The 68,740-nt window shown below is 41.4% G+C and overlaps 1 protein-coding gene across 1 annotated transcript; it reads right to left on the bottom strand.

Annotated features, from left to right (window-relative positions):
* Positions 1-43,286: 43,286 nt before the first annotated feature.
* Positions 43,287-47,764, bottom strand: LOC114030705 (NTF2-related export protein 2-like). The gene is made up of 4 exons (XM_027845569.1): positions 47,601-47,764; positions 46,796-46,882; positions 45,721-45,865; positions 43,287-44,127 (listed from the first exon to the last, which is right to left on the bottom strand). Exons 1-4 carry the CDS (start codon positions 47,613-47,615, stop codon positions 43,958-43,960), a joined length of 417 nt encoding a protein of 138 aa, XP_027701370.1. The 5' UTR covers positions 47,616-47,764; the 3' UTR covers positions 43,287-43,957.
* Between the last annotated feature and the right edge of the window lie 20,976 nt (positions 47,765-68,740).

Below are 68,740 nucleotides of genomic sequence, written 5' to 3'. Positions count from 1 at the left end.
CCTGCCTTCCCTGATTATCGTTATAGTATTACTGTTACTATGTACAATGATCTCCTGGTTCGACTCACTTCACTTAGTATCAATTCATATAAGTCTTCCCAGATTTTTTTAAACCATCCCCCTCTTATGTAATAGTCACATTCATATGCCACAACTTGTTCAGCCATTCCCTAATTGATGGGTATCCCCTCAGTTTCCAATTCTTTGCCACTACAAAAAGAGCTGCTATAAATATTTTTGTACATGTGGGTCCTTTTCCTGTTTTTATGATCTCTTTGGGATACAGACCTAGAAGTGGTATTGCTGGGTCTGGGGCTATGCATAGTTTTATAGCCCTTTGGACATAGTTACAGATTGCTCTATAGAATAGAGTACCTAACATTTCTTCAAGAGGCAGTATGGTCTTCCAACTTCTTTGTACAAAAAGTGGGGACTACAGATGCAGAATTTTGTATGTGGATCAGTTTTGCTTAACTATTTTTCTTTGTTAGAAATGACTTCTGTTGGGGAGAGAAATATCAGCAAATGACTGACGTAAAAACCATTCTTTTCTTTTTTTAAATTAAAAAAGTAAAAGGAAAGTGGCAGTATGGTATAATGGAAAGAATGATGGCTTGGAGTCTGAAGAAGCATGAGTTCAAATCCCACCTCTGCCTCTTCCTAGGTCTGTGACCATGGGTAAGTAAACTAACATCTCTCAGCCTCAGTTTCCTCATCTGCAAATTAGCAATAGTAATACCTCCTAGGAAAGTGGGAGAATCAAATGAGATAACATACATTGTGTGTAGCATAGTTTCTGGAGCTACTCTCTGGACCCCTACTCACTGGCCCTTCAGGTCCCCAGAGCGCCATTGCTGCATCTCCCCTCGGGGTTCTGGAGGTATCCCTGAAGGGTTGGGGGAAGGAGATGTCCTAGCTCATGAACCCTCGTCATTGTGCTTCCCCCATAATCGTTACCAATTCCATAGCACAGCCTCCCACCAGTACATAGAATCCTGGGGAATATGAGCATATGTGGCAAAGGAGTAACACATAGCTCCTGGGAATCTTTTGTGGAGCCCCCAGGATGCCCTTTTGAATTATGACGTAGCTCTCCTGCTGGGCTCCTTGTAGATCCTTGAATCTGCTTTTTCTCATGATGCCACATCTGACCTCGACTCCACTAGCTGGGGACACTTATAGGATGTCAAATAAAAAGTCAAAATCCTCTGGCCTTGTGGCATTCACAAGGCCCTTCTCTGCTCAAGGGGAGGGGGCAGAGGAGACTGAGGCCCATGCTCTCCAGCATCCATGGCCCCCTCCAAGAGATTCCCCTGAAGTGATTGAGCTATTGACCCATTCTTATTCCTGTGGAGGAGACCCTTTAAGTCCTGGAGAGGTGTGTTCAAAGAAGAAATTGAACATTGCTAGTTGAAGATTAAGTGACTGTTGTTCTGGAATATTAGCCCTAAACTGTATTTTAACATATTATGACATTTTCCTTGTTCAAGATTCCTAGAAATGCTATATCAAATTGTGTTGTGGCTAGAGAGATGTCTGAGTGCATGGTGTGCCAGTTCAGACATTTTTCTATCTAAGCTAGAAATGCTTGGATTTTAGAATAATGTTCAATTAATAAAAAACATTTCTAGCAAAGTATAGTATTAATATTTTTATTTGACACCACACACAAGAAAATATCATATTCCAGACGTTACCTTATCAGGACAGTGTAGAGGAGGGCAGTTTGGATTGTCAGGAGGCTGGAGTTCATGTGAAGATGAATTGAAGGACCTGGAGATGTTGACCCTGAAGAAAAGACCCAAGAGAGCCATTGCATCAGTCTGTTATGTGAAGGGCTATCTTATGGAAGAGGGAAGCCAAGGCAAACCACTTGTACAACTGATCTCATTCTATCCCATCTTCTCCAGCAGATTTCCCCCCTCTTTATCATCCCTGCTCTCTCACTGGTCTTCAGTCTCTCCCTGCGTACTGGCTGTTTTTCTGCTGCCTGCAAAAAGGACTGTGTCTCCCCAATCCTCAGAAAACCCTCACTTGATCTGTCCATCCTTGCTAGTTATCATCCTATATCTCTTTTGCCTGTTAGAACTAAACTTGAGAAGACTTGTCTACAATGGATGTTTCCACTTCCTTTTCTCTCACTCCCTTTTTAACTCTGCAGTTTAGCTAGGGACCTAATCATTCAGCTGAAATGGCTGTTTCTAAAGTTACCAGTGAGAGGTGGAGTCAGGATGGTAGAATGAGGTGTATCAGTTTTGCTTAGCTCTTTCACACCCTCCTCTACTGTTAGCCAAGATCCCACCTTTCCCCAACCCCCTAAGACTGGCAAAGAGCTCCAGACTAAATTCTGATCAAGAAAGCCAAGAAAAAGTTACAGTAAGTCATTTTGGCAGACCAGATCAGTTGAGGAAGACAGACAGAGAGGTCTACAGATGCTGGGGTCAGGTTTGGCCAGGAGCACACTGCAGCAGCTACAGTGGCATCACAAAAGGCAGAGGCAGCGGCAAGGAGCGTTCCAAAGCCCAAGGATGATCAAAGGGGACCCTGTGCTAGCAGTGAGAACAGGGACAGGTGCCATCTGGCAGGATCTGTCACTCATTACCCAGTTCCTGGTCACAGTTCAGGGCAGAGAGGAGTAGTCACTGTCTTGAGGGAGCAGAGGCCCTACCTGGGTAAGGAGCAAGGAACAAGTTCTAGAACCATAGCTGTGTGGCTCAGAGCCCAAGAACAGGGTGGGGACTCACTTCTGACTTTTAGCCTCACACACAAGCCTGCAAGGAATGAACCAGGGAAAGAGACCAAAACCAAGGGGAAGCCAGCAGTTCAATTGCTTTGTAACTGTAGAACTTCCCAGTGGGCTAACCATGCCTGAGCCTATGAAAAGTCAGCTACGTACAAGCCAACAGATGCAAACAGGAAGGCAGTGAACAGACCTCCCCCTGGATCACACCATTTTGGAAGCACCGAAAATGTCCTGATCCCCCAGACTGAGCTGTGAAAACAGCAGAAGTATATATGCATGTCAGCCAAGCCCCATAGCATAGCAAGGAGCAGATGCTTCCCAGGAAACTGAAAAAGGACTAGAGAGCCAGTAATTCACTGGAGACACTGTCTAAAAAGACAGACAGAAATCAAGCCCATGACCAGAGATGGCCACACAGAAATGTACAAAATGGAGGTAATAGAAAAGGAGATGTAGAGATGCTAATACAAGGAGACTTGGAGAGATGGGACTTGTGACTAAAACATTGTTTGCAAATTATAAAAAGACGCCTTATTCATAAGGAACCATAGTACTTCCTGGGTCATAGGACCAACAAAATATCAGAGTAGACACTTTCTCCAGACTCTGTTAATTCCCAAATTGTCCAGAAAAGGGAAATTATGCACTAGATACAGAACAATTATAGCTGATTTCACAGAACGAGAGAGAGAATCTCCAACCAGGTAAAATATGGTTGAATAAGCATTGGAGGAGAATAGTAATCCTTAGAGCACTCACCAGGCAACCCATACCCACCAGACACCTCATTCTCATCAGGATTCAACAAACTGATGGCTAGGCTCATGCCTGAGGCTGATATATTGGGGTCCCTTCCTGCTCTAGAGACCTTGCCAATACACTGCTCTTCCTGCCACCCCATCAACAAAAGACAGACATTGATTCTTCGAACTCACAAAAGAAAGTTTTGTTTGTGCGTGTGTGTGCAGGGGGGTGTAATTGAAAGTCTGTTATCTTCTATGTATGAGTGGGACCCCCAAGATTGCAGACACTCTAGTGAGGATATCAATGGCATGTATTTCTGAGATGGTTTATCAGGGCTGGAGGTAAGACATATCAACCCTCCAGGCCATTTAAGAAATATTTATTGTAGTTTTTATTCATTATATTTGTATCCCCAATACCTAGAAGGGGACCTGAAACATGCTAGGTGGTTAATAAATGGTCGTAGGTTGATTGGATTGGAATGCATTGCTCAGTTGTTAGCATCACTCATCCCAAGGATGTGTACCCGTTTGGCCACTAGATGGGAGTGTTGCTTCACTAATTAGAAGGCTATCTAAACTCGCCTGTGGAAATGTGTTGAAATTTTAGAAACATATAGAGAATGAGTAATAACCTTCATCTCCCTAGGACTTAAGGTTTGCAAAGCCCTTTTTGACCTACAGCCCTGTAAAATAAAGACTACAAGGATTATTTGGGAGAGGGTGGAGGTGAATCTGGAGGAATAAGCCCTTGGGAAGCTGGAACCCAGCACGGGGGAGGGGTGGAATCTACTGACTACAAGAAATTTCCCCATGTTAGATGGGAGATCACAACCCTCGTGCAGTCCGTAAGGATCCAAGATCAATGGAAAGGGAAGAAGAGTTTTCTTGATTCTTCATGGGTTCAATCAAACAAGTAATTTGTTCAGTGCCTGCTATGTATGTGACTCATGATGCAATAGATAGGGCCCAGGCCTGAACTCAGGAAGACTCATCTTCCAGAGTTCAAATCTGGCCTCAGGCACTGACTAGCTGTATGACCATGGGAAAATCACTTCATCTAGTTTGACTCAGTTTGCTTATCTGTAAAATGAGCTGTAGAAGGAAATGGCAAACCAGTCCAGTATCTTTGCGAAGAACACCCCAAATGAGGTCAGAAAGAGTCAGAAAAAACTGAAATGACAACAACAACAATAAAATGTATGTGCCAGCCAGCTAGATTGCTCGTGGATAGAGCCCTGGGCCCTGGAGTCAGGAAGAGTCATCATCCTGAGTTCAAATCCAGCCTCAGGCACTGACTAGCTGTGAGACCCTGGGCAAGTCACTTCACCCTATTTGCCTCAGTTTCCTCTTCTGAAAAATGAGCTGGAGAAGAAATGGCAAGCCAGTGTAGTATCTGTGCCAAGGAAACCACAAGTGAGATCACAGCTAAAAATAAAGTCCATCCTCACTTTGTTACTTTATTAGCCTGGTGGCTCACAAGGTTGCTAAATATACTTTACCCTTTCTTTGTGGAGACCTAAACAGAAGCCAATTTCCAGGATACTGAGAAAACCATTGGGAAGGAAGCAGGAACTCCCCTCAGGAGGTAGTGGAAAGCACAGTGTCTGCTATTGAATCAGAGAACTGAGTTCAAATACTGCCTCTCATGCTTAGTATCTGTGTAATCTTGAGCAACCACTGAACTTTCATAGGCATAACTTCCTTACTCTGTAGAATGAAAGTGTTGAACTAAATCCCTCTGAGGTCTTTTCCAGTTCTAGATCTAAGATTCTCTGACCAGTCTAGCAAAGTGCAATCAGAAGACTGCCTCCTGGGAGATCAATTTCTTAGGCCATATCAACTCAGAAAACCATCAATGAGATGTGACAGGGTTGTAACGTTAGCGGTCATTCCCTCAATTCCCTATGTTGAATTATAACAGTACCTAACATTTTCTCAAGAGGCAGTACTGATGGTGCAAAATATTGTATACACTTGCAGATATAGTTGTATCATAGATGTATCATGTATCATGCTTTAACTATTTTTCTTTGTTAGAAATGACAGTTCTGTTGGGCAGAGGACTATCAATAAATGACTGATGTAAAAACTTAAAAAGCATTAAGTTCAAATACAGCCTCTGCCACTTTGTGTGTGTGTGTGTGTGTGTGTGTGTGTGTGTGTGTTTTTTCCCTGAGGTAGTTGGGATTGTGACTTGCCTGGGATCACACAGCTAGTAAATGTCAAGTGTCTGAGGTCAGATTTGAACTCAGGTCCTCCGGACTCCAAGGCCAGAGCTCTATCCACTCAGCCTCTACCACTTACTAGCTATGTGACCATGGGTATGTCAGGTAACCTCTCTGAGCCTCAGTTTCCTCATCTGTAAAATAGTAATAATAATATCTCCTAGAGGAGTAGGACAATCAAATGAGATAATGTACATTGTCTGTAACACAGTCTCTGGAGCTATTCTCCAAGCTCCTGCTTGCATTAGCCTCTCAGGTCCCTAGAAGAAAGTTACTACATCTCCTCTCCAGATTGTAGAAGTAGCCCTGACAGGTTTGAGTGTGGTGTCATGAATCATGAACCTCCAATATTGTGCTGTCATCATGATTATCACTTGATATCAGCTCACTTGGCATAATAAACTTTTAGAAATAGGTATTTACTGTGCTCTATCAATAGGGTTGGTACAAAAACTTCCAAAATACCTTCCTCTCAGCAGGAGGTAGTGTAAATTTAATCAACTCTCTTTACAGTTGAAAAGACTGAGGCTCAGAGAGATGAAGTCATACAGTACTGAAGTGGCAGATAAATATACAATTATCTCACTTGTAAATATACTTACCCTGGAATCCCCCAGGCCAGCTTCCTTCTCCCATTAGTGAATTCCTCCAGGGGCCTCAAATTTGGAGAGGGGCCAGGGCCAACCAATCTTCATTCCACTTGTGGCTGTGCTTCTGAGTTTGTGGACTTTTGGACTAACTGGAGTTCCAGAACTGAGTGGATTATGTCCCGTAGGACCTGATCTCTAGGTCTGGAGAGTATAAGACAGGGATGGAATGTGGCACTTCCTAGCTTTGTGACCTCCTTCCCCTCCCCACTCCTCTGCAGACAAAATCATTTCCCTTCTCTTGGTCTCACATCCTCTATCTGGAAAATAAGGATAACAAAACTTGTGTCCCCTACTTCACAGGGGTCTTGTGAGGATCAAAGGAGGCTTGTGAAAGGTGCCTTGTAATCCTTAAAACATTGTGGCTCTCTGCATGGCATGCCTTGAAAGATCAGAGAATGTCTTGGGAAAGTTAAGAGTTCAGTCATGTGTTTGGGCTTGTTCAGTTTTGTCCGACTCTTCATGACCCCATTTGGGGTTTTCTAGGCAAAGATACTGAAGTTGTTTGCCATTTCCTTCTCCAGGTCATTTTGCAGATGAGGAAACTGAGGCATGAAGGGTGAAGTGACTTGCTCAGGGTCACCCAGCTAGTAAGTGTCCAAGGCTGGATTTGAACTCAGGTCTTCCTGACTCTGTTGTAGTCTAGGGGTGCTGGGAACCCTGAAATTCAAGGGCAAAAAGCACCAGTCTGCCTGGAAAGAATTCTACAACTCAAGCCTTCTTTCAGTCAGAGACAAGGTTTATAGAAGGGGGTTGGATTTTAGAAATCTGCACAATTTAATGAGGGTAAGACTGACCTTTTTATAGGGAAAAAGATTGTGAGAAGATTTGGATGGGATCACGGAGTGGCAAATATTCTAGAGTGACTTGGAGGTAATAGAGTCTAGATGGAATTAAGGGTAGGAAGTAGCCTGGGGTGGTCTGGAGGTAACAGACAATGAAGGCCTGGGTGAGCTCAGAGGTAGCAGAGAATTGAAGGTTGGGTTGGGCTGGGGCCACAATGAAAGTGATGGGGTTGGGATCTGGGCCCCAGGAAGGAAAAACCCTGGTCTTTCCCACATGGCCAAATCTGAGGCTATAATCCCATCAATTGGCCTTTCATTGTGGACCTCCCTATGGCCCCAGGCCATTTCTCCATTCTCCCTTGGCCATGTGGTCCAGTTCCCTGGAATTCTATTACCTCATAGACTACTTGGCCACTCCTAGATCCCTCCCATAGTCTTTCTGTATATAAGGTCCATCTTGTCTCCGTTAAGAGGCGCAGATTTTCACGATCTAGCCAATAGCCCACAGATGCTCAGATTCCTTAAGAGTTTAGCTAATATGACGAATCTTCAATAAACCTTGTTTTTGACTGCAAGAAGGCTTAGGTCGAATTCTTTCGGGCAGGACCCAGGTGTTGTGATTTTGGGATTCCAGGACCCCTAACCAACCTGGGGTCAGGTCCTAAGGACTGGGTTAGGACTCCCAAAGCCTGTCTTCTCTTTTCATCAACATATAGAGTGAAAGGTTTGTCCAGATTGGGTAGAGCTAATGTTGGAGTGGTGGTTAATTTAGTTTTCAGAGCCTCAAAAGCTTTAGCCTGGTCAGAGCCCCTCTCTAGAGGGGAGTGAGTCAGGGCCTTGAGTGGAGTCTTAAAGGAACTTAGCAGTAAGACCAAAATTAAGGATCCAGAGTCTACAAAATCCAGCTATGCCTAAAAAAGTGTGAAGTTGTTTTGGGTTTTTTTTTTTAGAGGCTGAAACAGGGGTAGACAGGATTGCCCTTTTCTTCTCTGAGGTTAAGGAGCGAGCGGTGGAGGTTAGTTCATGGCCCAGACACTTTACAGACTGGCATGCTATCTGGACTTTGTTCAAAGAGATGCTGTGGCCTTGAGTGCCCAAGAAATTAAGAGCTTCTGTGGTAGCAACCAAAGAAGCCTCCCAGGTGGGGCTACCAGTGAAAATATCATCCACATACTGAATTAAGCTACTGTTTGCTAGTTCCAGGTCCCTTAAATCTCTTCCCAAAGCCTGGCTAAATAAATGGGAGCTAACCTGAAACCCTTGGGGCAAGACTGGCCATGCTAGCTGAGGTGGACTTGATTTCCCAGGGGGTGTTCATTCAAAGGAAAAAATAAATTGTGAGTCTGTGTGAAGAGGTATACAGAAAAAGGCATCTTTGAGATCCAGGGTGGAGAACCCTTGGGTACCCCCAGGGATCTGAGTAGGTATAGTGTATGGGTTAGGGATTATGGGGTATATGGAAATAACAGCTTCATTAACAGCCATGAGATCTTGAACCATTCGGTATTCTCCATTAGGCTTTTTTTTTTTTTTTTACGGGAAGGATAGAGGTGTTACATGGGGACTGGCAAGGGACAAGAATTTTATATTTAAGGAATTTTTCAATTAATGGTTGCAGTCCCTTTCAGGCCTTGGGCTTAATTGGATATTGGTGGCAATGGGGGAACACATTAGGGTCTCTGAGGTGAACGGTTGGAGTGGCATGAGTAGTTCACCCAGGAATTCCCTGATCCCAAACAATTAGGTCAGCTATCTCCCACACTTCTGGGGGAACATGGGGAGGTCTGGTGAACAGAGGAAAAGGGAAGATGGGAGGCTAAACTGGAGAAAATTGGCTTCCCAATTTCACCATCAGGTCCCTTCCCAACAAGGGGGCAGGGAAAGAGGAGAGCATAAGGAAGGAGTGTACAAACAACAGATCGTCAAATAGACAGAGGAGGGGGTATGTCTCCTGACATCCCTTAATTTTCCCTTCAATGCCTATGACCTGATGGGTTGAGGGTGAGTAGGGCCAGAGTAGTTGGTTAAAAGAGAGAATATAGCCATGATCAAGCAGGTACACCTTACCTTTGACGTTGATTTTTGCCCAGGGCTAGGCAATAGAGATGGAGAAAGTAGGAGCACTGCCAAGCCCAGGCTTTCCCATCATTCCCAATGTTGAGAAGACTGGAGGACAGGGTACCGAGAGGCAGCTCTATCACTTTTCCAACCTCAAGGACAATCCTTTCTCCAATATCCCTCCTGGTCACATCTTGGGCACAGTCCCAGAGGCATCGGTCCTGGCGGCTTCCTCCTGGGGGGCACCCTGGAGGGACAGTCCTTGGACCAGTGGCCCTCCTTGTGGCATAGAAAGCAGGTTTCCCTACTGCCTGAATCGCCAGGAGTGCCATCAGGTCTATTCCTGGCCATAGCAGCCAAGAATTGATCATGTTCTCTGTCTCTTGCCCCTTTCCCTGCCTTCTCTCTCTCCTCTGCTGCAACTAGGTCTCTGTTTTTAAAGACTCAGACTCTAAAAGCTATCTCCAGTAATTGGGCCTGAGGTGTTTGGGGTCCCATTGCTAATTTCTGCAGTTTCCTCCTAATATCTGGGGCAGACTGATTAATGAAATACATGCCAAAGATTGCTTCCCCTTCTATAGAGTCAGGATCTAAATTCCTGTACTTCTTAATAGCTTCTACCAGCCAGTCCTGGAAAAGGGCAGGGTTTTCCTTTCCTCTCTGAGTAATTTCCTTAATTTTTTGAAAATTTATTTGCTTCCAAAATTCCATTGTTAGGCCTTCTAACAGGCAAATCACCATATGGTCTCTCTTTCCCCTACCCTCACTCTTCTGCCTCATTTTTTTTTTTTTTTGGCAAGGCAATGCGGGTTAAGTGACTTGCCCAGGATCACACAGCCAGTAAAGTATCATGTGTCTGAAGTCAGATTTGAACTCAGGTCCTCCTGACTCCAGGGTCAGTGTTCTATCCACTGTACCACCTAGCTGCCCCTTAGCTTTTTTTTTTTCCCAAGACAACTGGGGCTAAGTGACTTGCCCAGGGTCACACAGCTAGTGTCAAGTGTCTAGTCTGAGGCCAGATTTGAGCTTAGGTCCTCCTGACTCCAGGGCCAGAGCTCTATCCACTGCGCCACCTAGCTGCCCCTACCCTCACTCTTCTGCTAATCCCATCCTGGATCACTAATGGAAACAGCATCTATTCCCAGGGAGTATTTCATGGGGTCATAGCTAGCCAAACAATCCCCAAATTTTGGGCCTGTTCCCAGATTTTCCTCTTCTCCTCAGTGGTACAACAGGTGGAGAAAAGGATATGCAAGTCACCCCAAGAAAGCTCAAATTGAAGAGATACATCCCTAAAGCCCTCAGTAAACTTAGTGGGATCTTCAGAATATCACCCCAGTTTCTCTTTAACCTGAGTGAGATCTGAAATGGAGAATGGAACATGGACTCTAATTGTCCCACTAGGTGAGGCAGCTACTACTTCTCTTAGAGGAAAAAGCCCTGAAGGTGCTGTGGAAATCAGGGGCTTGGGAGGAAGGGAGATAGGAAGTCCCACTTCTTGTGAGAGAGGGGCTGGGGAGTGCTGGCTGAACTGGATTGGACTGCAAGGCCAGGGGATCCGGTGGGCAAGGGGAGAGATCAGCTGGCTCCAGAGGGCGAGGGGTGAGAGGAGGAGATGTGGGGTAGGAGACAGGAAACAAAAAGGAGGGGATCAGAGGAGAGAGGAAGGAGAATGTGGCAGGAAATGAGAAGGGATGGGCTAGAGGAGAAGGGAAGGAAAATGAGGGGAAAGAGGGGGTAGCCAAGGTGGGGGGGTTAAATAGGGGAAAGGTTAGGGAAAGCAGGAGCAGCAGGAGGGGCAGGGGAGAACAGGGTGGGGATAGGAGCAGGGGAGGTGGTGGGAACAGAAGCAAGGAAGGGAGGGGCGCTGTCCTGGGGGCCACAAGAAGAGGGTCATCTAAAATGTCCAGTTGACCTCCATCCCCCTTTTGTGGAGTGGCTTTAGCTACCAGCGTCTTACAATCTTTTCTGAGAATGAGATCCCGAGAGAGCTTAATGAAGGCCATTATATAGTGTATTTCCATCTATTTCCCTTCTTGGCAACAGTATAAATCTAGATATAAAAGAGTATTGTATTGTAAAGACCCAAAAATGGGCCATGTGTCTTGGTCCTCCAGGTGATACTGAGGCCAAGCTGTGTTGCAAAAGAACACAAGCCTAAGTTCTTTAGAGAAACTAAACTTTTTCCAATTTATAAAAGACAACCCAAAGGCAAATTTTTGGGAATTGAAAAAGATTGACCTATGACAGGTGTAGGGGCTGGAGTCTCTCTGTAAAGGAAGATCCCAGAGTAAGCCTGGGGAAACAATCAAACAAAAAAAAAACCCAAACTCTACAGTTTTCCCAATTCTCTAGCATCCAAGAGAATTGAGAGAATTGGGTATATGCTTCTGGATAGGGTGTCAGTACTCTATACAGAAGGTGTGCCTAGGTTGATGGCCTTGAACTGAACTGCTGGACCAAGAGCCTGAGAGCATCAGGCCCAAAAAGCATCTCCAAGCCTTCTTAGGTGCTTAGAGATCGATCCCAACTGCAGAACAAGAAAGGGATAGTGAGAGAGGGGGAAGGCTTGCATACCTTCTGGTCTTGGCTAGAGAAGGACTTGAGGTTAGGCAGTTTCACTGTCAGGGAACCATATGTTGTAGTCTAGGAGTACAGGGAACCCCAAAATTCAAGGGCAAAAGGCACAGGTCTGCCTGGAAAGAATTTGACCACTCAAGTCTTCTTTCAGTCAGACTAGGTTTATTTTATCACCAATAAAAGGGATTTTGGGAATCTGAGCATTTGGCAGAAATCTGACCTTTTTATAAGGAAAAAAAGATTGTGGGAAGATTTGGATGAGATCAAGGAGTGGCAAATAGCCTGGGGTGGTCTAGAGGTAACAGCCAATAAAGGGCTGAGCTGGGTCAGAGGTAACAGAATTGAAGGTTGGGCTGGGTCAGAGGTAGCAGAGAATTGAAGGTTGGGCTGGGTTGGGGCCACGATGAAAGGACAGTTGAAAAGATTGTACTGGGATGAGCCAATGCCTTAAGTGATCTGGGTTCAGGGGCTGGGTTCCTGAAATTCATGGGAAAGTTCAAAGGGAGGTGGTCCAGAACCCATACCCCACCAACTCCAGGCCCAGTAGCATCACCTAGCTGCCCCAGTATTTGGGCTAGGGATAGATTTATTGGTATCTGGCTAAGTGGTGATCAGTGAGTGAGTCTTTGACTGGAATGGTGGATGGTGAGTTTGTTCATTCTCTTATCTCATCAGTCACAGCCTGTTTACATCCTCTTCAGTTTCTATATTTCTCCTTCTCTGTCTCTTTCAATGTGTCTGCATGTGTGCATGCTTATCAGCTGTCGTTTGGTAGTGATTTAAATAGACAAGACAGTATTGTCATCTGTCAGGAGATGATCATTGAGTCTTTGGCATGATAGATAGCATGTTGGTTCCTTCTCCTGACTTGGCTTGTAACTACAGTTGGGTTACATATATTTTTATACATACTGTTCTACAGTTAGGTTCTATGTTCTCTATCTCTGGCCCTGGCTCTCCTGTTCTATTTGGCTTTCTCTGTGTGTGTGTGTGTGTGTGTGTGTGTGTGTGTGTGTACGTGTACTTTTAGTTTGTGCAACTGAGTGATTCATGTCTGTACCCACCTGGTAGTCCAGAGCAAAGTAGGGGAAAAAGCCTCTCCTTCCCCCACCCCTTTATCTGGGGATCATAACACAGGCCTGATAATGAGTTTGCATGAGAGCTAGCAACTCAAGATTGGGGGTATCCTTGGAGATGGACCAGTCACTATGGCAACCAGTGAATTGGACCAGCTGATGTTGCTTTCCTGGACACTACATTTTTCCTTTAGTGAGGTTATAATAGATGTATTTAACAAAGGTAGACTGGCCACCTTGAACTGGACCTTCTACTAAAAAAGGTCTCAAACTCCCATCCTGCTCCCAATTGTTTGGATAAACCTACTTTGTACCTGAGTTAAGAATCCTTGGACCCAGTGATGGCCATCTGACCAATGCAGTTTGAATGCTCATTAATCCTTTCCTTTTTACATCCATCCATTTACATTCCACACTTTAGTCAATTAGTTGTTCAGTAAATATTTTAAGCTCCTACTGTGTGCCAGACATTGTTCTAAGGCTGGGGATACAAAGAAAGGCAAAAGATAGCTCCTGCCCTCAGTGAGCTCACAATCGAAAGGAGGAGACAACATGCAAATAACTATGTACAAACAAGCAATATACAGTTAGTAATTGAGCCAAATCAGCTGGCAGGCAGGAGGCTAACCTCTACTGGGCTACCTAATTAGGGGAAATGCATTTTTATTTTATTCGTGTGTTATTAAAATCTGAGGGAGGATCTCACTCCAGGGTTAGGTAGACTGCATTGCATACCCCATCACCTGCCATGGACCAGATGTTGGAGGAGGGATGGGGAAGAGAGTACTATTGAGTGAGCTCAGCAGAATTATAGATCGTAGGAAATTATATCAATGTACTTGGTCTGAGTTCCACTCCCTGGAGAACTGCTAACAGAAAGATTGATTGATGCAATCAGAAGTGTTCTTACTTAACAAAAGATAATTACTTTTGTGAATGGGGCAATTAGTAGAGCTTCACCCTTACATAAAGATCCTCCTACCTCAAACATTCTATTATATAAGGACCTTCCCAGTTCAGACATTCGATGTTCCTATGTGTCTTTCAGCTCTGCCATTCTATGTTCTCAGGTCTCTTATACCTCTAGCATTCTGATTCTCAGAGGCCCTGAATTCAGGCAGGAGTTTGGGCAGCTGGCAGCAGCATACTATGACAGAGAGCAGATGAACACCAGCTTCCCCCAGCCTCAATGACCCCACCAGAGATACCTACCTAGTAGGAGATCATCCCCCTCCACACACACCTCTATGCTCTCTTTCACATAAAGCCCAGAGGGCAAGAAAAACTGCTACCTTTCAAGATATTTTATTTAAGATTATGGTGCTGGACTTCAGGGTTCTCCCTTAGCATCTGACTGTGAGCCTGCTTCCTAATTCCTAAGAGATCTAACTAACCAACTAACAGTCCCATTGTTGAACTAGAAAATGAAGCGCTATCCATTAATTGGGAAATGGCCAGGGGTGTGCTGAAGCCAGCTTGAACCAGCTCTTTTTTGGGAAGCCAGTACTTAAGCATTTACCTGTATGTTGCTGGGGATAACCATGGAAAATGGGTGTGACAAGGATAAAGGATTAGTAAAGGAAACTGAAAAGGAGCAGTCAGACCAAAAGGAGGCAAATCAGGAGATAACATTGTAATGAAAACCCAAAGAGGAGAGTGTATTCTGGAAGAAAAGGTGATGAGTGGTGTCAGATGCTACAGAAAGGTAAAGGAGGGTCAGGATTAGGAAGAGACCATTAGATGGCAATTAAGAGGTGGTTAGTAATTTTGAAAAGATCAGTTTCAGTTGAATGATGAAGCCATAGGCTAGATTACATAGGATTTAGAAGAGAGTGAGAAGAGAGGAAGTTGAAGAACCAAGTGTAGATGACTTTCTTAAGGAGTTTGTCCACAAAGAGATACAGGCTAGTAGCTAGCAGGGATGGTAAGATCAGAGGAGTGTTTTGTTTTGTTTTGTTTTTGGTTAGGCAATGGGGTTAAGTGACTTGCCCAGGGTCACACAGCTAGTAAGTGTTACGTGTCTGAGGCTGGATTTGAACTCAGATCCTCCTGACTCCAAGGCCAGAGCTCTATCCACTGTGCCACCTACCTGCACAGAGGAGTCTTTTTTTAAGGATGATATTGTAGAGTTGATTTGGTTCACCAATGAGTCTTCTTAAAGAAAGGAAAGTATAGTCAGTGCAGGGATAATGGGCTGGGCAAGAACTAAGGGGTAGAGGGAATGGAGGTTATGGTGGGGACCAAGAACAAGGTTAAGGGTAGTAAGGCATAGGAAAAGACAGAATGATCAAAGATTATGTCCACATAAAAGAATTTTGAAAATCGGGAACATGGAGATAGAAGACTTGTGAACCAGGAGGGTGAAGATCAAGGATATGAACATCTATGTGTATAGTTGAGGTAGAGAGCAGGCGTAGATCATAGGAATTGAGTAAATTGAGAAACTGAGAATTTAGGATATTTGAAAAAGATCGAATATGTATGTTGAAGTATCTATCTATCTATGCTATCTCATGATTCTCACTCTAAGCCCCCTTATCCAGTGGGTTACCACATCTTCTCCTTACTACCTCCACATTTCTTGCATCCATCTACTCTCTATTCCCACAACCTTATCTCTCTATTCCCACAGTTCTCACCTGGACTATTTCAATATCCACCTAATTGATCTCCCTGCCTCAAGTCTCTCCTTTTTCTAATCTATCCTTCACTTGGCTGCCAAAGGAGTGTTCCTAGAGCACGGTTTTGACCATGTCAGTCCCCTGCTTAATAAACTTTAGTGACTCCCTGTTGTCTCCAGGATCAAATACAAACTCATCTGTTTGGCATTGAAGGCAAGTCATAATCTGGCTCCAACCTACAACCTTATTATATATTATTCCCCTTCACTTACTCTACAATCCAAATTGGCTTTCTTGCCATTCTTCATACATGACACTTAATTTCCTGTCTGCTTGCCTTTGTAAAGACTCTCCCACATAAAGATTCTCCCACATGCCTGGAATACATTGTACCTTCACCTCTATCTCTTCAAACCCCTGTTTCTTTCGAAGTTCAGCTCATATACCATGTCCAGAGCTTCTCCCCCTGACAACAAATTACATTTCATTTTGTAAATTCCTTGAGGGTAGGAGCTATTTAATTTTTTTGTATTTGTATACCCAGAACCTAGCACTGGGCCTAGCACAAGTACTGACCAATTAATTGCCACTTAGGAACATAGCACAGACTTTCAGTGACATCTAAGGACTATAAGAGATGTCAAAGCTTACTTAAAGATTGCCAATAATGGGTCCCAGCCCAAGCCTCACTTGCTCATTGTTTGAGTTTTGATGACTCAGAGTGAGTATAAATAACAATTGTTTCTATTCTGGCCAGAAACTCAGAGAAACTCTTCCCCTCCCAGATTGATTCTTTTGAGAAGGCAAAGTAGGCCATCTTTTACCTCACTTCTTACCTAGCCTTAATCAATCACTGAATGGGTGTTGCCTCAGACAAACTGAGACCCGGGAAAACCCTTAGCTTAAAAAAGCCAAGGTCTCCCATTGCATTCTGGGCCATTGCCAGTCATTTTGACTCATGTCTTGCCACTGGACTCAGATGACTCTGGAGGAGAGAGTGAGACTGATGACTTTGCACAGCCCTGCCTCACTTAAATCCAATTCACTTGCAAGTCAAGACATCATCCTTCTGATGTCATTGGTCCTCTAGGAGAATGAAGGACCAGCAACAAAGATTTAGTAATAGCTCCAGGAGAGCACCACCTAGTGTCTACCCCAGATATTGCACTTTTAATTGGTCATTCTACATCCATTTCCTACTGTTATATTCTGACTTTTCTAAACCCTACCATTATTGGACTTTAACCAGTGTGACAGCTCACTCCTGGTTAAAAGAGGCAGAACAGAGTCAAATGAAATAATGAATTTGTAAGGAATAAATTCCTTCAGTATAATTAGGAATTCAGACTAAGTCATCAGTATTAAAATTACTTATTTCACTTAATTCTATAAAAAGTTATATGACAGCATAAGACTTAATAGAAATGGAGACAACATTGGACTAGTTTCACCCTACAGTATATATGTTTTGTGGGTAAAATACTAATGTTGCCCATAATTTGAAGGAAACAAATGCAGGAAAAAATGGCTGATTATTTTAATAATGATTCTTAGTTTTGAAGGAAATTGATGAGATAATACCAAAAGTTGGACTAAGGCTTTACAAATGATTAAATCAGGCATGCAAGAGAATATTGTCAAGTGCCCAGGGCTAGTAAAAATAATAATAATCCTGAAATATACAAAATCAGACAGTGAATGAGGATACAGATATAGTCATTATGGTAAGTCCTAAAGCTGCAATTCTAATCTGGTTCCTTCAACTCCCAAATCCAGTGTTCCTGCGCCTGTACCATGTTGTTCTTCTCTCTCCAACAGTGGTGCTCTCTCTCCTTTCAGTCACTGCCAACCCTCTCAAATGTATGGTCCATACCTTTTCCCTCATTTACCTCTCCACTCAGTCATTCCTTAAACCCCTAAATGGGTCCATGGATAGGCACAGGTTTAGAGCAGGAAAGTATCTCAGAGGCCATCAGGTCCAACCTCCTCGTTTCTTTTTTTTAGGCAATGGAGTGAAGTGACTTGCCCGGGGTCACACAGCTAGTGAGTGTTATATGTCTGAGACTGTATTTGAACTCAGGTCCTCCTGACTCCAAGGCCAGAGCTGTATCCACTGCACCACCTAGCTGCCCCTGACCTCTTCATTTCCCAAGGTGAAGTGACTTGCCTGAGATCACACAGATGGTAAGGATCTGGGGCAGGATTTGAACCCAGGTCTTCCTGACTCAAAAATCAGTTAAAAGAAAAAGACCAGAGGATATAGATCCACTTGATCATGCTGCATTCTATAATCTTATCTCACTTAGGTTACTCTCATCTCTCTGGAGGTACTAAGACTAGAAGTGTAAGGGATCAGCTTCTTTTTTTATTTTCAAAGAAAAATCATTTCCAAAGAATGTCAGCTCTCATCTAGTAAACATTCAACTGATATTTATTAGCCTGAATTGAATTCTTTGGCTTTGTTTCCATAGATTATATTGTATTTTCCCCAAACTTTGTCTTTAGCTGAAAGGAGAGCTCTTAAAGGATTTATATAACAGCTTAGTCTGTGACTCTGTCAACTGATGAAACAATCATCACTTCAGCAGCAAAGGTGATAGAAAGTTCTTGAAGGTGTCCTGTCATGGAAATAACTTCTAAATAATGTTTATGCCCTGCTGAACCAATGTATAAGAAGTCCTAGTTCAGCTTAAGAGGTGGTCTTGGATGTCCTTAGGAGACTTGCTGCTTTTGAGGTTTAGAATTAGTACCAAATTAAAAGAATCAGAATATAACAGAAAATTAAACAATAAAAATGTAATTGCCTTTTATTCAATTAACAGCTTACAGAAGATTATATCCTCTCCTGCCAGTTTTCCAATCACAAAACCCCATGAAAACATTGACAGTAAATCTGCTATGCTTACAAAAGAATTCATGTGAATTTCACCAGAATATTTATTTTGTTCTAACATCCATTCCAAGACCTGGCTGGGAACAGATGTTCAGAGACTTCTGAATTGACTGACACTGGCCAAAGAAAACCTCACATGGGCTGAAAGCTTGCTGGGCCAAACAATTTACTATATACAAGAGTCAGGGAAGAAAATAAATTTTAAAGACCTTTGTATATGTGGAAGAGTTGGGACAATTAGGAAAGACATTATTAGCTTCAAAAAATCTGAAGAAATGCTGAATTTATTATGAACAAAATCTAAGTTAAAAGTTTTTCATCTATTAGATTTTAAATCAGTTCAGATTAGAAAAAAACTCACCATTTGTTGAGGGACTATTGCCTGTCCATCCCAGGGCTAGGTTCTGTGGAGGGGTCTGAGTAGGGAATTCAACAAAAGAAGGGTGGAGATTAGGGGAACAGTACTCCCTGGGAAGTGTTGGCTCAACTTGGCTCCCAGAACTAGATGAGTTCACTCTCTTCTTCTTCCCATTTCCTCTCACCTTTGAGGCAATGTAGACCAATTCACCAAATTAGATATTGCTTTTGGATAACAATGCTCCATACCTGGACATAGATTTTTGGGCTTCAGAAAGAGGAAGTGGGGATTGGCAGTGGGGCCATTTTGTGGTAGAATGGAGCTTGGATTTGGAGTCAGAGGCCCTGGGCTCAAATCCTGCCTCTGTCACTGATGACCTGTGTAACCTTGAGCAAGTCACTTAAGGCCTCTGAGCTTCCATTCCCACATCAGTAAAATGAAGGGATTGGATTTGATGGTCTCTGACCATCAATCTATGACCCTATGTGTTATTCTGAGCAAGTCCCTTTGCCTCCCTGGGCTTCAGTTCCCTCCTCCATAAAATGAAGGGGTTGGACTAGCTGGCCCAGCTCCAGCCCTGGGATCCCCTGGTGACCATGGACAAGTCCATTCCCCTCCCTGGGCCTCAGTTTTCTCATCTGTAAAACGAGGAGGTTGTGCTAGCTGGCCTCTGAGGTCCCTTCCAGTTGTAGATCTAGGGTCCAGTGATATATACAAATTATCATTACAATATACAAAAATAAATATATAGTGCTGTCCCATAATAGCTTTCCTAGAAAGCTGGATCCATATCACAAGAGTGTTATGAAGTAGTGCTTCACAAACTGTGAAGTTCCCTATTGATCTAAGCTGTTAATTATGGAAAGAGAGTTCTCCGGCTTGCAGGATTTAGGTTCCAATCCCAGCTCAATTATTTGCTGCCTGTGTTAATTTGTTATTCGTGTCACTGGCCCTCAGTTTCCTCATCTATAACGAGCAGGTTGCAGTTGGATCTACCCAGTTCTCAATATAATGATTCTGTGAGATTCAGCACCAACTCCATTTAAGAGCTAGGTAAAGAAGATGGATTGGTAAAGCTGAGTAGTGGTTTTTGTGTTTGTTTCACAGAATCTTGGAGCTGGAAAGGATTTCTGAGGCCACCCAGTCCAGCCCATACCTAAATGAGAAGCTCCTGTACCACATCCCTAACAAGTAGTCAGCTAGGTTCAGCTTGCAGATCACCAGCGACAAAAAGCTCACTACCTCCCAAAGCCACCCATTCCACTTTGGGATCAGTCCAATTATAAGAAAATTATTCTATCCATTGAGCCAGAATCTGCCTCTTCCATCAGTATCTTCCGTCCACTGTTCCTTGTTCTGCTCTCTGGGGCCAAGTTTAATCTTTCCTCTTGACAATCCTTCTAGTATTGGAAGATGGCACTCTTCTCCTCCCTGAGTCTTCTGTTCTCCAGGTTGAACATCCCCAGCTCCTCCATGAAATCCTCCTAAGATATGAACTCAAGGTCCTTCCCCACCCTGGCTTTATCTGCTCTTCAGCTCATCAGTGTTCAAACACAAGACTGGAAATGTTGTCTGACTAGGGCAGAAAACAGAGTACATCTGCATTATTATCTCCCTTACTTGGAGAAATTGAGTAATGCTAAGTGCTATTCATGTAAAACAGTCTTACCACTCAAACAGATGTTCACCAAACCAGTGGCATTTAACAAAATCACCATTTATGAATGAATCAATGAATGAAAAAGTGCTTGTTCATTATTACTGTATGCAAGGTTCTGGGGATAAAAAGAGATCACACTCTGTAAGAGGATGCATAGATGAGGGGTCAGCTGCCAATTGGATGGAATGGTCCTACTTCACTGATGTGAAGTGTCCAGATTTTCAGATGCTTGTTGCATGAGTTTTGTTCAGTTATGTAGGTTTTTTGGTTTGGTTTGGTTTTCTGTGAATATCTGGCACTTTGCAATCCTCAAACATGTTGTACTGGCATAATCAGTGACTTGTACATTCAGCGGTAACGTTTTTAGCAAGTTTTATCAACCAGCAATATTTTTAGTTCACAAGTAAGGATTCAAAAATCATATGCAGGAATGGATTTAAATTTGCTCAATATGAAGATTGAACTTCACGTCACTATAAGTTTAGTAATTGCTTATAGTATTAGTTTAGATACTAGCACGGTATGTGCTGTACATATTCTGATTTTATTAAAATAAAAAGTTGGACTGCAAAAAAAAAGTGAACAAGTCCCTTCTCCCTGGGCCTCAGTTTCCTCATCTGTAAAATGAGCTGGTCTCTAAAGTCTTTTCTAGCTCTAGATTTAGGATCTTCTGTGTAACAGCAGAGCACTTGACAATGCATCATCTTTGCTGTCATTTCCATTGATGAAATCATACCCCTAACTGATGCTAAACAGTTTCACAGGGTCTTCAGTACTAATGGGCTTCAGCACCCACAAAAACAGTTGCCGGGCTGCATCTCCACAAGTCTTGCTTTCTTTTTTTTTTTAATATATATTTTTTGTTTTTTGTTTTTAGGCAACTGGGGTTAAGTGACTTGCCCAAGGTCACACAGCTAGTAAGCAAGCCTTGCTTTCTAAAATGATAGCAGTGAGGGCTGGGCTAGAAGAAGGGTCCGTGGTCAGGAGGGTGCTGCCACTCCCAGCCAGGGCTCTTGGGCTTACCTGTTCATTGGTGGCAGTTAGTTAGTAGTTAGTGGTTATGGTGATGATGAAGGTAGGCCCCTTTTCCACAGTGCTTTCTCTTCTTTATAATAGCTATGGAGCCTGGGATGCAAAAGGAAAGGGAACAAGTATTTGTTATGCACCTACTATGTGCCAGGTACCAAATATTATCTCATTTGATCCTCACAACAACCGTGGGAGATAGGTGCTATTATTATCCCCATTTTACATATGAGGAAACTGAGGTAGATGGAGGTGGAGTGACTTTTCAAGGGTCATGCAGCTAGTAAGTATCTGATGCTGGATTTGAACTCAGGTCTTCCTGAATCTAGACCCAGTCTTTCATCCACTGGATCACCAAACTGCCTCAATCATAATAGTGAAGGGCTCTATGCCAGTGAAGTCACAGGTCCAGCAAAAACAAAAAAAATTCCTAACACTTTGTGGTGTAGGGAATAGAATGTTGGAATCAGAGCCAAAAAGATCTGGATTCCACTTTCCTCTCTGCCATGTATTAGCTGTGTAACTGCAGGCATGTTTGCTTAACCTTTCTGAGCCTCAGCAATTCTCTAAAAATCTAAGTTGTAGATTAGTTGTCATTTGCATCAGGAGAAGGGATTCCCCCACAAACAAAATCACAGCTCCTGGAAGTATTCTCATATGATAGCATCCCACCTTTCTTTTATGCAGTACATATTTTGCTGTTGTTTCCTGACTTAAACTGTAATGATACTGATTTTTTGAAAAGCTCTTATTGAAATATTCCTGTCGAAAAAGCTAGAGCTGAGCAGACATTTTGAAATAGAAACACAGGAGTAAATAGAGCCATAAAAAGGTTAATACAAGTGAGCCCCTTGGAAAAGATGCTACAGGTATTCTAATGAATGGTTACAACCATCCCCTGAGAATTGTAATGTCAGCAGGGGGTCATAAAGGGATACAAACGAAAAAGAGAACCTGGGAGTAGTTATTGTTATAGTCTGATGGTCTGAAAAGAAGAAGGGAAAAAGAAGAGAAAAAAGAATATACTAGAGAAGGGGAGGAATTTATTATCTCACACAGCCTGGGATGGGGCTCAAGTAGAAGTCTATACAAATGAGGAAGGGGTGGGGACATCAGGCATCACTTGAACCTCACTTTAAACTGGTGCAGAGTGAAAGGAGCAGAACAGGGAACTAGTGTAAGAACATTGTAAGAACTAGCAGTTTTGTTTTTTTTAGGCAATTGGGGTTAAGTGACTTGCCCAGGGTCACACAGCTAGTAAGTGTCAAGTGTTTGGTCTGAGGCCGGATTTGAACTCAGGTCCTCCTGACTTCAGGGCCGGTGCTCTATCCACTGTGCCACCTAGCTGCCCCTAAAACTAGCAATTTTGAAAGACTGAAGAATTCTGATCAATTTAGTAATCAACCATCGTTCCAAAAGACCAATCATTTAAAGTGCTGCCCCCCCAATAGAGAAGCAATGGGCTTGATATATAGAATAAGATGCACATTTTTTTTAACATGCCCAATGTGGGAATTTGTCTTGCTTGGCTATTTGTTATAGAAGTCACCCACCACTACCCCCAAAGCATGGGGGCGGGGCATGGCAGAAGAGGTAGGAGGGAAAGTAGATGCTTGTTAATTGGGTATATGTGTGTGTGTGTATACACATACATATATACATATGTATACACACACATATATACACACACACACACATATATATATAAATATATAATTTAAAAATTTTCTTAAATGAAAAAATGAAACTAAATGAAATTTTCTCTATAAAGAAAATTGGCCCTGGACTAGAGCTAATAAAATGACACTCTCTTACTTCTTTGATAGACTGTAGGACCACGGGAGAAGAATGGTACATACACTAGCAGACTTAGTTGATGTGTTGGTTGATTTTGCTGAACTGATTTTATTTTTCTTTTTCATTGAAAAAAACTTGTTACAAGAGATGGTGCTCTGGGTAGGGGAGTGAGGGACAAATGTATTAAAAAAAAACAAATACAAATCAATGATGTCAACGCATTTTTTAGAGTTATCTGAGTACTTTAAAGCTTAGCATTAGTGTTCCTGATGTGGGATGAGAAAAAGATCACTGGACTTTGAGTCAGAAGACCTGGGTTTGACTGACCTTAGGCAAGTCACTCCCTTTTCCTGGATCTCAGCTTTTCCACCACTAAAATGGGGATATTGAACTAGAGAATCTCTAAGTTAAGTTAACTTAGCTCTGAAATTTTATGACTATGTTCTAAGTAAAACAAATTCAAAATAACCATTTCAATACTGTATTTCAAAGTAGCTGTGTTTTTTCCAATGACAGGTCTGATGGGAAAGAAATGAATCAAATGAAACAGAAACTTCAACAAACCACTGGAAGTGTCTGGTATGTCAAATCCATTTCTTTCTTCTTCTGCAGGAACTTCTCACTAAGTTGCAATGAAAGTTATGAAAAAGAAATAGTAGTTATGCAACTGACAATTCTGATAGATATAAGGACTTGAAGTGAACAAATATCCATTTCTTTTAATTCAAGTTTTACTGTAATTCTTCATTTTAAGAAAACCTATAGATTTTGTTACCAGTTCACACTGATTTTTTCAGGAACTCATGGATATGGGGGTACCCTTCACTGGCATAGATCATAGCTCATCTCCATTTTCCCATTCTCTGTGGTTCTTGTGCATGCTCTCCTACAAACCCCCAATAGGCTGGAGACCTTGTTCCAGGTCTTTTAACATTCCATGGGTACAACTATAGCACTGGGGCTGCCCATTGACCAGTGTCCAATCCACCTCTACCACCTTTGAGTCTAAGGGATGATGCTGACTGATCTTCATTTTACAGATAAATAAACTGAGTCTCAAAGGGAGATTAAGTAACATGCCTAAAGGTCAGAGAGGTAATGAGAGGCAGAGCTGAGATTTAAACCCAGGTCTGCTGATTCCAAATGCAGCAGTGCTTCTACTGTAGGCCAATAGGTGGCACAGTGGTTGGAGCACTGGTCCTAGAGGCAGGAAGAATTGAGTTCAAATTCAGCCTCAGACACTTATGAGTTGTGTGGCCCTGAATAAGTTACTTAACCTCTGACTGCCTAATTTTCCCCAACTAGAAAATGAAGATCATAACAGCACCTTCCTCCCAGGGTTATTGTGAGGAACAACTGAGATAATATCTATATAGCATTTAGTACAGAGCCTAGCATATAGTAGGTGCTTAGTAAATGCTTATTTCCTTCCCCATTCCTTTACTGTGCTTGCCTGTCTGGGAGTTATATTTGTAGTCATAGAATCACATTAGAAAAAAACTCAGAGTTTAACTCCCCTTGTAATATACCTATCCTCACTATAATATCCCAAACAATTAGTCATCCAGTATCCATATGAACACCAATAGTGATGGGAAACTCAGTACCTCACAAGCCAATGCATTCCATTTTTAGACTATTCTAAGAATTAGAAATTTCTTCCTTATAATGAGATAAAATCTACCCTCCCATTGTTCCTAATTCTGCCTACTGAGGTCAAACCCAACAGATCTAATTCTTCCTCCATACAACAGCCATTCAAAGGCTTGAATCAGTCAAGAATTTATTAAGCATCTACTATGACCTAGGTATTCTGCTGGAAACTGAGAATACAAAGGAAAAAAATGAAACAGACTCTGCCCTCAAGGAATTTACATTCTATCAACAGAAACTATAGTTCCATGTATAAGTGCATGCAAAATACATGCAACAATAAATATCTAAATACAAGAAAATTTTGGAGGAAAGGCATTAGGAGCTGGGGGATCATGAAAGGCTTCATGTATAGATTGGCATTTCAGCTTAGCTTTGAAGATTACTAGGGATCCTCTGAGGCAGAGGAGGCTAGATATGGCTAGATAGTAGAGAAGGTAAGGGGAAGTAATATGTAATAAAATTGGAAAGATAGAGCCTTAATTATATAGAGTTTCAAATGCCAAAAATTGGAGTTTTTTTCCTCCTAGAGCCAATAAGGGGCCACTGAAGTTCATTTAGTAGAGGAGTTACATAGTTAGAGCTGCACTTTAAAAAAAAAATCACTTTGGCAGCTTTGTAGAGGATAGATTAGAGCAGGCCTGCACAACATGATGTCTGCAGGTCTGGAGGCCTGGATTAGGGAGAGGGGAGAGACTTGAGACAGGATGTTCTAAGCTAGGCTTGACTCAGGCCAGTCTCCTGGTAGTTTCAGCTTAATAATGGAATAAAATGATACACCAGTTGATCATCTAACATTTGACAAAATGAGATTTACTTAGTCATAACAGAGGAAGGATATTCAACAAGTATTTGCATTGAGGACTCTACTCCCCTGGCTCTGAGTTGCCCATTGTGGTCTTCTAGCCACACCTCATAGAGGGACTTCAAAAACTGGAGCCTTTAGGCTCCCGAATCATTCAGATTAAAGGACAGTTTCTATTTTTTAAGTAAAAACTAGCTTAACTTACATGAGAATGGTCAGGGGGTAGAGGGGGAAGGATATCACTCACACTTCACAAGAAAGCCAATCAGGAGTCCTGGTGAAAGGTGATGAGGGCTTAAACTACAGGGGAACAGATGTGAGAGATATTATAGAGGTATAAAAGATGAGACTTGGTAATTGCTTAGAGGTGTGATGGTGGAGAATGAGGACCACAGAATGATTCTAAGGTTGGAAAGATAAGGAATTCTGTTCTAGACATTTTAAATTTGAGATGCCTATGGGACATTCAGATTGAAATGTCAAATAGGCAGTTAGTGATGTAGGAAGGAAATCAGAAGAAGATCTAGGACTGATTTTATAGATATAGATGATATCTTTATAAAGATGATATTTAAGCCTGTGGGACATGCTGCTGTTATAAAAAGAGAATGTGGAAAGGAAATAGAAGAAGAGCTGGGACAAAGCTTTGAGGAATACCCAGAAATGGTGAGTGTGACATGGATGATGAACCAGCAAAAGAGACTGAAAAGGAAAAGTTTCACTTAAATAGTGGGGTCTCAAGGCAGATTAAAAAGCATTGAGAAATAAGAGAAGTGACAGCAATGAGAACAGCCAGTTTTTGACTGTGAAAGGGAGAAGAGAAATAGAATGATAGCTTGCAAGAGGAGAGTTATCATTTATCCTCTCCCCTCTTCCCCACAAATCTTCTTTTCTCTAGGCTGAACATTTGCAAACCTTAAAGTGCTATATACATGTTTTCCATTATCATCATCATCATCATCAATCATCATTCTTTCGACAGATCCTCATGTAACATGGCTTTGAGTCCTATTGCCATCCTCAACACTGTCCTTTCTATATATGTTCTAACTTATCGATGCCTCTTAGAAGGTGGCATCCAGAAGAAAACATGGACAAGCAGAACAGCTTTGAAAGTTACATGTTGAGAGGATTTTGGGGAAATGGTGGAGTAGGTCAGAAGACTTTGGGCTCTCCAAATTTCTTCCACAAAAAAAAGACAGAACGTCACCTCAGAGTGAACATAGAGCAGCAGAAATAAACAAAAGTCAGAATAAAGCAGTTCTCCTCCTAAGACAACATGAGAAGACCCCAGGAAAGACCTGACCTCCAGGGGCAGAGGTTTGGCCTGAGTGAAGTGCAAAAACCTCCAGACCAACTCTGTGGAATCAACAAATAGCAAACCCTGGAGGCAGCTGGGGTTGGGAGGCAGTTTCAGCCTTAGAAACTTTCATCTCACTGACAGTGTGTGGTCTGACGACTGAGGAGGAGAAGATTGAAGGACCTTCCACTGTTGAGGGAAGCCAAGCACAGCTGTGCTGATCAGACATGTCCCAGGCTGTAACTGTGGGGAGAAGGAGCTAGCACACACCTGGTGAGTGCAGTAGTGAAGGGCGAGGACCCTGCTGGCTGTGGGCACTTGCAGGAGAGCAGAGTCCCTGGTTTCAGTTCCAGGGTAGAGAGGACAGCTGCAGTTTACAGCCACTGGAGGGGCCACAGGGAGTAAGATCGTTTAGGGAACAATGTGACCCTGGGCTCTAGCTGTGGCTTAGGAGTGGAGAGGAGAGCCTAAGGTTGAGCCCCGGGACAGACCTCAGAAAATACCTTTAAGACGGACCTGAGGGTTGGGGCATTACTCCCCCACACCTTGGGACTAGAACTTGATCACACTAACAGTTGCAAAAAATAAAATAAAATGAAATAAAAATAAGCAAACAAAGGAGAAAGAACCCAACCATAGATCTCTACTATAAGGATAGAGAAGATCTGGGTTCATATTCAAAGGAAGATAACGGAACTAAAAAAGCCACTCCTTTTTCAATAAGAAATGTCAGTGGTCCCAAGCGCAAAAAGATTTCTTAGAAGAACTTAAGAAGGACTTTAAAATTAAATAAGAGAGATAGAGGAAAAATTATTAAAAAAAATAAGAGCAATCCAAAAAATCAAGAATATTATGAAAAGAAAGTCAACCAACTTGAAATAGAGAACCAAAAACTTAAGGAAGAAAATAATTCCTTGAAAACTAGAATCAGACAAAGGGAAGCTAATGACATTCTAAGACACCAAGAAATAATAAAACAAAATCAAAAGAATGAAAAAATAAGAGAGAATATGAAACATCTCATCAGAAAAACAACTGATCTGGGAGAACAGATCGAGGAGAAATAATATGAGAATAGTCAGACTGCCTGAAAATTGTGATTAAAAAAAAAGAATGTTGATACCATATTATAAGAAATTATCAAGGAAAATTGCCCTACAGAAAAAAAATCGACCAATCACCACCTGAAAGAGATACAGAAATATCATAGCCAAGTTTCAAAGCTCTCAGGTTAAGGAGAAAATATTGGAAGCAACAAGAAAAAAACAATTTAAATATCATGGAGCTTTAATAAAGATTACACAAAACCTAACAGCTACTACATGGAAGGACCATAGGTCTTGGAATATTGTATTTCATTGAGCAAAAGAGCTGGGGTTACAACCAAGGGTAACTTACCCAGGAAAGTTAAGTAGAATCCTGAATGAAAAAAAAAAATGGACATTTAACAAACTGAAAGACTTTCAAGTATTTTTGACAAAAACAGCAGAACTTAAGGAAAAATTTGACATGTAACATCAAGGGTATATAAGGGACTCAGTAAGGTCAAATCATTTACTTCTTATATATAAAAATATTATCAGTTCTATTATGACTGTCATTTTTTATTTGGCTAGTTTGAAAGAAAGACTTGGACTGAACTGAGTATGATGGGGTGATTCTAAAAAAAACTGTAGGGGGGCAGTTAGGTGGCACAGTGGATAGAGCACCGGACTGAAGTCAGGAGTGTCTGAGTTCAAATCTGGCCTCAGACCAAACACTTGACACTTACTAGCTGTGTGACCCTGGGCAAGTCACTTAACCCCAATTGCCTAAAAAAACAACCAAAAAAAAACCAACAACAAGAAAACAAAACTGTAGGGAAAGATAAAAAGGAGCAATTAGCTCGTTCAAATGAGGCAAAAAAGGAAAAATTGGTACAGAAAAAGGTAGTAGGGGAAGGGTAGGTAGTGCTGAAACCTTACTTTCATTGGGAATGGGTTAAAGTATATATACATAGATATAGATTATATATATATAGAAAGGTATAAAAGTCTTCTATATTCAGAAAGAAATAAGAGAGCAAGGGAATTGGGTGGGGGGAGAGGATAAGGGAGGGATTCTTGGAGGAGGGGTAGATTAAATAATACGAGGGCAGGGTGGCGGGTAGAAGTAAGGAGAGGAGTCAGGAGGGATAGGAAATAAGAGATACACACAAACATAAAACAAAGATCAGGAGTAGAATTTATTAGGGAGAAAACGCAGGGGTAGTAATTATGATCTCAGACAAAGTTAAAGCTAACATAGATTTAATCAAAAGAGAAAAATAGGGGAACTACACTATATGTCAGCCATATTAATCAATATTGTTTTAGACTATTTAAAATAACTAGACAGTATAAGGTTGGAATCCTGCTGTGGTGCGGGAAACGAGTTGGTGGACTTGGAAAAATATGGAGACTTGAACTTATGAAGGAAGATGTTATCCACCCTCAGAGAAACAGAGGACAAACAATTATAATATGGTATTACATAGATGCATGTGAATGTATATGTCTATGGGTGTGATTATAGATATCTAAATATATGTGTGTAGGTGTATATGTATATGTGTGTATATATGGATATGTATGTGTATATGTGTGTATATGTATGTACGTATATCTGCACTTAATTGTGGCCTTTTTTGCGGGGGGGAAGGGGAAGGGGGGAGGGGGGAAAAGACAACAGCAGAGAACAAAAGAAAACATAAGGAAGCAAAGAAAAGATGGACATATCTGAACACAATGTGTAGTATTTATTATGTAGACTTTCTTGAAATGGAAATTTATTGCTGTGTATTTTGAATCCTTTCTTATGTTCTGCTGTGCACATGGCAATAAAAATAATAATAAAAAAGAAAGTTACATATTGAATTTATTACATGTTTAAAAGGAAAAACCAGCTCTATGTAATTTGAGACTCATGGTTTCAGGTACATTCATCTTTTTCTATTCTACTTTGCAAATGGAAATAATCATTTTCTTTGATGTTTGTCAAGTCGAGGATTATTTTTTAAAAAAATGTTTAAGCAAAAGAAAAGAAAAGGTGGTATCTAGAATGAGATATAGGCTTCCAGGTGTGGTTCAGGAAGCAAATAATCCAATGGGACCCTTATTTCTCTTGTTTCAGACATTATACTTCCATTTACATAGTGGAAATGTGCATTAGCGTTTGGACAGGTACATCACATTGTTCACTCATACAAAGCCTGCAGTCAACAGAACCTCAATTTTTCACTTAACTTAAGTCTAGCCATGTCTTCCCACCTCATATATTTGTCCACTTGGTTTTGTTTTACCTTAAGTGCTGGCTTAGTAATTAATTTTCCTTGAATATTACCTCACTGGATTTGTTTCACTGTTCAAGTCTACAGATCTATTTGGATCCTGACTCATCCAGTGTATCAGCTATTCCTTCCTCCCTCTCTAGCATTGTGTCATTTGCAAATTGGATGATAATTTATGTAAAAAAGAAAGTTTTTATAAATTATTATCTAATTATTTCTTCTAGGCCCAAAGAGGTGCCACTCATACTGTTTTACTGGTCAGGTTTAAAAGAACACACAGAAACACAGCCCAAGATGGCTTACATCCCACCATTATGACAAACTCTACCCATGTAGAACCCCGTTCTGGCTCTGCACTTGACTTTGGGGGCTGTCAAATTATGCCTTAGCTGCTGCTTCATCCTGGATATTCACTCAGCCCTGAGGCATCCCTGCTCTCAAACAACCAAATATCTAGGGCCTTCTTACCCTGAAATATCCCTCTGCCATCTTGCCCCTCCTCCTCTCATTGGCAAATTCCTCCTGTAGCCTTGTGGGAGTGTCAGGCTGATCAACCTTCTCCCACTTTCTGGACTTCAAAAGCATGCCTTAGCTGCTATCTCATCCAGGAACTAAGCACCTGGAACTTCCTCTCTTTGGAACATTCATCTACTGTCATGGCCTTCTCACCCTGGAATATCCCTCTGCCAGGCTGGCCCCCTTTTGGTGAGTTCTTTCTGGGCTCTCAGCCAACCAACTTTCACCCCTTGGTACCCCCCACCTCATCCTCTAGTCGTCTGCTCCTGACTTTTTGGACTTCAAAACCATGTCACCACATGGGTACCTTTCTTCTCTCTCACCCCAACATTTTCAGTCCCCTTTGGTTTGTTCCTCCATTAAGGGCAGAGACTGTCTTTTATTATTCCCCTATTTCTATCCCCAGCACTTGGCACAGTATCTGGAATGCAGTAGGACCTTACTAAAGGTTTGTTACCTTGTTGCCACATGATGTGACGATAAAGGGAGAAAGTCATATGTCGTAGTGGAAAGAACAACGGACTTAAAGTAGGCAGATCTGAGTTCAAGTACTAGCTCTGCCATTTGCTAACTGTGTGACTATGGACAGATCATCTCTCACTCCCTCCTTCCTTGAGCCTCAGTTTTCTAGTGTATAAAGTGAGAATGCCATATTAGATCATCCCAAACGTCCTTTCCAGCTCCACCAATCTAGGAGATGAAATTTTTAACTAATATACCAGAATTGATCTGCTTCATTATTATTTTCCCCCCTCAAAATTCTCACCTTAAGAAGCTATGTATTCATTCCATAGATGGAACAATCATGATTTCTCACAAAACACATTTAGACCTCCTCTTTTGAAATTGCCTTCCAATTTTATGGCATATTCTTTTAAATAATTTTCCTTTTTGGTTGAGTGCTTAGCACTGTGCCTGGCATATAGTAGGCAGCTGATAAACGCTTGCTTCCTTTCCCCTTTGTGTAGGGAAGGCCATCTACAGATGTAGATAAGCATCTTCTCTGACATTTAGAGTCCTAGAGAGGTCCCTGGAGCATAGAGAGGTTGAGGGACTTATCCAGGGTCACACAGCCAATATGTCAGAAGCAAAGTGTGAACTCGAATCTTCCTGACTCCCGAGCTGACTCTCTCTCCACTACACAACTCTGCCTCTCACTAAATCTTACTAGTAGTAAAGTGTCTTCCTTGGAACATGTATTTACTATTTAGAAACCTTCACTTATATTCAGTTTAATAAACCTAGACTCATCTGCAGCCATCTGGTCAATAATCAATAATCCTGGTCTGGGGAAAAATACAAGATGAAGTTTTAAAGTCAAGAGGCTGGTTTTCTCTGGTTCTTTTGAACACCAGCCCTCATTTGGCCAGAGCAATTGAGGCATATTGTTTAAAAAGCAATCTCACGGCTTTATAGTCATCCCTTGTACATCAACAATGTCTTCTGACTTCCTCCTTAGCCTGTTGAGGCTAAAAGGTATGAGCATTATTTCTGAAAGCAGGTAACTACTTATTCCTCACTACTCACACTGAGAACAGGAATGAATACATTTCTAGAAAATACAAATGGAAAACCATTTCCACAATTGATCATATTAATAAGGCAAACATTGTCCTCTGTGGGTGAGAAAAAGCACAGGATGATGGTGGGAGGCTGGGGATGGAGGTGGGGAGAGAAGGGCAGTACATGTTTACCAAGCACAGGAAGTAGGCTAAAGAGAAGGAAAACAGAAAGAAGAAGAGGAGGAGGAGAAAGGAAGGAGGAGCAAGAAGGAAGAGAGAAAAGCAACTTCTCAAGCTCAACTGTTCAAAAGGATTAGCTTAGCTTAGAGTTGAGAAGAATTCCTCTGGAGATTGTATTGGTGCTTCAGCAGGTGCTTCAGCAGATTGATAAAGGTCCTTGGGTTTAGACTCATGATACTTTCTAGTCAGTCGTTGAAAATCATGTCTCCTCTTTGTATTGTACTTTTGTGTAATGAGAGCAAACAGTTGTGAGGCACTTGAAGGTTTGCAGACTGCTTTAACTCTATTAGCTTCCTTGATCCTCACCAAGACTCTGGGAGGTAGGTGCTATCATAAGCCCATTTGACAGATGAGTAAATAGATGCTGAGAACTGGTAAATGGTTTGCCCCAGATCACATGGAGAGTAGGAGGATTGGCAAGATCCAAACTCGTGTCCTCCTGGTGACAATGAATCCAGGGTTCCAGCCCCTGTGCCAGCTAGGTCCCCGAGCCCCTGTGCAATCACATAAGCTACAGCAAGCCTGCTGAGGCCAGCAGGCTATGTCCTGTTATCCCAGTGCATTTTAGAAATGAAGAAGACATAGGCATCCAGTGACTCACCCAAAGTTTCCCCTCTGGGGCAGCAGGGCTGGGCTCTGTGCTCTGGACTGTGAGCACAGTTCTGGATTTACTCATGAGCTGTTCTGGATTCACACGTGAGAGGAGTCCTTGCTGCTGGTCCTCAGTTCCCAAAGATCTACAGTTCTGCAGGGGAAGTCAGCCCAGGAGAGTTAGGAAGCCCTCAAGACTGAAATTCTGCAGACCCAAACAAACCATTCCCATGAGGAAGAACAGGGCAGGGGAGGAGAGGGCAGGAGCACCTGCCTCAAGAGCCTGATGTGGCCGCATGCATAGGCAACTCCTTGCCAGCCTAAACTTTAAAGGGATGGTCTGGGAACATAGAGAAAGGAAGCAGGGATCACTAAGGGTCAGCACGGCTTCATGGTGGTCACGCCAGTAGCCAGACTGCAAAGTGAGCACAGCTTGGGACCTGGACTCAGGAAGACCTGAGTCCAAATCCTACCTCACATGCTTACTAGTTGTGTGACCCTGGGCAAGTCCTAGACCCCATCTCCATTTGCTCCTTTGTGAAATGGGCATAAGACTAGCACCTCCCTCCCAGGGTTGTTTCAAGGCTCACACTAGATACTCCATGCAAAGTGCTTTGCATGCCTTAAAGCACTGCATAAACACTAGCTGTCATTATCAGGAAAGCCATTTATCTAGATATTTGCAAAGCCTTGCCAAAGTCCCTCATGGTGTCCTTGGGTCTGAGATGGGGCGATAGGGCGAGGCAAAGGCACGCTTGGGTGGATTGGGAACTGGCCAAATGACTGGACACAGAGAGTCATTCCTGGCTCGATGTCAGCTCTGTTAGATCCCTCTGGGATCTGGGCTGTTCCTCCAAGCCGTGGATTAACTGTGCTACACCTAGAGTTGGCCCATTTTTCCCATTTGCAGGTGCCACAAAGCTGAGGGGGACTGCTGGATGACAGTCAGGATCTGAAAGGCCTCAGGGGACTAAGAGGAAATGAACAATCAATCAATCAACAAGCATTTATTAAGCACTTATCATCTGCCAGGGAAGGTGGTCAGCCCTGGGGATGCAAAGAAAGGCAAAGGAGATGAAATTTAATAGAAATAAATATGAACTCCTACATTTAGACTCAAGAAATCAGCACAAGTAGGGGCAGCTTCAAGTGTGGGGAAAACAGGGAATTGACCAGGTCTCCTAGTAACCCCAAAAGCTCATGTAGATGGACTGGGCCTGTATGGAGAGTAGAGAGACCACAGGAGGTGATAATTCCCCCCCCCCCCCCCCCCCCCGCCTCCCGGCTCTGTCCTGCTCAGCTCATACCTGGAACATTTTATCTGATTTGGGGAGACGTACATTCGAAAGGACATTGGCAAGTCACTCAGTAAACATTTATTAAGCACCTACTAGGGGCCAGGCACTGTGCTAAGCACTGAGGGTAGAAGGACAAATAAAAAGAAAGATAGCCCCTACCTTCAAGGAGCTCACAATCTAATGGGAGAAGACAAAACACACAAGGAAGCTGAAGGGGAGGGGTGGAGAAGGAGCAACGACTCCCCTGAGGGCATGATGGAGAGGTCTGAAGGTATCCTGAAGCAGAGCAGCTGGTGACAAGGAGGAGCGGACTGTCCAACCTGAGACGGAGATTTTGGAGCTCATGGCTCTGCCCTCCAACCAGAGCCTCCCAGAGGAAGGTGACCGGGATGGGGAGGGAGCTGAAGACTGGGCTGTCCAAGGGATGGCTGAAGGGATTAGGGACGTGGAGCCTAGAGAAGAGAAGACTGGGGGGGACATGCTGGCAGTCATAGAGAAGAGGTATTGGACTCTGGCTGAGCGCCAGTGGGCAGAATAAGGAAAATGGGTAGAAATTGTACAGTCAAGTTACAGCTCCATGCAAGAAGGAATATAGTCGGAATTTTAAAAAACTGGAATGGGATACACATGGGGGGGGCAGGCAGAGGTGGAGTTCTTCCAGTGAAGGATGGCAGCTGGCCGCTTGTTGGGGAGGCTACTGATGGAGCTTTTAGCTGAGAGGGAGGAGGAAGAGGAAGGAGAAGGAGGGGAGCTCACTTGCAGCTAAAAGGACTGAAACCTCAGGGAGCTGCCACAGCTCCTGGAAAATGTGAATACTTAGGCAAAAGCCTCATACTATGCAAGCACTGTTCTGACCATATGATTCCCCTTTTCAATAAACACGAGTTCAATCAATACTATATATTTATGTTTATATATTTATATGTGATATATATATAGATATACATATATATCTATATATAGGGAAGGATGAAGGGAAAATACAGAGAGAAAGAAAGAAAGAAAGTTTATATATCTTGAATACTACACCCTTATCAGAGAAATTTGATACAAAGGTTTTGTTGTTGTTGTTGTTGTTGTTTTCCTATCAAACCATTGCCCTTCTTTATCCTAGGTAGGGATATCCTAAGGATATCCTTCTTATCTTTAGTTTTGTTTGTGCAGAAGCTTTTCAGTTTTATACAACCAAATTTATTTATTTTATCTTCTATATTTATTTCTATCCTTTGGTAGGTTATGAATAATATATTTCCTGTGACTCGAATATGATCTGCTTCTGGCATGATCTTTATGTAGTGGAATAGTGCTATACTGTAAGAAATGACAAATATAATTATTAAGGTCACATATTCATTTCGATTGTATTGTGGAATATGGTGTAAGGTGTTACTCTAAACCTAATTTCTGTTACACTGTTTCCCAGTTTTCTCAGCAGTTTTTATCAAATAAGGAGTTCTTTCTTAAGTAATTTATATTCCTCAGTTTATTGAACATTGAGTTATTGAGTACCAGTGTTTCTGATTCTCCCTTTTCTAGTCGGTTCCACTGATCTAACTCTCTGGGTTTTTTTAAACTAATAACAGATGGCTTTGATGGCTTGTGCTTTCTAATATAGTTTGAGGCCTGGAAGTGCTATTTCCCCTTCATCTCTACCTTTTTTTCATTGTTTCTCTTGGTATTGGAGATCTTTTATTGTTCTAAATGTTGTTATTATTTTATCAAGTTCTGTAAAGCATCTGTAAAGTAATGAATGATTTCTTTGATAAATCACAATAGTCTATTTGATAGGATTTTTTAAAAAATTTGTTGATATTAATAATATTGGAGGAAGCTAGGTGGCGCTGCAGTAGAGTGCCAGGCCTAAAGTCAGGAAGACTCAATCAAGTGCAAATCAAACCTCAGACACTGACTAGCTGTGTGATCCTGGGCAAGTTGCTTAACCCTGTTTGCATCAGTTTCTTCATCTGTAAAATGAGCTGGAGAAGGAAATGGCAAAGCAGTCCGGTATCTTTGCCAAGAAAAATCAAACAAACCCAAATGGGGTCCCAAGGAGTTGGACACAATTAAAATGATTGAACAACAACAACTACAGTAATATTGATATATATTCTTCTGTGTATCATCTTTCCCTGGTTTAAGTATTAAGATTGTATTTGTCCTATTAAAGAAATCTAGTAGTATGCTTTCTTTCTTAATTTTTGAGAATAATTTGTGTTGTATAGGTACTAATCGTTCTTTAAAAGTTTGATAGAATTCTCCTGTGAATCCATCAGGGCTAAGGGTTTTTTCTTTGATATTTCTTTTGCCACTAGTTCTATTGCTTTTTCTGAGATTTGATTACTCCAGAACACTATTTGGTCTTTTGTTAATTTGAGAATTTTATATTTTTAAAGGAATTCCTCTATTTTTGTGTGTGTTCTTAGTTTTGGCAGCATGTAATTATGTGTAGTAGGTTCTGATAATTTTTTTTATTTCTTTTTAATTCTGTTGTGATTTTACCATGTTAGTTTGCTATTTTGTTTATTTGATTTTCTGACTTCTTTGTAATCAGATTGACTAAAGGTTTATTAATTTTATGAGTCCTTTCAAGGAACTTTGGTTTTGTTTATTATTTCTATGGATTTTTGGTTTCCAGTCAATCTATTTCTCCAATAATTTTTAATATTTGTACTTATTTTAGGTTTATTTGTTGGATTTTTAATTTTTAACAATATATATTTAGTTTGTTAATCCTCTCCTTTTCCATTTTGTTTATGTATACTTATAGGGATATAATTTTTCCCCTGAGGACTGCTTTGGCTGCATCTTAGAAATTTTGCATCCCAGAAATGTTGTTTCTTCATTATCATTTTCTTTCACATAACAATTAATTGCTTCTATGATTTGTTCTTTGATCTACTCGTTATTTAAGATTTCATTGTTGTCTCCATTTGAGTGTATAGATTTCTTGTTTGTGCTCTCTGAAGAGATTACTATTTTTATTGCATTGTGGTCTGTAAGGATTTGTTTATTATTACTGCCTTTTTACATTTGTTTATAATACTTCTGTGCCCTAATTTGTTGTTGTTCAGTCGTTTTTAGTCATGTCTGACTCTTTGTGACCCCATTTGGGGTTTTCTTGGCAGAGATGCTGAAGTAGTTTGCCATTTCTTTCTGTAGCTCATTTGATAGATGAGGAAACTGAGGCAAACAGGATGAAGAGACTTGTTCAGGGTCACACAGCTAGTAAGTGTCTGAGGCCAGATTTGAACTTAGGTCTTCCTGACTCTGGGCCCAACACTGTGCACTATGGTGCCATCTAGCTGCCCTAATACATTATTATTTTTTTTGTAAAATTCTATCTGGTGCTGAGAAAAATATATATGTTCTTTAGTAGTCTCATTGTGGAGAGGCCATAAGTCTTTTAGCTGCAGTTTCTCCAGCAATTTGTTCGATTCTATATTTTCCCTTTTGTTTAGGTTTCTGTTAGATTTTTTTTAAAAACTGAGAGACATTGAAGTCTCTTGTTATAATTATATTACTGTCTGTCTTCTTGTAGTTCAGTTAATATTTCTTTTGTAAATTAGACACTAAGACATTAAGAACACATAAGTTTAATATTGATGTTGGTTTGTTGTCTATGGCTCCTTTCATCATAATGTAGTTTCCTTGTTTCTATTTTATTTTTGTTTGTATTGATAGCGTGATTGTAATTCCTGTTTTTTTTGGAGTCACCAGATGAATAGTAAATTTTGTTCTGGCCTACATTTTTATTCTATGTATGTCTATGCTTTTTTAGGTATGTTTCTTGTAAGCATCAAATTGTGCAGATCTTTTTTTTTTCATATCCAGTTTGTCACTTTTTCATTGTATTGTATTATTTCATCCTTTGTCTCTAATATTCTTTTTAATTAGGATTTTCCCCATTGTCTTCTGTAAAGCTAGTATAAGAGTTTCTACCCTTGCCTCCTCTGCCTGAAGGCCAGACATGTTACGTTTCACCCCTCCCTCAGGCTTCTCTGATAACATCAAGGAGGTTAGGAAATGTCATCTCTCTTAAATTGGCCTGAGCCCCCACTGATAGTGTTCTCCCAACTTTGGGGGTCCCTGCACCCTAGTTCTATTTAACTACTTAACAATCAGATTAGCTTTTTTATGAAGGAATGTTTACTTCAAAGCTGTAAGAACAAATGTACAGGGAGCAGCTAGGTGGCACATTTGATAGAGCACTGGCCCTGGAGTCGGGAGGACCTGAGTTCAAATCCAGTCTCAGACCAAACACTTGACACTTACTAGCTGTGTAACCCTGGGCAAGTCACTTAGCCCCAATTGCCTAAAAGAAAAAGAAAAAAAGAACAAATATACAGACATTCTACCCCCACACAATTGAGGGCATAATCCTTCCCTGTACTACCTCAGTCTCTGGGGAGAAGACGAGAATCGGGTTCACAGTTTAGCTCAGTTCCTATGTAGCATAATCCCACAAAGTCCAAGTTCAAAGCCTTTCCTTGAGTTTGAATCCCAAGCACCCTGGCTTCTCAGGGCTTTGTTGCTAGACTGGCAGCAACATCCAGTGTAGAATCTGGCTCCAAGGTCATGATAACTAATATAAAGTATCCCAAAAGGCAGAATAGTGTATAGCATAGAGAATTCAGAAGTTCAGTCAGAAAGCCTGGAGTTCCAGTCCCACCTTTGACCGATTGTGTCACTCTGGGCAAGTTACTTAACTTCTCAGTGCCCCAGGCAAATCTGTAAAACTGCAAGTTCCAGAAGGGTAGGAATGAGGGAAGGGAATAAGCATTTATTAAGCACTTACTATGTGTCAGGTACTATGCTAAATGCTTTTACAAATATCTCATTTGATCATCAAAACAACCCTGGGAGGTAGGTGCTACTATTATTCCCAATTTACACATAAGGAAACTGAGGCAAACAGAGGTTAAGTGACTTACCCAAGGCCACACAGCTGGTAAGTGTCAGAGGTTGAATTTGAACTCAGGTCTTCCTGACTCCAGGTTCAATGCTGTATCCACCTACTGCCTCAGTCATGATGGTGAATCCACATTACATGAGAATCAGTTGAAGGAACTGGGAATGTTTAGCTTGGAGAAAAGAAAACTCAGAGGGTGGGAAGGAATAGAATAGCTGTCTCCTACTAACTGCCTTGTGGAAGAGAGATTAGCCTCGTTCTCTTTGGGCCCAGGGGATCAAACCAGGAGCCATGGGGGGAAGCTGCAAAGGAACACATTTCAGCTTGATGTCAGGAAGAACTTCCTCGCAATTCCGGCCGTCCCAAAGTGGATGGGCTTCCTTGAGAGAGGAGGTGGGTTTCCCCACCTTGGAGGTCCTTAAGCAGAGACTGGATGGTCACTTATTATATAGTATGGTGGGGATTCCTTTCATGGATGGACAGGTTAGACTAGATGGCCCCCAAGGAGCTTTCCATCGCTCAAGGGAATGGTAGGGTCAAGGGACAGCTTTTCAGGTTGAACCTACATGGTGCAGGGAATAGAGTGCGGGACTTCAAGTCAGAAAGTCCTGGGTTTGAATGCTGCCTCAGATACTAGTTGTGTGACTCTGGGCAAGTCATTTCACCTCTGCTGGCCTCAGTTTCCTCATCTGTAAGATAAGGGGAGTGGACTCGATAATCCTTAAAGTCTTTTCCAACTTTAAATAGATAGTAGGTACTTAATAAATATTGATTGATTGATTGATTGATCCTCTGAGTATGGAACACTACATATACTGCCAGACTCTGCTTTGCTGAAATGCTTTTTATCTCTTTACCTTTCCTTTTTCCACTTTGTTACAAGGGATAGCTCTCTGGGGACCGGAGAGGGGAGGGCCATATTTGGAAATGAAGGGCATATAAAAACAAAAAATGTCAACATATTTTTTCAAAAAGAAATAACAGTCACCAAGTGGCTTCTTAATGAGGGAAGCTCAGGCTGTTTTTTCTGGCAGACCTTGAAATGAAGCACGTCAGCACGGCTATATCTGAAAGACCTATAATAATTCAGAAATGGTGCAACATGTCATTTCAGTCATTGGCAGTCACATGCAGGTGCCCTCACCAGGAAAGGGTAGGGCTAGGGTACCATCATCTTGGCCACCTTTCCTTGTGGCTGCTTAAAAGCCAACCCAAACCGGCAACGCAGCCTGAACAGAATCCAGTGTGTCTGCCTTTGGGGCCAAGGTCAGCTCCCCAGGAGGCCTCCTTTAGGAACTTCAGTTCTCCCCATACCCTCATCTTCCCATGCACATCAACAACTCACTCAGTATTTCCTGAGGAGTGGAAAAATGGACTTATCTGCTGTTCTCTAAGGAATAAAAGAACATTCAACCTGAATGTTGCCTTTGTCTCCAACACACAGGGCCAAATCCCTCTTTGAGGCCCTTGTCCCCTCTCTCCTGGACTATTTCAGCTACCTCGGTCTCCCTGCCTCATGTCTCTCCCCTCTCCAGTCTGCAAAGATCCTCTTCCAAAGGTCCAGACCTAGCCATGTCATCCCCCTGCTCCCAAACCTCCAGGTTTTTGCCTATTGAATCTAGATTAAATTAGGAGCTCCTCGGCCAGGCATTTAAAGCCCTCCAAGGTCTGGCTCCCACCTCTCTTTCCAGACTTGTTTCTTATTATTCCCTTTCATGTACTTTGTGTCCCAGACAAAGTTGTTTACTAACTCTTTCCCAAAGCCAGCATTCCACCTCTGTCTCCATGCCTTCACAGAGGCTCTCGCCCGACACCCTCCCCCACCCCCAGCATCAGCGTCTACTCTTTCCTCACTTCGGCCTCCTCCATGGAGCCACCCATGTTACAGAAGCCACCTGATGTTACAGAAGCCACCTCATGTTACCGCACCTTCTCCCTCCCCAATTACCTGGCCTTTGCTTATCTCTATTCATGTAACATACAAGCTGCCTGAGGGGAGGGACTGTTCCTTTTTTTGTCTTCCTATACCCAGTGGCTAGCACATAGTAGGCATGTAACATGTTTGTTGAATTGAATTTCAAGTGGTACAGTGGAAGGAGCACTGGCTTTGGAGTCTGAGGACCTGAGTTCAAATCTTGACTCTGTCACTTACTGGCAGAGTGACCTTAGGTAAGTCACTCTTACTTTTGGGGCCTCAGTTTCCTTATCTGTAAGAAAGATTGGACTCTATGGCCCTTAAAGTCATTTCTAGCTCTAAATCTCAGATCTTATGAGTGCTGGATCTGGGGTCAGAGGAACCCATGTTTGAATCATGGCTGTGTTACTGTGAGACCTTGCGAAGGTCACTTAATCTTTCTGGGCCTCAGTTTCCCCATCTTTAAAATGAAGGCATTGAACTGGATGTCCTGTAGTCTTCTCCAGCACCGTCTAGTCTTACGAATGAACTTCCTACATTTATTTTGGATTTTATGATCCTAAAACTGATACATGTAACTATTAAAATGAAGACAGACCAGGCTGGAGACTAATTTTTTTTTCCTTTTAAATCTGGAAAAGACATTAGCAAAATAGGTTTCCATACATTGGAACGTTTAGTGATAAATCCATCTGCTCTTTTGAGGCCTACAGGCTTTATGAAGACCTGCTGTTTTCCATTTTGTTTTACATAAACAACTGTCTTGTAGAAAACAATTAATTCAAATTTGTTTTGCATGTCTATAGATATTTGTAATGTTTTTTTTTTCTTGCTTTCACAATGAGTGGGACAGGGGGCTGAGGGGGGGAAATTTGGAAATAACTGACTCTATAATAAAGACCATCTGTTATTTTCCCCCAATGGGCAAATCACTGTGACATTTAAACAACTTGGTCTGGACTTGGGATTTCCTAGGTGTTGGGTGTTCCTGAGTGAGGACACTTTCTCTACCAAAGCAGTTTGGCACTTCTCTCTGCAACTTCTATTCCTAGAGAGCTGCTTGGCCCCTTAGAGGCCAATGACTTGCCCAGGGTCACACAGCCAGTGTTTAGCCAAGGCAGGGTTGAACCCAGGTTTTCCCGACTCTCTGGCCAGGTCTCTAACCACTAATCCTTTCTGCCACCTTTAAACAATTCAACAGCTTCAAAATTCAAGGGAAAAAAAACCTGTTAGGTTAGCAAAATGTCGCCATATAAAATATAGAAGTCATTTCTCTTGCTGTAGATTGCTATGTGAATTTAGGAGCCACCTAGGACATCGTCAGCCTGTGCTGAAAGAGCCTTGAGGAGTCACATTGTGGAGGAAAACAGGGAGAGAGGGAGAGGGAAGTCATTCAAAGTGACCTGACTCTTTTGAACACACACTGACTGCCATGCTTTAAAATAGGTTTTATTGCTGTCTATTGTTTTTATAGCACTTTCATTTTTGGACATAACCCACCCCTTGACCTACCTAGCTGGACTCGATTTTAAAACACTCTGCTCTCATCCCTTTTGGCCAGTAAAAATGCAAAGTACTCGAATCTTTTGGGAAAGCCATGTGGCAGTACACAGTGGAAATTACAAAAACAAGTCATAACCTCTGACTCAGTAATTTAGTTTTGGGAAATAGACCTTGAGAGTGTCATTGAGAAGGAAAAAAAGAGCACTTCATCCAGAAAGGCTTAAAATGGCATCATTTGTAATTTCAAAAAACAGGAAGTGACACATCCAATCATAGGAGAATACTTAAGATGAATCATGGTATGTGACTATAACAGCATACCACAATATAATTAAATCAATTAATAATTAAGATAAACAAACATGAGGAATATAGAGATATGTGGAGGAAAAAACCCTTTGTGAAACAGTACAAAGTGAAAACAGAAGAACCAGAGGAAAGAGTCTATATTAACTACAACCATACAAAAGGAAAAGTGATGAGGAAAGGCAAAGTTGATGAATACTTGTAGTAACTACAAAATGGAGACATATGCATTCAAACTCTTTTATTCAAATATATCTAGTTTCACAAATAGTTTGGTTCTACTGGTTTTTAATATTAACTTTATAATTCATTAAAATTCACAATCTGAACATCACTTCACAAGTACATTTCCAAAACATCTGAGCAGTTATGAAAACCCAGCCAGTAAAAATCAACAGTGTTTTGATTGTCCTGACTTAGATGGGTCCTAAGTTGAGGGCACTTTCATGTTTACTGAATGGAGGTGAGTGTTTGTATATTATTTACCCTGTACAACCCTGTACATCCCATGGTGTGATGCTAAGCTAATGAGAGGGCTCATGGACACAAAGAATTCCATCTTTGTGAGGGATCAGGTTTATACTGTTTGTTATCTTGGGGTAGTTACTCTTTTAACAAAGCAGTCATCGCTCAGCATTTCAGTTACCGAGTATTTAAAAGGCGTGTTACAGCTAAACACAATTCCACTGCTTTTGAGAGTGACCATGAAAGTTGCTACTAGGAATTTAAGCCATTTTGAAAGACATATCCGCTCTGGAGCACCCTGGGTTTACAGCACTTTTGAAACGAACTGGACGACAGGAAAACATGAATGAATTTCAGACATTTTAAAGAAAGAATACTGGAGCATTTGGGCCAGAGACAAGAGAGTCCCATTTTTGGCCAGGCCTAATTAGCCTAATCCTGGAACCGGAAGCAGTCACTTGCGATCTTCCACACGGTGCTGTTTGGCATGACTTGGGCAGTCAACAGGAAATTCTGGTTGAAATAGCGCTGTTTGTTCCCATCAAATTTCACTGTTCCACAGGTCACCACAAGGACGGTTGTTTGACTCTGAGTCGCTTGCTCTACACACAGAAGAAGAGGGAGAGAATGGGAACACCCATAAAAGTTAGATACACTAGGACCCAAGTAGTCTTTCCTCTTTCCAATCCCAATTCCTAAGGCACAGGTTGGCTCTCATGTCATCCGCCAGCCCAAATGCCACCTGCTGCCTCCTTATTGCCCCTAGGGCAAAGCACAGGCTCCTCATGTTGGCATATAAAGTCCTTCACCATCTGGCTCCAAACTCCCTTTGGAGATGTTTCTATAGCAGTCCCCTTAAAACCCTCTCCTATTTGCTGTTCTGTAAACCCATATCCTACTTCCCCATCTCTGTGTCTTCACACAGGTGGTATCTTTCCTATCTTCCTTCCCTCTCCAAAAAGTAATAATATTAATTCTGGAATATCCTCCCTTCCTTACCACCTCTGCCTCAATATTTCTTTTCATTCAACTTTCAGATCAGGTACCACACAAGACCTTTCCTGATTTTCCCCACTGGTGGTACTCTTTCCTTACTCCAATTATCTCGGGTCTCTGTGACATGCTGTCTTCCCCCAGCAGAATTTAAGCTCCTTAGGGACAAAAATGAACTCTTCTCCCCCTCCCTTACCCTCTTCTTCCTTCCTTCTTTCCATAGGGCCAAGCACCATTCCCTGCACACAGTAGAAATGTTTCTTAAATTGACCTTGCCATCTACTCTAACTAGAAAAACTCCAGTATCACCATAGATGATATATAGCTATCCTGCTTGTACTATCTGACCCACAAAGTCAGAAAGCTAAAAGCCACAGGTGCATTTCAATGACATATCAAAGCTCTGTTCCTTCTAGATGGATGACTGAATATGTAAAGTTGAAGGCTGCATTTCACAGAGCTGTTTTTGCTGGTGAACTCAGGTCACCCAGAAATAGTACCAGAAAAAGATAAGAGAGACTTCTGGCCCACCTAGAAGGGAAAGAGATCATGAAACAGTAACTGTTGCAGTTTGAGTCTAGGCCTAAATTACTTTTTTAAGCATTAAAGGACTCTAAGAAATCTGAATACATTATTCAGCAATTCTGGGTAACTCTCAACTAGACTTTTCAGGGCACAGCAGGCAAGTATGTGCTTGAGAATTTCTCTAGTTTCTTCCTCTGCACCCAAAGTCCCATTTAACCCTGACATTTCACTGACATTTCACTGTAAGGCCATGAATCACCACAAATAGGAAACTATTCCAGGATACAGAGAGAAAGACTTTCAAATGGAAGAGCTGAGAGGCCAAATACTTGACTATTGAATGACTCTCAAGTTTTCTTCCCTCCTAAAATATCTCTCCTTTCATGAGCTTCTGTGATTTGCTTCAGTTCAGAAAATGAGTTAAGGAGCAGAGATTAAGACTCAAAGAGATCTCTGAGCCTCTAGAGCAGTGCCCTTCAGGCCTCTATTTTCTCATTTGCCAAATGATGGGGCTGAACTAGAAGGTCCTTTTCCAGGTTTTAAGATTTCTGAGTTGGTTTTAAGGTGATTGACTAGTAATCAAATACAAAATTCTTCAACAACCTACTTTGAATAATTAAAGTCTAATATTACTATTTAAGAACACAATGTTTATTGCATGAGAAAACTTATCTTACCATGAACAGGTTGGCAGTCTACCACACTGATCTGAAACTCACTGGAAGGCAAAGTCTCAAAAAATTCACTCAAAGCATTTAGTCCAGATATGGCATTTCCATTCCAAACTAAAGTAGCTGTATCAAGGTACAATCTAGTCAGTACCTAAAGAAAAGATAGAAATTTCTGTTTTTTGTAATTTTTTTTCTAACACCAAATCCACTTGTCTTCTCCCTTTAATTAATATTCATTTTCCCAACCCCATGCTATCAATTCTACTAGAATACATACTCCATTCAGCCTTTAGCTAAAGTGACTAATGAAAAAAGGGCACAGGCTTTTAAAGAAAAGAACCTATGCAAACCAGGTATAGGAAAGGTTGGGAATTATAACTGTATAGTGTCAATCCAACTGGGCTGTGAATCAAATACCTTTCTAATGTAACCAGATATGGCCTGTAATATGGGGGGAAAGCTAGCATTTACATAGGCTTTAAGGTCTGCAAAGTGCTTTCCAGGTATTATCCCATTTTATCCTCAAAACCCTGGGATGCAGATACCTTTTACAGTTGAGGAAACTAAAGCAAGCAGAGGTTAAGTGACTTGCCCAGAATCACACAGCTAATAAGTGTGAGTCTACATTGGGCCTCAGGTCTTTCTGACTTTGGGTCCCGAGGAAAGAAAGGAGGAAGGGAAGGAAGGAGGGAGAAAGGAAAGGAGGAAGGAACGAAGGAAGGAAAGAAAATCAGGTAGCATTAGATCAAATGTGACATCTATTACCTGGTGGACTCTCACTAGCATTATCCTATTTTGGCACTCTGAATTTGAAGTCACTGGACCTGGGTTTAAATTCTGACTCCTTGTGCCACTAGGCAAGTCAGTTGACATTTCTGAGATTGTTTCCTTATTTGTAAAATGAGGGGATTAGGCTAGAAAGCTTTAAAGGCTGAGTGAAACTCTAAATCCATGGCTAAGGGATAGAAAACAGCTAATAATAAAGAAACAGAAATAATCCACTCACTTATGCAAAGCAGCCGAGGAGGCTGTGAGTAAAGCCAAATGGGTCTCAGTTGTTTTAAGTGCCTATAATACTCACCCTTCTTCTTTTATCTATGGTCTCATAGTAAATATTGACAAACTCTTCAGCAGCTCTACAGGCCTGATCTGCATTGGTTTTAAAATCCTAAAAGAAAAATTTAGCATATACACTTACAAAGTTGGGCCAAGTTCATCTCACCTCCACAAAGGGAGTGTAACTTAAGCTTTAGACACTTAGATGACCTCTGAGGTCATCTGTGGTTGAATTTGAAAAAGTCACTTCCCCACTCTAGGCCTCAGTTTCCCCTTTTGTAAACCGAGGGGGTCAGATTCGAGTGCCTCTGAGGCTCCTCTCAGTCCCGTGGCCTCAGTTTCCCCTCGGATGGCCTCTGAGGTGCTCCTAACGCTCGGAAGTGTGGTATGTACAGACATCCCTGGGCCTCTTTGGGCTCCAACTAGCTCCCAACACCACACCCACCCACGTGTGGGGATGGTGTTTTCAGCGCGAAATTGAACACCACCAAGCGTACGCTGTGGCTGCGGCGGTCACACTCTCACTCCCGGCCCGGGACCCCTCATCGGCCTACAGCTTCAGTGAGTGTCCCTCTACCTCAGCCCCGGCCCCGCCTCGGCCCTCCACCCCCGCCCGCCCGCGGAGTCTGCCTCCTCCTCTCTGTCAGAGGCCCACGCGGCCTGACTTAAGAGGGCCCGGTCTGAGAAGCAGCGGTGACGCTAGCGGCGGGAGCGGGCGGGAAGGTGTCCCCATCGCCCCTCAGGCCCCGCCCCGGGACCAGCGGGACAGGCGGGCAGGTGGCACCTCCCTCGCCACCTCCCTACCACCCCAACGCCGCGCCGGGACCTACCACAGACATTGCCATTGCCGCTTCCTATCGAGAAAGCAGCTTTGGTGGATCGGGGCTTGAAACGAGGTATGAATGCTGCGGACGGCTAAGGGAAGCTCTGCACAGTGCAAAGGTAAAGTTGAAGTCTGCCGGAAGCTCTTCCGGCTCTCACCGGCTCGCCCCGCCTCCTCCAACTCTTACTCTGGGCGCAGTCACTCCCGTTCCGCCTCTTTTTTTAACGTAACAGTTTTCCCGCTGATGATTGGCTACCTGAGCCGCCAGACACTGTCCAATGGGCGTGAGACAGGGACAGCGTCCAATGAAAGGCAAGAAATGTGACTCCTGGGCGGAGCATGTCTGAGGAGTATCATAGAAGGAAAAGACGAATCAAAGGGATGGAGCGGTAACCCGGCAACCGCGTGGTGGGCGGGCTGAGGACATCTGTACCTATTAACTAGGAAGCATTTGCCAATAAATCAAGAATATTGCTAAAATGAATGGATTCTCTGTTTTCGGATTGAGAATTCGCGAATCTGGGGAGGGCGAGTCCTAGCCTGAGACTCTGGAATCCCTATTTTACTGAAAAAAGTGATGCGATTAGCCGAGAGCTGCCTCTGCTCGCCTTCCCTCCCCCTCAGCCCACCCCATCCCACATCACCCTCACGCCCTCCCTCACGCCCTCCCTCACTGTCTCCTCCTTCACCCCATGGACTGATCGTTCTCTTCGTCAAGGCCAACCCTTCTACATGCACAAGTGACCCCATCTCATCCCATCTTCTCCAGCAGATTGATCTTTAATCTCACTGATCTTTAATCTCTCCCTGTCTACTGCCTGCAAATATGCCCATGTCTCCCCCATCCTCAAAAAAAAACAAAACCCTCTCACTCCATCCCTCCATCCCTCCATCCCTACTCATCCCTAATCATCCTATATCTCTCCTGCTTTTCATGGCTAAACTCCATAAGAAGGCTGTCTATGGTCAATGCCTCCACCTCCTTTCCTCTCACTCGATTCTTAGCTCTGCAATATGACTTGCCTTCTCACCTCTTGACTAAAACTACTCTCCAAAATTACCAATGATTTTCTTGTTGGTGGATCCAAAGGCCTTTCTGCCAGTCCTCACTTTTCTTAACCTCTCTGCAGTCTTTGATACTGTTGATCCATCCTTCTGGATACTCTTTTCTCCAGTTTTCTTGCCACTGCTTTCCTGGTTCTCCCCCTACCTTTCTGATCACTCTTTGTCAGTCTTCTTTGCTGGATCACTCTACATATCCCACCAGCTAACTGTGGGTATACACCCAAGACTCTGTCCTGGGCCTTCTCTTTTCTCTCTATACTCTCTAGGTAGTCTCATTAGCTTCCATGAGTTTAATGATCATCTCTAAGCAGATGATTCCTAGATGTGTGCCTCCAATTCCAGTCTCTTTCCTTAACTCCAGTCCCTCCTCACCAACTTTACGAATATTATCTCCCGTGATGAATGAATGAAATAAAGAAATAGTCTCTGTCCTCTGAGGAGTTAACATACTAATAGGGGGATGCTCCACATTTAGGGGAGTAGTAACCAGAGAGGGGCGTTTTGTTCTGTGGAGGTAGAAAACAGGGGAGGGTGGTAGGCACATCATAGGATCACAGTGTCCTCGATCTATAGACAAAAGGGATTTCATTGGCTTTTGAGTCTAACCCAATCATTTTACAGAGAAGTAAACTAAGGCACAGGAAAAGTAAAAAGACTTTCCCAAAATTACACACAGGTGGTAAGTGGCAGAGACAAGATTTGAACCTAGTAAAATTTCCACAGTGACATGGCCAGGATGGGTGGTCTGGTGTTTAATGCCAGTCAGTTACTATAGGAGGCTAAGGGCAGAGGTGTGCAGGAGGTGGAGAGCTGGTTATTAAATTTTCAAGGTGAGAATTTACACCTTAGAAATCAGCAAATGCTACAAATCTGGGCTTGATTTGTTTTGCTGATTGTCTGGATTTATGAAAGTGATAGAGACAATGTTAATAATGTAGGTTAACTTAAAAAGTATATCATGGGCACTTTTTTTTTCTTCAGAGAGCTGGTTATTAAATATTTGCCAACATGTCCCTGGCTAAATGGAATCGTTTACACATACTCAGCCACCAAGGCAACTAGGTAACAAAGTAGACTGGGCCTGGAGTCAGGAAGACTCTTCTTTCTGAGTTCAAATCTGGCCTTAGGACATTTACTAGCTGTGTGACCTTGGACAAGTCACTTCACCCTATTTGCCTCAGTTTCCTCATATGTAAAATAAAGTGGAGGAGGAAATGACAAACCATTCCAGTATCTTTGCCAAGAAAACCCCAAATGGGCTCATGGAGAGTCAGACATGATTGAAAAATGACTTGTCAACAGGACTGGAACTGGCCTCTAACCTGTGGACGGCAGAAGCCAAACAAAGCAGGCCAAAGGCAAGTGTGTCAGGAATCAAATACCAGTTTAACTAATTTCAAAGTGAGGAAAAGGCTTGCAATCGAAGCCTCCCTAAGTAGAAGGACTTAACTTGCTGGGGGAGGGGGAGGGCTTATATACGTGAAAACCACAAGGGGTTGGAACACAACACAATCATTCTTAGGTCTTGAGTAGAGTTCCTATGGTTGGCATTTCTTGGGACAATACAGGTGTTCTTGGGTCCCATGGAACAGTCTCTAAGTTGAGTAAGGGTCATTGAGCCTTGTGATCGTTCAATGGGGTACAGAACCAGAGTTAGCATGGCGGGAACAGGAGTGCAGTATCTGGTTCAGTTCACTTGGCAGTTACATAAGCACAGGTGTCAGGAGATGATTGATTGCTTTCTGCTACAGCACTTTGGCTCTCAGGTCCCTGGGAAATAGGGGGAGGGAGCTCTGACAAATCTAAACAGTTATTGGTTAACATTAAAATCCCTCAATGAACACCCGGTGCTGGTCAAAGCAATATACTTTGCCAGAGGGTGAGATCATCCAGAACGCAAAGGATTGTTGTTATGCCAAACTCACGGTACACATAGCCTGCCTTCTGGGTCTTAGCTCTAGGAAACAGGGTGTCTCCAAATATCTTGACAGACTGAACAACAAAACATCTCAGCCCCTAATCAAATGAGTCAGGCCCTGGGATTGGAAATCCAAAGATGAGTGAATTCACTTCCTCAGGGTCTGGGCCCTAGATTCTCCTATTGCCTGCTTCCCTACTGCCTACAAACATGCCCATGTCTTCCCCATTCTCAAAAAGCCCTCATTTGATCTATCTATCTCCACTAGCTACCATTCCATATCTCTTCTCCCTTTTTTGGCTAAACTCCTTGAGAATGCCTTCTGCAGCAGACACCTCCACTACCTTCTTCTTCATCGGAGCCAACATCTTCTATCTCTGGCTTGTCCTCAGATTCCTTTTCTTCTTTTTCCTTCTCCTGTTTCTCTTCTTTTTCCTCTGTTTCATCATCGCTTACTTCTTTATCCTGTTTTTTTCCCCACAAAAAGTGTAATTGGATAACTATAAACTGAGAGTGCTTCCTCCCAGTTTCCTTTATTCTTCTTTCCTCCAGGTACTCAGTTTGGTCCTCTTTCAGATGCAGAATTGCTTTTGTTTCACAACCCATAGGTTCACCTACATCAGTCCTAATGGTGAATGACCCTCTTGCTGAAGACTCCCAGGCATACCTTTCATCATCATTATGTTTAGTGATCACGGTCACCTTCTCAGCAACAAGAAAGGCAGAATAAAAACCAACACCAAACTCAGCAATCATAGAGATATTTATACCAGCCTGTAATGCTTCCATAAAAACTTTGGTTCCAGACTTTGCATAATGTAGAGATCTTTCTGAGAGGGCTAATTTCAAATTCATCTGATGCCCTGCTACAATATTGTACAGGATTGTTGATTAAATCATCTTTGGTTATTCTAATACCAGTATCCACAATGGTAAGGGTACAGTTATCTTTGTTTGGAATGATGCTAATGTTCAGCTCTTTCCCAGAGTCTAATTTACTTGGATCTCTCAGACTATCACATTTGATTTTGTCCAGGACATCAGATGAGTTTGTAATTAGCCCTCTCAGAAAGATCTCTTTATTAGAGTAGAATGTATTAATGATCAAAAACATGAACTGAGCAATTTCTGCCTGAAAAGCAAAAGTCTCCACTTCCTTCTGCTCCATTGGTTGGTCCTGGGTCTGCATTTCCTCAGGCATCTTGGCAGAGAGAACAAGAGCCTGAAGGGTTCAGCTGGCAGCAAGATGAAAGAAGAGCAAACTGGTCAGTCTAAGTCTTTTTGTATCTTACTCCCCACCACATAGTTGTAATTTGGTGACATTGGCCTCCCTGTTATTCTTTTTATTTATTTGTTTGTTTGTTTGTTTGTTTATTTGTTTATTTTGATTTAGCAATAATCACTTCCATATGCTTTTGAGTTTAAAATTTTTCTCCCCCTTCCTCCCCACCACCCTCCCCAAGACAGCACACAATCTGATATAGGCTATACATATACATTCATATTAAACATATTTTCACATTAGTGATGTTGTAAGTAGAAATTAAAACCAATAGGAGGAACCATCAGAAAGAGAAAACAAAACTCAACAGAAGAGAAAAAAAATAACAATTGGGCTTCCATAGTTCTTTGTTTGGGTGTGGATAGCATTTTCCATCACAAGGCCTCTGGAGATGTCTTAGATCCTTGTATTGCCAGGAAGGGTTAAGTTTATCAACATTAGTCATCACACAACGTGGCTGTCATTGTGTACAACGTTCTCTTGGTTCTGCTCACTTCACTCAGCATCAGACCATACAAGTCTTTCCAGGTTTTAGTGAAGTCAGCCTGTTCATCATTTCTTATAGCACGATAGTATTCCATCACATTCATATACCACAACTTGCCCAGCCATTCCCCAATTGATGTGCATCCTCTTAATTTCCAATTCTTTGCCACCACAAAAAGAACTGCCATGAATATTTTTGTACATGTAGGTCCTTTTCCCATTTGTGTGATCTCTTTGGGATATAGCCCTAGAAGTGCTATTGCTGGGTCAAAGGGTATGCACATTTTTATAGCCCCTTGGGCATAGTTCCAAATTGCTCTCCAAAATGGTTGGATCAGTTCACAACTCCACCAACAATGCATTAGTGTTCCAATTTTCCCACATCTTCTCCAACATTTATCATTTTCCTGTTTTGTCATGTTGGCCATTCTGATAGGTGTGATGTGGTACCTCAGAGTTGTTTTCACTTGCATTTCTCTAATCAATAGTGATTTAGAGAATTTTTTTCATATGACTATAGATGGCTTGAATTTCTTCATCTGAGAACTGTCTGTTCATATCCTTTGACCACTTATCAATTGGAGAATGGCTTGTATTCTTATAAATTTGACTTAATTCTCTATATATTTTAGAAATGAGGCCCTTATCAGAGAGACTGGTTGTAAAAATTCTTTCCCAATTTTCTACCTTCCTTCTAATCTTAGTTGCATTGGCTTTGTTTGTACAAAAACTTTTCAATTTAATGTAATCAAAATTATCTATTTTGCTTTTCGTAATGTTCTCTATCTCCTGTTTGGTCCTGAATTCTTCTGTTCTCCATAGATCTGACAGGTAAACTATTCCTTGCTCTCCCAGTTTGCTTGTAGTATCAGCCTTTATATCTAAATCATGGACCCATTTTGACTTTATTTTGGTATGTGGTGTGAGATTTTGGTCTATGCCTAGTTTCTGCCATACTCTTTTCCAGTTTTCCCAGCAGTTTTTTTTTTAAAGAGTGGGTTCTTATGCCAGAAGCTGGGGTCTTTGGGTTTATCAAATAATAGATTACTATAGTCATTGACTACTGTGTCTTGCATACTTAACCTATTCCACTGATCCACCACTCTATTTCTTAGCCAGTACCAAGCAGTTTTGATGATTGCTGCTTTATAATACAATTTAAGATCTGGAATGGCTAGGCCACCTTCCCCTGCATTTCTTTTCATTAGTTCTCTTGATATTCTGGACCTTTTGTTCTTCCAAATGAATCTTGTTATTATTTTTTCTAACTTTATAAAATAATTTTTTGGTAGTTTGATTGGTATGGCACTGAATAAGTAAATTAGGTAGAATTGTCATTTTTATTATATTAGCTCGGCCTACCCATGAGCAACTGATGTTTTTCCAATTATTTAGATCTGATTTTATTTGCATGAAAAGTGTTTTGTAATTGTGTTCATAGAGTTCCTGGGTTTGTTTCAGGAGGTAGACTCCTAAATATTTTATAACATCTACAGTAAGTTTAAATGGAATTTCTCTTTCTATCTCTTGCTGTTGGGCTTTGTTAGTAATATATAGAAATGCCGATGATTTATGTGGGTTTATTTTATAGCCTGCAACTTTGCTAAAGTTGTTTATTATTTCAAGCAGTTTTTTACTTGATTCTGTGGGATTCTCTAAGTATAACATCATGTCATCTGCAAAGAGTGATAGCTTTGTTTCTTCTTTGCCTATTCTAATGCCTTCAATGTCTTTTTCTTCTCTTATTGCTAAAGCTAACGTTTCCAGTATGATGTTGAATAACAGTGGTGATAATGGACATCCTTGTTTCACCCCCGATCTTATTAGAAATGCTTCTAGCTTGTCCCCATTACATATTATGCTTGCTGAAGGTTTTAGATAGATGCTATTTATTATTTTAAGGAAGACTCCATTTATACCTATGCTCTCTAGTGTTTTCAATAGGAATGGGTGTTGTATTTCATCAGAAGCTTTTTCTGCATCTGTTGAGATGATCATGTGATTTCTGTTAGTTTTGGTGTTGATACGATGGATTATGCTGATAGTTTGCCTTATATTGAACCAGCCCTGCATTCCTGGTATAAATCCTACCTGATCATAGTGTATTATTCGTGTGATAAGTTGCTGTAATCTATTTGCTAATATTTTGTTTAAAATTTTTGCATCTATATTCATTAGAGAAATTGGTCTATAATTTTCTTTCTCTGTTTTGACTCTTCCTGGTTTAGGTATCAGCACCATATTTGTTTCATAAAAAGAATTTGGTAAGATTCCTTATTTACCTATTTTACCAAATAGTTTATATAGTATTGGAATTAATTGTTCTTTAAATGTTTGATAGAATTCACATGTAAATCCATCTGGCCCTGGAGATTTTTTCCTAGGGAGTTCATCAATGACTTGTTCAATTTCTTTTTCTGAGATGGGGTTATTTAAGTATTTTACTTCTTCTTCTGTTAATCTGGGCAATTTATATTTTTGTAAATATATATCCATTTCACTAAGATTGTCAAATTTGTTGGCATATAGTTGGGCAAAATAATTCCTAATTGTTGTTTTAATTTCCTCTTCCTTGGTGGTTGTTTCACCCTTTTCATTCTTGATAATAGTAATTTGATTTTCTTCTTTCTTTTTTTTTAATTAGATTAACCAAAGGTTTATCTATTTTATTGGTTTTTATCATAAAACCAGCTCTTAGTTTTATTTATTAGTTCAATAGATTTCTTAATTTCAATTTTATTAATTTTTCCTTTGGTTTTCAATATTTCTAATTTGGTGTTTAATTGAGGATTTTTAATTTGTTCTTTTTCTAGTTTTTTTAGTTGTATGCCCAATTCATTGACTGACTCTTTTTCTATTTTATTTATGTAAGCATTTAGAGATACAAAACTTCCCCTAAGAACTGCCTTTTGCTGCATCTCATAAGTTTTGGTATGTTGTCTCATTATTGTCATTCTCTTGAATGAAATTATTGATTGGTCCTATGATTTGTTGTTTGACCCAATCATTTTTTAGGATTAGGTTATTTAGTTTCCAATTATTGTTTAGTCTATCTTTCCATGGCCCTTTATTACATATAATTTTTATTGCACTATGATTTGAAATGGATGCATTTACTATTTCTGCCTTTCTGCATTGGATTGTGAGGTTTATGCCCTAGTACATGGTCAATTTTTGTGTATGTGCCATGTACCGCCAAGAAAAAAGTATATTCCTTTCTATCCCCATTCAGTTTTCTCCACAGGTCTATCATGCCTAACTTTTCTAATGTTTTATTCACCTCCTTAACTTCTTTCTCATTTATTTTGTGGTTAGATTTACCTAGTTCAGAGAGGGGGAGGTTGAGGTCCCCTACTAGTATAGTTTTGCTCTCTGTTTCTTCCTGTAACTCCCTGAACTTCTCCTCTAAGAATCTGGATGCTATACCATTTGGTGCATATATGTTTAGTAATGATATTACTTCATTGTCTATGGTGCCTTTTAGCAGGATGTAGTTTCCTTCCTTATCTCTTTTGATAAGATCTATTTTTGCTTTTGCTTTGTCTGAGATCAGGATTGCTACCCCTGCTTTTTTTACTTCAGCTGAAGCATAATATATTTTGCTGCAGCCTTTTACCTTTACCCTGTATGTGTCACTCTTTTTCAAATGTGTTTTCTGTAAACAACATATTGTAGGATTATGGTTTTTAATCCAATCTGCTATACGCTTCCGTTTTATGGGAGAGTTCACCCCATTCACATTTACAGTTATGATTACTATCTGTGTCTTTTTCTCCATCCTTTCCCCCCCCTGTTTATGCTTTTCTTTCTCCTTTCTCCTTTCCCCCCCTCACTAATGTTTTGCTTTTGACCAGCTCCTCCTTGGGTCCCACCTCCCTTCTATTATCCCTTTCCCATTTCTTCCCCTTTACCCTTACTGCTTCTTCCCTCCCTTCTATCCCCCCTCCCTTTTCTTTCCCCTTTCCCCTCCTACTACCTATAGTGCAAGTTAGATTTCTATACCTAGCTGATTATGTTATTCCCTTCTTGAGCCAAATCTGATGAGAGTAAGGTTCAAACAATGCTCACTCCCCTCCCTTCTTTACCTCTGCTCTAATAGGTTTTTGTGTCTTTTCCTGTAATGTAATTTACCCTTGTCTGCCTCCTCCTTTCTCAGTACATTTTCGTAGCTCAGACTAATCCACTTACTTGGATCTATTTAACCCATTTGATTTTCTTTTTTTATCATTACATCAAAGTCAACTTATATCCACTCCCTTTATGTATACTCCTTTAACATGGTATAATAACAATACAGTTCTCAAGAGTTGCAAGTGTCATCTTCCCTTGTAGGGATGTAAACATTTTGCCCTTATTAACAACATATTGTATCTTTCTGTCCCATTTACCTTTCTATGTCTCTCTTAAATCTTGTACTTGAAGATCAAATTTTTTGTTGAGCTCTGGTCTTTCTATCAGGAACGTTTGGAAGTCCCCTATTTCATTGAATATCCATCTCCTTCCCTGAAAAATCATGCTCATTTTCGCTGGGTAGTTAATCCTTGGCTGCATTCCAAGCTCCTTTGCCTTATGGAATATCATGTTACATGCCCTACGGTCTTTTAATGTAGAGGCTGCAAGGTACTGTGAAGGTCTAGGACTTCAGGGCAGTTTTCCTTTATGATTTCCTGAAGGATATTGTCCAGGCTCTTTTTTTCATCATGACTTTCAGGTAGGCCTATGATTTTTAAATTGTCTCTCCTGGATCAATTTTCCAGGTCAGCTGTTTTACCCATGAGGTATTTTACATTTTCATCTATTTTTTCATTTTTTTGTTTCTGTTTGACTGATTCTTGCTCTCTCATAGAGTCGTTAGTTTCCATTTGTTCAATTCTAATTTTTAACATATTGTTTTTTCTGTTATATTTTGTACTTTCTTCTCCAATTGGTCAATTGTATTTTTAAGGGATTTATTTTCTTCATTGTACTTTTTTTCCAGTTGGCCAATTGTGTGTTTTAGGGACTTGTTTTCTTCAGTGTACTTTTTTTCCAATTGGCCAATTGTACTTTTAAAGGATTCCTCTACCTCTCTCATTTGACTTTTAAAATCCTTCTTGAGTTCTTCTAAGAAGGCTTTTTGGGCTTCAGACCAGTTCATATTCCCTTTTGAGGTTGCAGATGTGGGTTTGATGACTGTTGTCTTCTTCAGAATTTCTGTCTTGATCTTTACTCTTCTCAAAATATGAATCTGTCGTACGTTTCTTTTTACTTAATGGTGTTTCTTTATTCCCTGGCCTTTAAAGAGATTAAGCTCTCCTGCTGGGGAGCAGAGGGCACTGACCCAAGCTTCTTGTGTTGGGAGCCTAGGTCTTGGTCACTGGTTTTGTGTGCTGGGGCCTCTTATGTTGGCAATTGGAGGCTGTAGGGTTCTGGCAGCTTACCTGGTGTTGGGCTGGAATCAGCAAGGCTGGGACTTTGAGGTAAATCTAGGTTGCCGGCTTTTCCTTTCCTTTAGCTTTGTTCAGCTCCTTTTAGATAAATGCTGCCAGGTGTTTATCTGCCTGGGGCCCCTTGCAGTGCTGCCTCCCTTAGTTCTGTTGAGGTACTGGGAGACTTCTTTGCTGCAGAATGCCGAGGCACCTGGTGGTTTTCTGAGCTCGTTTCCACCAGTTACCCCACCCTCACTGAGGCACTCGGAGGTCCAGCTGTTGGTGTTTGCCTGCTCGACCACCTGGGCTTTGGGATCTCCTCCTGGTTGGCAGTTGGAGGCTGTAGGGTTCTGACAGCTTACCTGGGGTTGGGCTGGAATCAACAAGGCTGGAACATTTTGGTACCTCTAGGTTGCTTTCTTCAGCCCCTTTCAGACAAATGCTGCCAGGTGCTTATCTGCCTGGGGCCCTTTGTAGTGTTGCTTCCCTTATTTTTGCTGAGGCACTGGGAGACCCGTTTGCTGTAGAATGCCGAGGCACCAGAATCTCCTCCTGGTATGCTAAAGTGGGTCTTTCCACTAGCTGGCTGGGCAACTCCTGTTTCGTACTGCTCCCCTTCCCCCAGGGTAAGAGGGGCTTTTCCCGTTAATCCCTCTAGCTACCTGGGCTACTGCACTGCTGCACCCTGTCTTTCTTCTGGTTCAGCTGTTCCAGGGTTTTTTCTGGGGTGATATTTTCTGGGTTTTCAGAGGTTGATAGGGGAGGGTGAGAGCGACTACCTTTTTACTACGCCATCTTGGCTCCTGGAAGCTGAAGTCCCTCCCTGTTATTCCTTGAGCAAGACACTCCACCTCTAGACTGCAAGTATTTTCATTGGCTGTCTCACACACCTTGAACTTTCTCTTTCTTCATCCCCATCTTCTGATTTCCCTGGCTTCGTTCAAGTCCCACAGAAAATCTTACCTTCTACATGAAGCCTTTCCTGTTCCTTCTTAATTCCAGTGTCTTCCCTCTTTTAGGTATTTCCACTTTATCTCATATGTATCCTGTTTGTACACAATTGTTTGCATATTGTCTTCCTCATTAGAATGTGAGCTCCTTGAGAGCAGGGACTGTCTTTTACCTTTCTTTGTGTCCCCAGCCCTTAACACAGGGCCTGGCACACAGGCAGGGTTTAATAAATGCTTATTGACTGACTGACTGGCCTTGGTGTCATTCCTGACTCCTCACTCCCTCACCCTATGTATCTAACCAGTTGCCAAGTCTCGTCAATTCCACCTCCCTTACACACAGTCTCTCTCATAACTGTCCTCTTCTCTCTGTCATACAGCTCTCACCCTAATTCAGGCTCTCATCACTTCTCACCTGGAGTTTTTCAGTTGCCTCTTAAGTGTCCTACCTTCTTCAATCCATCCTCCACACAGCTGCCACAGTAATTTTCCTAAAGCACATCTCACTTCTCTGTTTAATAAACTCCAATGGCTCCTTATTACCTCTTGGAGCAAATGTAAACTTCTGTTTGGCATTAAGTCCTTCACAATCTAGCCTCAAATGACCATTTCAGACTTATCATACATTTCCTTCTCCCCTCATTCTACAGGTCAGCCAAACTAGCTTCCTTACTATTCCTCACATACATGAAGCTCCTGTGGACAAGTACCTTAGACAAGTCCCTTAAGCTCTCTGGACCATAGTTTCCTCATGGTAAAAAGAGGGGATTGAACTAGATGGCCTCTGAGGTCCAACACTCAATCAATTATCCTAGAAGTTCATGATCCCATCTCTGCCCTTGTAACAGATGTCTGTCATGCCTGCAATACACTCCCTCCTTACTTCCACTTTTTTGAACAACTGGTTTCTTCACACTTCAGCTCAAGCAACACCTACATAACATCTTTCCTGATTCCCCCATCTTTTAGTATCTCTCCCTAAAATAATCCCTTTGGATATACATAGTTGTCTCCCCCTTCTTGATTTTGCATCTCCAGCCCCTAGCTTAGTGCCTGAAACATTAGTAGTTACTTAATAAGTGCTTGTTGATTGATTGATTGAAACTCCTCCCCTATGCAGCAATTTGGGTTTATGTAGATCTAAACAAATTTTTTATGCTACATACAGAGAGGGTAATGTAGAAGGCTTAGGATAATTTTATTTTTATGTAAATAATATTTTTTCCAATTACATGTAAACATAATTTTCAACATTCATTTTTATAAGATTTTGAGTTCCAAATTTTTCTCCCTCTTTCCCCAAGATGGCAAGCAATCTGACATAGGTTATACATGTACGATCATGTAAAACATATTTCCACATTAGTTATGTTGTGAAAGAAGAAACAAAACAAAAGGAAAAAAATGTAAAAAAAAAAAGAAAGTGAAAATAGTAATGCTTCGATTTTCATTCAGACCCCATTAGTTCTTTCTCTGATTGTGTATAGCATTTTCCATCATGAGTCTTTTGGAATTGTCTTGTATTGCTGAAAAGAACTAAGTCATTCACAGTTGATCATTGTACAATGTTGCTGTTACTGTGTACAATGTTCTCCTGGTTCTGCTTACTTCACTCGGTATCAGTTCATATAAGTCTTTCCAGGTTTTTCTGAAATTTGCCTGCTCATAATTTCTTATATACTATAGTATTTCGTTATATTCATATACCACAACATGTTTATCCATTCCCCAATTGATGGACATCCCTTCAATTTCCAAATTCTATGCCACCACAAAAAGAGCTGCTATGAATATTCCTGTACATGTAGGTCCTTTTCCCTTTTTTTATAAGGATCATTTTATACCAAAAGAATGATGTTCACTAGAAACCCATTATGGTCCCATTCACATTGGGATTCTTAACTGTGAGGTGATCCATCATTAAGAAGATCAGAAATCATGTGTATGGAACTCAATTTCAAGTATAGGCTAACAATGATCCACTGACTTACATTTTCACCAGCTCCAAGTTGGAGTCTACCTGTCAGAGATGGATAGCAATATGAGACACATGTCCGAAAGATAACATAACCCCAACACTTTGGTTATAGAATAAAAGAGGTGAAGGCAGGGATGCACTGGTGCCAGCCCATATCAGCTCAGAGATTATTGTAGTATTTATCATCAAAGATGATAAATTTTCAGTGTGAAAATTTATACCTCAGAAATCAGCAAAAACTACAAAACAGGGCTTGATTTATTGTTTTGTCGGTTGTGTAGACTTAAGAAAGTGATGGAGAAAGTGTCAGTAATGCAAATTAAGCTTAAAAATTTATCATGCATTTTCAGAGAGCCAACTGTCAAACATTTAACAGCACATCACTAGGTGAAGCCAATCTTTGACATGCAAGGAGATAGACTTTTATCACATGAAAGTGCATTTGAGAATCTGAGACTTCCATTTCCATTTGTGAATGTAGGATCTTTGAACCAATCCTTTTTGCCTCCATTGTCCTTGAATGACTAATGGCAGGAGCTGCTGGAGGATGAAGGGCTATGAAAAATTATACAAGTTGGGAAATAGCTGAACAAATTATGATGTGTAGAAGTAAGGAAATCCTACTGTGCTATAAGAAAGGACAAAAAGGATGGTTTCAGAGAATACTTGGAAGACTTGTATGAACTGATGTAGAGTGAAAAAGAATTGATACAATGACAACAACATTGGAAAGACAAATAGCTTTAAAAGGTGTCGTGGGGAAAGTATTTCTCCTTACATGATTTCCCTGACAATCTCCTCTGACTAATGTACAGAGACTTTTTTCTGAAAACAAACTGATTAAGGAGGTGATGGCTTTGGCAGAAATGAAGAAGCCTAGAACCATACCCTACCATCCTCAGGGAGACCCACAGCCCAAATGGTTCAGTTTTACCTTGTTGTACCTGATGGAAAACCTGGAGCCTGAGCAGGAGGCTTAGTAGAGTCTTAAAGTGACATTTCTATTGCATGCATATAAGGCTACCAGGAATGATGCCACAGGCTATTTACCCCATACCTCCTAATGTTTGAGTGAGAACCATGCCTACCATGTCTACAGCCTGTACTTTGGAGTCTCAGAAGATGGAGAAAATGGAAAGACACACAACTAGAACATTTCACTTCTGAGAGAATGGCTGAAAGAGGCCTATCATCTAGCTATGGCCTGAGCTTTGAGAAGCTTGGATAGAAACACACCACAGCATGTTTGAGTTCATTGTCAAGATCTATGGCAAGGTGACAGTCTTTTGCTAAGGAATGATGATGTTCATAGAATGCTTTCAAAGTCTCTCAGTGATTCTGGGAACATATAAGATATCAGACTGATGGAAAGCTATTCCATTACCAAATAGTTAAAAGACTGGGCAACTTGCCTGATGACAAAATAGTCCAGAAAATGTTAGGGGTACCACAAAGGCAAAGAAATGCAACCATCTATTGCTTCCTCAGCAGTTAGTTGGACTCCATCATGAGCAGGAGGAAAAAAGCAGTGAACAGTAAGCCTAGGGAACTCTAAGAAGGAGAACCTGATCATTAGCTTCCAAAAGACTGCCAGAACTTGGTAACTTTGACTCAGATAAAGAAGAATATGAGTGTTGGTACCATCATAGAAGTCAACTTAGTTTTCCCAGGTCCAGGGTAATCTCTGTTCAGGGAGAGGCAGAGGGTTGACTCCAGAGGTAGCACCTTCCTATCCCAATACTTGATTGATAGAGCCCTCTAAGGAACACAGTATACCTGGAGACCCTGAGGATTGTGCTAATCACCCTCAGGCATCCATAAACTCAGGATCAGGACCAAGGTCTAAGAGTTGTGTGGACACTTACAGGCACTCTGGGACATCCCATTGGTAACATCCCCAAGCCCAGGAATTTACCTTGATTCTATAGCCCATATACTAGAATGTGTTCTAGGTGGCATTGCATTCAGTGTCTCATGTGATGTTTTACTAGGAGGTGTGGGTGGTGGTGTATTGGGCTCTACTAAGAAATCAGTCTTTTGCTTAAATTAGCATATTGGGCCCAGCATCTCTGTATACAATCTGTTTTTTGACCATTTCAAGTCCAGTTAGGTGTCAGTGGCATCTTCCTGCTGTGACCTGTCAGGACATTACTTACCTGGGATGACCTAAAACCGTATACCTCTTAGGACTTCACTATTCCCTTGACTATTAGCCTCCAAAGCACTCTTTCTACATGCAACACAGATGGAGACTCTGCAGCTGCAGATGGTGGCTTTAGCCTGTGTAAGCTTTCTAATACGGTGACAACAGGATTTTCAGATTTCAGACTACGTACCAACTCAGAAGCTCCTCCCTCTAAACTGATTCGTTTGATTTTTTTTACAAATTATTTTAATGTCTTTTTTTTATATCACCACTGTTGGTAGGGGAACCCTGCATCTACTAGAGAGCCGTGCCATAAAACAATCATTTTTTTAAACAAAAAGAAAAAAAGAAGAGGAGAAAAAAATCAGCATAAATGATACATCAAAAAAGTCTGAACATATGTGCAATGTACAACACTTCTGGGCCTTCCACCTCTACAAAGGTGTGGGGTGGAGGTGTCTTCTCGTATCTTTTCTTTGGTGCCATGCTTTCTCATTGTAATTTTGCAGCATTCATTTTTGTTGTGTTTGTTCTTTCCATACAGCACTGTTGTCATTTCATATATTGTTTTCTTGGCTCTGTTTACTTCACTGTGCATTAGTTCATATAGATCTTTCAATGATTCTCTGTATTCTTCACATTTGTTATTTCTTATAACAGTAATATTCCATTATATTCATGTACCACAATTTGTTTAGTCATTTCCCAATCAATGTGCATCTACTTTGTTTCCAATTTTTTGCTATCAAAAAAAGTGTTGCTATAAATATTTTGGTGTATATGAAAATTTTTGTCTTTAGCAACGACCTCCTCGGGGTATAAGCCTAGTAGTTAAATCTCTGGGTCAAAAGAGACATGTTAGTCACTTTATTTGCGTAATTCCAAATTGCTTTCCAAAATGGTTGCAGTGATTCATATCTCCATCAATAATGTACAAATATGCCTATCCTTCCACAACTCCTCTGTGACTGACTATTCCCATATTTTATCACCTTTGCTGAATTGTCAAGTGTGAGGTAAAACCTCAGGGTTGCTTTGCTCTTATTTAGTGATTTGGAACATTTTTCATATGATAGTTAATAGTTTGCAATTCTTCTTTTGAGACCTGTTTATTCATATCCTTTGACCACTTGTCTTTTGGGGAATGGTTTTTGGATAGATAGATAGATGGATAGATAGATAGATAGATAGATATATTGTTGTTCAGTTGTTTCAGCCATGTCCAACTCTTCATGACCCCATTTGTAGTTTTCTTGGCAAGATACTGGAGTAGTTTGTCATTTCCTTCTTCAGCTCATTTTATAGATGAGGAAACTGAGGCAGACAGGGTGAAATGACTTGCCCAGGGTCACACAGCTAGTAAGTATCTGAGACCAGATTTGAAACTCAAGTCTTCTGACTCCAGGCCTGGAACTCTATCTACTGTACCACCTAGCTGTCCCAGATAGATGTATATAAATCTATTAATTGTTTATGTTACCCATATCAGATAAATTTGATAGAAAGATTTTATTCTCATTATACCACTTCTCTTCCCATCTTAGGTGCTTTGCCTGTACTATTCCATCATGCTCCTGGCAAGCTCTCTGTCCAACTATAGCTCTACACACCTGTCTTACCCCCACACTGCTCCCTGCCCTTTCCAACTACATACTGCTGCCTAACACTCTGGGACAACTCTACCAGAGGCCAAAACTTTTGTAGACAATGACAACCTACCTGAACTCGTTCCTCAATGATTAACATACTTCCACCTGGTCATACTCACCCCATTCCAGTGATTCTGAACCCCTTGTTGTCATTTTTCAAACCCCATTCTCTGCCCTCCACTGACTACTCCCTTATTCCATCTCTTTGAACCAAATCCTCCATAACTCCTACTCTGAAGCTACCCAACCCTTCCATTGTGCCCTCTGGAATGCTTGCACCATAAGTAACAAAACTAGATTTCATCTTAAACCTTTTCCTTTCTTTTTCTCTCCATCTTAAGGTTCTCACTGAGACCTGGCTCCCTTCCGATAACAGCTTCCCTGGTCACACTTTCCAGCACTGGTTTCATTTTCACTTATACCCCCCCACCCAACTCACAGGTCACTGTGGGTGAGTTGGGTTACTTCTTGCTCTCTATTGCTATTTCCAAGCTCTCCCCCTACTACCATCACTCAGTGACTGCTCCTCCCTTGAGGTTCATTCAATCCATATTTATCATCCAATCAAGACAATGGTAGCTGTTATCAGTAGACCTCTGGAATACTTCTTTCCCCAATGAATTCAGTGCCTGGTTCACAATCTTTCATTCCTAACATCTGCCCTCATATTAGGGGACTTCAACATACAAATTGATACTCCCTCAAACACCCTAATCTTCCAATTCCTCAACTCACTTAGTTCCCATGACCTACTCCTCCACAGCTACACACAAAGCCTTGATCTTGTCATCACCCTCAAATGTCCAGTTTCCCTATTCATGAACTCCAAGATCTCCTTATCCAATCATAATCTATTGTCATTCTACCACTCTGTCTTACAACTCCACACCTTGTTCTTCATCTTCCCTATCACCTCCAATCCCTCCACAGCTTAGGTCTTTCCCCAACTGTCACCACTGCAATGGCTATACTCTCCTTCCTTCCCCATTTTGACTCCTTAGTGAACCAGTTCAGCTGTACACTGTCCTCTTCTCTCCACTCCACTGGCCCCCTGCCAAGGCTTAGTTTTTCATTACCCCCACCGTTCACTGCCTTTGCTCCTACTCTTGTACTGCTGAATGAAGTTGGAGGAAATCATGAAAACCTGCTGACTGGGTCCACTACAAGTTCATGTTATATAATCTGAATTGGCCCTCATTGGAGTGAGGCAATCTTTTACCCCTCCCTAATTAACTCACTATCCCACTCTCCACCAAAACCTTTTTCAAATCTTTTCCTCCGCAAACTTCCCAAAGGTACCCCTCCCTCACCCACTCAGCTGAGAACCTTGCCTTGTATGTCACTGAAAAAAATTAAGGTTATTCACCAAGAACCCCCTCTTCTCCCCTCCTTTTTATCTCCCATCACTCAGATACCTCCTTCAACTCTCTCCTCCTCCACTCCTGTTTCACGTGAGGAAGTGGACTTCTTGCCAAGGCAAACCCTTCTAAATGCACAAGTGGTCTCATTCCATCCTGTTTTTTCTAGCTAATTACTCTCTCTTCATTCCCACTCTCTCACTTATCTTTAATCTCTCTGTACCCCTGGCTGCTTTCCTGCTTTCTTTTTCTTTTTTTTCTTTTTTTTTTTTTTTGGTGAGACAATTGGAGTTAAGTGACTTGCCCAAGGTCACACAACTAGTAAGTGTCAAGTGTCTGATGCCAGATTTGAACTCAGGTCCTCCTGACTCCAAGGCCAGAGTTCTATCCACTGCGCCTCATAGTTGCCCCTATACCTAGATTTTGTAACAGCTGCCAGTGGGTCTCCCTGCCTCAAGTCTCTCCCCACTCCAATCTATCCCCAACTCAAATGTCAAACTGATCTTCCTAAAGTGCAGATCTAACTATATCACACACATACACACACATACACACACACACACTCATACACATATGCATGAATGCACAAACACACTCACACACATGCATGTGCACACACAACTATTCAACAAACTGTAGTGGTTCCTTGTTACCTCAAGGATCAAATATAAAGTCCTCTGGTTTTTAAAGCCCTTTGTAACCTGGCCCCTTCCTCCCTCTGCAGTCTTCTTTTTTTTTTTTTTGTGAGGCAATTGGGGTTAAGTGACTTGCCCAGAGCCACACAGCTAGTAAGTGTTATGTGTATGAGTTTGGATTTGAACTCAGGTCCTCCTGAATCCAGGGCCAGTGCTCTAGCCACTGTGCCACCTAGCTGCCCCTCTTTGCAGTCTTCTTGCACCTTACTCTCCTCCATGTAGTCTGTGACCCAATGGCATTGCCTTCCTTGCTGTTCTTCATACCAGACTCTCCATTTCAACTTCAAGCATTTTCATTGGCTGTCCCCAAGCCTGGAATCCTCTCCCTCCTCATCTCTGCTTCCTAGCTTCTTCGGCTTTCTTCAAGTCCCAGGTAAAAGCTCATCTTCTACAGAAAGCCTTTTTCCAGTCCTCCTTAATCTTGATGCCTTTCCCTCTGAGGCAACTCCCAATTTTACCTAGACATTGCTTATTTGTACATTGTTGTTCGCATATTCTCTCCCGTTAGACTATGAGCTCTTTCAGAACAAGGACTATTTTTTTTTGCCTTTCTTTGTATCCCCAGCACTTAACACAGTGTGTCTGGAACATTGTAAGAGCTTAATAAATGGTAGATGACCAGTGTGTGCAGAAGCTTTTCAGTTTCATGTAATCAAAATGATCTGTTTTATCTTTTGTATTTTCTTTTGTCCTTTGTTTGGTTAATAATATATCTCCTATCCAAAGCTGTGAAAGATATGTGACCTGATTTTCTTCTCATTTTTATTAGTATGACCTCAATAATATGGTCAAATATCCATTTAGAATGTATTGTGAAATATGGCAAAATGTTTTGGTTTAAGCCTAATTTCTGCCATAGTGCTTTTCCATTTTCCCAGAAATTGTTGTTTTTTTAATCAAATAGATTTATGTTTTCTGGTTTATCATACACTGGGTTATTAAATTCCATTGTTTCTTAGGAGGCTGCAGAATGATGCAGAAGATAGAACAATGAGCCTAGAGACAGGAACACCTGAGTTCAAATTCGGCCTCAGACATTTACTACCTATGTTACCCTGGGCAAGTCACTTAACCTTTGCCTCATTTTCTTCAACTGTCAAATGGTGATCAGAATAGAAGCTACCTCCCAAGGTTATTGTGAGGATCAAATGAGATAATATTTGTAAAATTCTTCACACAGTGCCTGGCTTAATAAATGTTTGTTCTCTTCCCCCCTTCTGATGGTCTCTTGTCCATTCTGATCCATTGATCTGTCTTTCTATTTTTTTAACCATTACCAAGTAGTTTTGATGAGTGCTGCCTTACAATATAGTTTGAGTTCTAGAAGTGCTATTCCAACTTCATCCCTATCTCTTTTCATTATTTCCCTTGATATTCTAGATCTTTTATTTTCTAAATGAATTTTGTTATTGTTTGATACGGTTTTTTGAAGTATCCTTTGATAATTTGAGAGGTATAGCAATAAAAATGTAAATTAGCTTTGGGACTATTGTCATTTTTATTGTATTGGCAAAGCCCAGACATGAGCATTGAATATTCCTCCAGCTATTTATGTTGTTTTTAATTTCTTTAAGGAATCTTTTGTGACTAAATCTAGACAAGTATTTTCTGTGCTTTGGTAGATTGATCCCCAGGTGTTTTATTCATTTTGTAGTTACTTGGAATGGGATTTTCCTATCTACTCTTCCCTCTTGGATTTTGTTATTATTATATAGAATTGTTATTATTATTGGGGGTTTACTTTGTAGCCTGCAACTTTGCTGAAGCTATTTATTGTCTCAATTGTTATCTTTTTTGATTCCCTAGGATTTTCTAACTAAGCCATCATATCATCAGCAGATAGAAACAATTTTATCTCCTCTATACTTGTCTTTATACCCTTAGTATCTTTCTCTTCTCTCATTGCAATTGCTAGCATTTCCAGAACTATATCAAATGATAGTGGGAAGAGTGGACATGTTTGCTTAACTCCTGTATTTACTGGGGAAGGTTCTAGTGCAGGGGTGGGGAGCCTGTGGACTCAAGGCTACATGTGGCCCTCTGGGTCCTCAAGTGCAGCCCTTTGACTGAATCTAGATTTTACAAAACAAATCCTCTTAATAAAAGGATTTGTTCTGTAAAACTTGGACTCAGTCAAAAATCCTCTTAATAAAAGGATTTGTTCTGTAAAACTTGGACTCAGTCAAAAATCCTCTTAATAAAAGGATTTGTT

Source organism: Vombatus ursinus, unplaced genomic scaffold (assembly GCF_900497805.2).
Source record: "Vombatus ursinus unplaced genomic scaffold, bare-nosed wombat genome assembly UNPS02014982.1, whole genome shotgun sequence".
NCBI classification, from domain to species: Eukaryota; Metazoa; Chordata; class Mammalia; order Diprotodontia; family Vombatidae; genus Vombatus; species Vombatus ursinus.
This window is presented reverse-complemented; position numbering and strand designations above follow the sequence as displayed.

Coding starts and splice junctions, on each gene's coding strand:
- LOC114030705 (XM_027845569.1), bottom strand. Junction 45,866..46,795: donor CCATAGATAAAAGAAGAAGG/GTGAGTATTATA, acceptor TCTTTTCTTTAG/GTACTGACTAGATTGTACCT. Junction 44,128..45,720: donor AGACTGCCAACCTGTTCATG/GTAAGATAAGTT, acceptor TTCTGTGTGTAG/AGCAAGCGACTCAGAGTCAA.